This window comes from Mustela nivalis (assembly GCF_964662115.1).
Source record: "Mustela nivalis genome assembly, chromosome: 6".
Classification (NCBI taxonomy): Eukaryota; Metazoa; Chordata; class Mammalia; order Carnivora; family Mustelidae; genus Mustela; species Mustela nivalis.
The window spans coordinates 42,570,908-42,642,996 of NC_139025.1; the positions used below are offsets into that span (position 1 = coordinate 42,570,908).

The following is a 72,089-nucleotide window of genomic DNA, read 5'->3' on the forward strand; positions in this document are numbered from 1 at the left end:
AGCTTGTGTCTGCAGGTTTATAACTAATTACAACTACTCATGCTCACAAGGCTTTATCACAGGACAGATGGGTTCAGGTTCCCCCTTTTTGTTGGTGTGACCACAGATTCCTATCTTTGTTGTCCTTAACATCTCCATTTCCTTTATTCCCCTCATCTGATTTTAGATCTTCCTTTTTTAATGTGCTTGGAATCCAGGACTGCCCCTGTCATTCGAGGGACCCAGAGCAAGAGTAAAATAATAGTGGTCCATATACCTGGTGTCTAACACTTAGAAGTTATGAAATTTTGAGCCCACAAACTATTGAATAAGATATGATCCCTTTTGTGTGAATAAATAATACCTTCATAATTTAATACACCAAATAATACACCAAAGCTTTACCCATAATAATATGAGTATTATTATTACTCATAATAATATGAGTAAAGCTTTGGTGTATATGTGACTGAAGGTTGGCAAAATGTCAAAGACAACTGAATTTAATTATAATTGCCCATGGCTGGGTCTTTCGTTGATGGGCTGGCAATGTTTAGTTGAGTGACAAAATAAAGATACATATTTCATAAGTTGTTTTATATATACGCAATAAAATTTATTGTCTTGCCTTTATTTAAGCAAAATCACCAAATATGTTGCTATAATCAAGATTTTTCACTCAATTTGTATTCTAACAGAGGGGACCTAACGAATTAGAAAATAAAGTGTAATTGTATTTAAGTGTATGAAATTTGAATATATTTTTAGCAAAAATATGAATTAAAATAAAAGTAAACATTGAAAAATTAAAATTAATTTGAAAAATTAAAATTACTTCTCAACGCGTTTTCAGAAGAATTATTTTCTTCTAAAATATTTAAATTTATCTATTAAAGGCAAAATACAAAGAGTGAATTTCAATGCTTTAAAGCAAAATTTTTAGGTAATTTTTAAGATGAATTCAGTTTTATTAACTATTCTTTTTTTCTTTTTTGGTGCAAAAAAGGTGATTTGATTAAAACACAGGGACAGGAACCATGGGCAGAAGGAGCTAACTATTCTTATCAAAATGAAATTATTAGCATTAGTGAGTAGTCCTTATTACATGCATGTTATATCTAGATCCTCAAGTGGAAGGGTGATATGAATTGTTTAATACTGCAAAATGTTCTTCAGCTCCCAATGCAATTGTTTTTAATATACATTAACTCACGAAAACTCTGAAACCACAAACTGAGGCACAAAGAGAAGCAAGAAAATGGATACTCCACACTACTCGGAAAGGATTTGTTTTAAGCAAGAATCTGGTGCAGTCATGCTGAGAAGAAGGCTTTTTATAAGTTATTGTCTTTTCTTGAACATACGCCTGCTGCTCAAACCCTCCTGTACTCCATAGTTTGCCTCCATGTAAGCACTAGCACAACTGACAACCTTCATGGAATTGGACACAGGTGGCGGAACACCACTCCAATTTGTTTCAAGAGCTTAGGGCAAGAAAGGTGGAATAGTATTTCCCTGGGACCTAAGAGGTGTTAGTCAGCAGAGCAGACATTTAGACTTAAGGGTTGGGCTGTACCATCACAGAACGTTGAATTCAGAAAGATATGCCCATGTGTTCTTTACGAAATTTAATTTTTTTTTTTTAACTTTGTGATATATGGAGCCCTCTATAGCTTGGGTTCCCAGTCCTTTTGCCTGGGTCTGAAGGTGGGACTCTCCTATTATGTCTCTTTCTCTCCATTTCTTAGCCCAGCTCTAATTATCTAATGCCTTCATATTTGAAAAGTTTCAACCACTTATGGGCTCTTCTCCTTCCAAGCCATCTGAATCATCTATAAGATGAATTTCCCTACTATTCTAGGGCCTATCATGTCATTTCTTTGTCTTAGAACTTACAGTAGTTACCTGTTGCTTACTGGATCAAATCCCAAGTGTTAATAGACTATCTCACGTCATCAAATTAATTTTCTTTGTTTACAAATAAGTACCCTTTGTTTAACCAAGCTGCTCTCTTTGTATCTTCCAGACTTGTAGTTATCATTCTTCTCTGAGCAAATTTGCTTACATGCATCCCACTTGTTTATCCATGACATCTTGGCTAAGACAATACCAAGCATCTTCACTTACCCATGTTAAATTCTATTGGATGGTTTGTGGATGTTTTTTCCAGCTGGGTTTTATTATGTCTTCCAAATATTAGTAAAATTAGGGTAATTTATTCTTCTTTGTTCTTTTAAAACTGTAATCCTATTTTAATTTTGTGAATATTTATTTTTTTAAATAAAAATTTAGAAGTATATGAACTATAATGTGAAACTCTCTCTCTCCATGACTTTCAACTCTCATTCCCCAGGAGAAAGTCCTATCAATAATTTCGTTTCCAGTTCCAGACCTTTTTCTATCTACAAATGTTTGTAAACATTTTTGTGTACCCTTTTTTATTTTTTTTAAGTTTTAAAAAATTGTATTTAAGTCATCTCTACACCCAATGAGGGGCTGAAACACACAGCCCCGAGATCAAGAGTCACAGGCTCCTCTGACTGAGCTAACTAGGCAATCCCATGTACACTTTTTTAAAAAAACAAAAAGATGATCATCCTAAATATTTGATTTTCTCTACTTGCATAACAATAATTATGGACATCTGTCCATGTCAGCACATCAGACTGCATTATTACTTCGAAGCTGGCTATGATAAACATTACATGAATGCGGCATCTCAACTGTAAACAGGTAGAATAATAGCGTGTACTTCAGAGAGTTACGCTGAGGATTTGAGAGGTTAAGGGGAGTGCCTGGGTGGTTCAGTCGATTAAGCATCTGACTTTGACTCAGGTTGTGATCTTGGGGTCCTAGGATGGAACCTCACCTTAGACTCTATTTGGTCAACGGGGAGTCTGCTTGTCCCTCCCCCTCTGCCCCTCCCCATGCTCATACTCTCTCTATCTCTCTCTCAAATAAATAAATACAATATTTTTTAAAAAGCCCTAAAAATCATTTGAAGTGCTAAGAACGGCATGTAGCACATGTAAGAACCAGTAAATTTTACCTACCAATAAAAACAGAGATTATAATAGTAATAATAATTATTAATTTATTTGCCGATTTCCTGCTGGTAGACATTTATGTGTTCTTAAATTCTTACTTCTACAAATAATGCTACACTGAACTATCCTTACAAATACTCCTACACTCTAAATCATGCTAATCCACCTTTCCATCAACAGAGTAAAAGAACACAGTGTGTCAATTTTTAAAAGTTCATTGTGTTTCTGATTATAAAAGTAATACATGCTTATTCTAGAGAATTTTGAAATTATCAAAAATGGCAAGAAAATAAACCCCATCATAGCCCTACCATTCAGAGATAAAATCACTATTAACATTTTAATGTAATTCATTGGAGATCATCTCATTAAATTGATTTTTTTTTCATTCAATTTTATAGAGAAAGCCCTTGCCCATGACATTAAATGTTTTATCCCAGGAAATTACCATCATTTACTTTACTATTTTCCTATTGCTGGATATTTAAACTATTCCTAATTTTTCACCATATAAACAAGTCTGCAGTTAGCTTTTCAACATATATTTTTATCCATGTTTCTGTTTTACTTAAACATAAAGGATACAAACTTTTGGGGCACCCGGTGTCTCAGTGGGTTAAGCTTCTGCCTTTGGCTCAGGTCATGATCTCATGGTCTTGGGATCAAGGCCTGTGTCAGGCTCTCTGCTCAGCAGGGAGCCTGCTTCCTCCTCTCTCTCTGCCTACTTGCAATCTCACTTTCTCTTGTCAAATAAATAAATAAAATCTTTTTTTAAAAAAAGATTTTTTTAAAAAACTTTTGATTGCCAAAGTTCTTTCTAGAGAGGTTGTTGGCAATGTAAGAGAGTGTCTCTTCCAGGAATGGCCTGCAGAATCAGCCTCCACTTTTCCCATCTGGACCCATCCCCTGGATCCCACCTTCTCCACCTTCCCTGGTGCCGACTACTCCTGATGATCTCAGCCACAGGTAATACTCAAAACCCTTGACAGTCCACAGGCTGGGTACCTGCTCTGTATTTAGCTTATCTAATAATATCATTTCTTGTTCCTCACAAAATTCCTTTCAAATTCTTTATGGTGACATTCCATCCTCTTTTTGGATATCATTGCAGGAAACAATAGGAGATTGGAATCTCAGCAAACCTAAATTCTATTTTCTGCGCAGGCAGAGACCGACTGTATGACATCGGGAAGTGATTTATCCCCCCGGTGTCCGGGTGTCCTAATCAGTGAAGTAGAGGTATGTGTCATAGGCCTTTTGGCAATATGATAGTTATGATATTTTTGTAGAGAGCAAAATCGCTGCAGAATGGTTTGAAAGCTGACAGTTCCTTTGTAAGCATGCCATAATGACTATCTGTGGCTCGTCATTTTGTTGCCCGGTCAATGGAGAAGTCTACTTTGTTGATCAAGCTGGATTTTTGCATTTCTTTTGGCTCGGAAGGAGACAGCTGGCCTGGCCTTTACTCTGTAGTAAAGGCCTCTTCTAAGGAGACAGGCAGGGAGAATGGCATGAAGGCAGAGAGGGGGCTGGCAGGTCATGACCGAGGCTGCTGGAAGCACAGTCTACCTGTCAGGTGTGTTGATAGGTTTGGCCAAGAATTCACATACCGGGAAGTCAGGCACAAATACCACAATTTCTGCAGCCACAGGCAGAGAGTTTGTCAGTCCCCTTCTTCCCGCTTTCATCCATATGCAAGCAAGCGATAACATGTACTAAGTTAAATAATGCATGGTACTTCAACTATTCTTACTTTCTATCCTTTGGTTATTGTAATTACATGTAATTTTGTGACGGCTTTTCTATTTTTTAAGAAATCGCACTTTTGTACTTGATCCAGCTAACAGGATTTTCTTACATTACTTCATAAAGAGACCATCTTTTAAACTTCTAATGTTATTTCTTATTCATTAGTACATTTGCCTGTGGGGTATGTTCATAAATGGGTTAAAGTTACAAAGTTATGCTTATAAAAGCTCATGGTAATTTGGAGTATCAGGAGGATTTATTAATTTTGAAATCTTAAAAGAGCAAAAGCTAAAATGAGATTGGATTAAGTATATTCTTGCATGCAGTTATTCTAAACACCCTTAAGGACCAAAGACTAACGTACAGAGGACATTATGCAAATGTGAATATATCTCTAAGTGCCTCGTAGGCTTGCTGATGTAATATTTTACATGGTTAGTTAAGTACATCAAGTAAAAGGTCTGACCTTGATAGAGTAGAAAGGTGCTTATTTCAAAACAACTCAGTTGTTTCCCTGGCCATTGCAGAGCCAGCAATGTCAAGTGAGTGAATCTAGAATCTCGTCATCAGGCTCTCAGTCGGCTAAGCATCTGCTTAGCAGGAAACCAAAGGTCTTCTTGGAAGACACCCCTGTCTTCTTGTTTCCCATCTAAATGTTCCTTGTGCCGAGATGCTTCTTAGGGACCCCACTGTCACAATGTGAAGAAATAGATCCCCGATGTGGCCAATCTCAAGAAAGAAAGTTTTAAAAAAAATAGATCTCCAGTGTCACCAATATTCAGGGTTTTTTTTTTTTTTTTTTCCTTTCTTTTTTTAGGGAGGGCCCAAGAATATTGAGCTTTTTAAAGAAAAGCTTCCCCACATGAACACAACGGTCTGGTTTAGGAACCAACAGAGGCCTCATAAATTGTAATTTGACAGACTGCTGTGGTATTCTTGTATCCTTCCTTTGGCTTTATTATCATCTTAGTATGATAAGGAGTAGATATACTTTCCGGGATTTATGGCTTCTATGCTAATATGAGAGGAAGAGAGTGTTAACGAGAGTATCATGACTAGATTCTAGAAACTTGGAACAGAGGGGCCGTTCTGTTCCATTCTGGCTCACCCATTATTAGTTGGTGTTTACCTGTGGTGTCCATATCCAGGGTTGGCTGAAGGTAAGCGTCTGGGGGAAAATGTTACAAAGAAACCTAGATGTGCATTACCTTACCTCTGCTTCAAGTAGAGTTTTTTCCCAAAAAGAACTTAAATCATTAACTAATCATTAGTCACTAATTGATCACTAGTTTGGGTAAACATTCCTTTTAAAAATTTAGTCAACTTTGGAGCACCTGGGTGGCTCAGTGGATTAAGGCCTCTGCCTTTGGCCCGGGTCGTGATCCCGGGGTCCTGGGATGGAGCCCCACATTGGGCTCTCTGCTTGGCAGCGAGCCTGCTTCCCCCTTCTCGCTCTGCCTGCCTCTCTGCCTCCTTGTGATCTCTTTCTGTCAAATAAGTAAATAAAATCTTTTTAAAAAAAAATAAATAAAAATAAAAATAAAAATTTAGTCAAAGAATATTTACTGAGCATGTACAAGGTCCAGAGTTCTGTGCTTGCCAAAGAGCCAGTGTTTGAGGAACTTTCTAAATGTTCTCTGCCTTGATCATTAGCCATGGGCAGGGGGAAAGTAGAATGTTCATCTGATTGACAAATTCATTTTAGAAGAAATTATTCTGAATGTGTGTGGCCCAGGAGGGATGCAAATTCCCATTTTGAACTAAATCTATTCTTTACCATCTTTAAGAACGGTTCTGTGTGTGTGTGTGTGTTTATTTCTCTCTGATCATTTCTTTGATCATTTTAAGCATCACTAATGCCCCAGCAGACTACAATGGGGACAACTGGCAGGTGGAGAAAACTGATGATGGTACAATCGAAATGTAATTTCTTCCACTATAATTCTCTACAAGCTGTGTAAACTCTCCTCAGTTAAACAAACATTTTTAAAGACAAAGATTTTACATTTTCATCCAAACACTGCTGGTAACAACTGCTCACTTTCACTCTTTTGGAGCCTTCCCAAACAGCCAGGAGATTTGCATTTTCCTTAATAGTCTCAGCAGTATGCTTCCTTCCAAAAAGAGAGAGAAAATGAAAACCCTGCATTTCCCTGAATGCTGAGTAAAATAACACGACTATATTCCAGGTAGCCTAGTGGATAAATATGCAATTATTATTATTATTATTATTATTATTGATTGACTTATGCAGCAAACATCTCAAACATTTGAACTTCACACACCACTATTTAAAATGACATCATAGCCTGGATACCAAGAGAAAAGTAGTAGATGGTGTTTCAGTGTCCATACATGAGTGTGCCTTATCCTCTATGAGTCCTCAGCATCTAAATTCAAACTAAATCCTGAGGCCCATTGTATAAAGATGAAGAGGAGCCCCTTGTCTGGTTCACAATATATCCCAAAGCAAAGCTCTCTCCTCTTTGGCCTATGTTTTTATTTTGCTGATTATTTTTATGTCTGTAAACAATGAATAGTGAGGAAACCTTCAGCTTGACTCCGTAATACCCAGTGGGGGCTTATTGGAACATCAAATGGCATGTTCACTGTATTTGAAGGGAAATTAAAAGGTTAAAAAAAAAACAACAGTTTAGGAAAATTATGGGAAGAAGGGGCACACAGCAGAGGGTAATTTGTTCGAGATCGTGATGACAGTCAGGGGCAGAATCTCAATATGGTGGCTCCTAGAGGACAGGCCTTGACCGTGAGCTGTCAGAATTATTTCAAAACAGCGGTTATACTCTTGCACTTAATGGTGATACCCTAAGAAATGACTCAGAGCCCAAATATTCTGAGTAACCAGCAAAGGGCCTCCATGGATGTGCTGTTGAATGTGGCTCTCCTGGCTGTGATGAAAGAGGCCAGCCTGTGAGTATAGAATGCCAGAAATTCGGAGATTTAATACAAAGACTGAACCCACATAATTTTGTGTGGTGTTTGTCTCCCTGGCTTGCAGCTAGAGTTGAAACCTGACCTCCAAATGTTCCATTGATGCTCTCTGCCTACCAGCAAACTGCTTCTGTTCTAGATTCCCAGAGCAGGAGAATTGGATAAAGTCAGGGATAGCAGCCGATCATAACTCTTTGGTTGTAATAAAAAGAATTCCAACTTCAATTAGATTATCCCAAAAAATCTGCTCGTGTTACCTGGAAGGCAGACATCGCTGGATCCAGGACCTCAATGGTGAAGCCTGCTCTGTTCTCTCTACATCTCTTAACAGTGTATTTCTTCTTTTCGTGTTTTGGTCTCATTCTTTTCCACTGCCCAGTGCTGGGCATTCAGTGGGACCAATTACTGTCTTTCCTTGGCCAACACAACTTCATGGGTGGATTGCTTCTTTCCTGCAGACAGCATCCTCCCCTGAGCATCCTGCTAAATGTGAATGAATGGGGTGAGCTGCACGAGGGAAGCCCAGGGCAGCTGCACGAGGGAAGCTCCTGGGCAAGTATGGGAATGCCATTGGCTGAATTCATTGCACAAATTCCATGTCTCAGAATGGACGGTATTCTGGTCCATGACGAGCAGTAAAGTCAGTCAACTGCCTTGCCTTTGCATAGGCTGGTTTTGACTCAGAGTGCCAGTCGTTCATTCAGTAATTATTTTTTGAGTTGCTACTGTGTTTTGGACATTACCACGTATGTTGCTACATTGCTCTTGTCCTCCTGGAGCTTACAGTCTATTAGAGGATAGACGTTAACCAAAGAATTAACCAAGTTACCTTCTCAATTTTGTTATCATTTCAACTATTGTTCCTTTACCCATTCTCTGTAAAATGATCAAACGGATCTTTTAACAACCTAAATCATGTCATTCTTTTGTTTGAAATTCTTCAATGACTTTTTTTTTTCTGGGGATAAAACCTTTGTAATTTAAAATTTTTTCCAGCTTTATTGCCATATAACTGACAAATAACATTGTGCAAGTTTAAGGAGGACAAATTGTTGCTTTGATACATTAGGCATTGCCAAATGTTTATTGCCATGGTGTCGACTAATACTCTTTACATGACATAATTACCATTTCGTTTTGTGGTGAGAACATTTAAGGTCTGTTTTCTCTTGGGGGGCCTGGGTGGCTCAGTCAGTTAGGCATCTACTCAGGCATTCGGCTCAGGTCATGATCCCAGGGTCCTGGGATGGAGCCCGCATTGGGTTCCCTGCTCAGCGGGGAGCCTGCTTCTCCCTCTCCCACTGCTCCTCCCCATGCTCGTGCTCTCTCATCTCTCTGTCAAATAAGTAAAGAAAATCTTAAAAAAGAAATCTATTCTCTTAGCAACTTTCAAGTATATAACGCAGTATTATTAACCATAATCACCATGCTGTACAGTATAACCCCAGAACTTACTCATTTTATTCCTGGAAGTTTTTACTTTGACCAGCATCTCGCCATTTCTCCCACTCCCTGGCCCCTGATAACCACCACTGTCCTCTGTTTTTATGGGTTCAACTTTTTTAGATTCCACATGTAAGTGAGATCATACAGTATTTGTTTTTCTTTGTGGGACTTATTTCACTTGGCATAATGTTCTCAAGGCCCTTCACGTTGTTGAAAATGGCAGGATGTCCTTCTGTCTCATGGCTGTATATTTATGTATATCACACCTTCTTCAACCATTCGTCTGATGTTGGACATTTAAGTCATTTCCATATCTTGGCAGTTGAATAATGCTGCAATGAATATGGGAGGGCAGACATCTCTTCGAGATCCTGTTCTCATTCTCTTTGGATATCTACTCCGAGGAGGGATTGCTGGATCATATGGCAGTTCCATTTTTAATTTTTTTGAGGAACCTCCATACTGTTTTCCACAGTGGCTGCACCAGTTTGCATTCCCGCCCACCTGCACAAGGGTTCCCTTTCCTCCACACGCTCGCCAGCACTTGTTATCCCTTGTCTTTTTGGTGATAGCCATTCTTGATTAAGTGTGAGGTGATATCTCATCATGGTTTTGATCTCTATTTCTTTTTTTTTTTTTAAAGATTTTATTTATTTATTTGACAAAGAAAGATCACAAGTAGGCAGAGAGGCAGGCAGAGAGAGAGGAGGAAGCAGGCTCCCTGCTGAGCAGAGAGCCTGATGCGGGGACTCAATCCCAGGACCCTGGGATCATGACCCGAGCCAAAGGCAGAGGCTTTAGCCCACTGAGCCACCCAGGCACCCTGATCTCTATTTCTGAGAATAAAATTTACCTAACACTTACCATGGGCTTGATGGCTCTCTAGGACCTGGTTCCAGCTAAGTCCCTCGCTTTGTCCACCTTGCTCTACCCGGCAAGACCTACCTCCCCATTGCTTCTTGCCTCTTCCAGCCTCTTTCTGGGCCTGGTACTTGTTCTTCCCTTAGCTTTGCATGTGAATAGCTCCTTGTCATCCTTCCTCTTTTAGGTCATAACTTAAACATTACCTCAAAGAGGCCTTGCCTACATCTCTATCATTATTCCCTTCACACCACTTACCACAATCTGCAATTATCTTCTTTGTTCTCTTCCTTAATGTCTGCTCCCTCTTAGGAGAATGAATTCAAGGACCGTGTTGTCTTCTTCAGGGCTTTATCAGTGGTCTGAGCAATTGGTAAGCTCTCAAGTCTGTGGGGGGACCACCTCCTCCACCATGAAGCCTGCCTTGGGCAGAATTAATTTCCACGTCCATGATGCCACCACTGTACTTCGTGCATAGCCTGGTTACAGCACTTGCTCTGCGAGGCTGTAATTGCTTCTCTCCATACCTGGCTTCTCTTGCTAGCGTACAGATCGGTGACATCAGGGACTAAGACTTATCTCTGTATACCCAAAGCCTATCAGTGGTACCCAGGACATAGCAGGGGCTCTGCTGCTTGGTGGTGGAATGAAAGCAACCCCAATTAATTGGCAGTCCGTATCTGTGTGTTTGTGTACTCATCAGGAAAGGGAGGGGAAGAGAGCCACAGAAAGGAACTCCATGCTTCCAGCTTTCTTTGCTCTATGGATGGGGAGGGTGCAGAGGGATGAAGGAAAAGCTTTCCGAACAGAAGACAGAAACAAGGAAACTTGCAAAGAAAGAAAACATATTGTCAAGCATTTAGATTCAATTAGCAGCCTCGGGTGGGTGAAAAAGAGAGCAGAACTAGGGGAGAACCAGAAGACAGGTACTTGACAGTATTCCTTTAATGCTTTTCCTGTTCCTTGATGCATTGTCTTCTTGTGCAAGTATCAATATTGTGTGTAGACAGGGGGAAACGCATCATCTTCAAACTGTAATGAATCTAAAATGAAAACAAGCCACACAGTTGGCCAATACTGCTTTAAAATTGCACATCAAGAACACTTCCAGGGACAAACACTTTCAAGGCAAACAAACCAAACAGAAATTAAAAAATCTCTGTGGGGTATAAATATGTAATTACACTCACACAGGGAGCATTTTATCAGGTAAACCATCCCACTTTGTTAATTGAAATGCTCCAGCTCTGAGCTTTTTTGACAAAGCGTCTGAATATGTATGTGGAGGGTGTAGACACGCGGCTTCACCTCACCCTTCCTCGCTGGGGCTAACCGCCTCAAAGCCATTCTCCCCCTGCAGCTGTGAGGTCAGTTCCAAAGCCTTCCTTTTGTTTGTTTGCTTCTGTTTCCATCTAGCTGAACGTCGCCAGGATGCAACCTCGTTCGGAATTCTAAATATCTGCCCAAAACACAGCCCGTGTGGAAATTAAGATGGATATACCTCACCTCTATATAGCTCATTTGAAATCCATAGATAAGCCATCCTGTTTAGTAATTTAGAAAAGTTAAGGCAACCGAGCAGAGAGCTGTTGGAGGCACCTGCATGAGTGTGGTGATGTGGAAGAATGCCGGACTAGACTTCCGGCGCCCGAGTTCCACGTGACGCGGCTGACTCCATATGTGGCCGTGGGCCACCAAGACATGGCCGACTCATTTCTGTCCTCTAAACTAAAGATTGACCTGTGATTGCTAAAAACCTCCTTTCTACTCTGACAAGGCTTAAAATCCATATCCAAATAATACTGCCTTTTTTGGAAGGTTTTTTGTTTGTTTGTTTGCTTGGGTTTGGGGTTTTTTTTGTTTTTTTTTTGTGGAGTTTTTTGGTGGTGGTTATTGTTTTGAACCATTGAATGATCAGTTCCAAATGTTTGAAAGGTCACCCAAAAGAGGCTCTGGAGTGTGTGGGGGCTCTGGTCTGTTTTCAGGCCCCAGTTTGGCCAATGCTGGCCCATGGGCGCTGTGGCCACCATGGTGGGTCTCTGCTCCTGGTCCATATCCTCATATCCTCATACCCTGCTTCTGCCACATATACACTGAATGATCGCAGGCAAATTAGCTCACCCCTCTCTCACACAGTCCCTTCCTTTCTTTCTTTCTTTCTTTTTTTTTTTTTAAGATTTTATTTATTTATTTGATGAGAGAGATCACAAGTAGGCAAAGAGGCAGGCAGAGAGAGTGAGAGGGAAGCAGGCTCCCTGCCAAGCAGGGACTTCATCCCAGGATCCCGAGATCATGACCTGAGCTGAAGGCAGCGGCTTAACCCGCTGAGCCACCCAGGCGACCCTGACACAGTCCCTTCTTATTATATATGGGATATACACACATACATACCTATATATAGTTATACTATATATCAATAGAAGTTAATATATCATTAACCATTGAGCACAATTTTCGGCTCAAAGTAATGCCCGGTATTAGCCATGCTTCACATCCTTATCTCATTTTCACAATCATAAACTTGTCCTTGGGTGTCATCCTCTGGGAGGCTGATCATTGAGGTCCCTGTTTCTTCACCTTTGTTGGCTCTCGGTCAATGCCTCCATTGCCTCCGTCTTGGGCTGGCTTTTCCATCCTCCTACCTGGAGACTCTCTTGACCTCCCAGGTGTACAACAATCCTCCCCATCTCTGCACTCCTCTAGGGCATTTCTCATGGGGAGCAGAGTTTATGCCATGTGTTGCATCATTAATCTTCAGGCCACATGTGCATTTTTGGTCGAATCCAGAATCGGGGAACATGATCATCGTCAGGTCGAAAAGGAGATCAAACATTGGCGATGAGGAACTTAAACCCATGACACTGAGGTGAATATCAAAGAATAGATAACTGTTTACAATAAATTCAGGTGTCTCAAACATTGGAGATAACTGTTTAGAATAAATTCAGGCGTCTCAATCTAGATGAATTATATACCAACTGCTCTGTTCTTATGTCATTCCTTTCCTTGCTTTTTCAACCAGAGCACCCTTCCTCCCAGACAGAACTTCCCAGAGACCCTGTATTATTTCCCTCCTTCCCTTCTTCTCTCTCTAGTTTCCTTCCTCATCCTGGCCTCTCCCGCCTTCTCTTGTTTTTTTTTTTTTTTTTTTTCCACAACTATTAATTGAGCAACTTCTATGGGCAGGGCCCTGGAGACCCAAGGGAAATCAGAATGAGTAAGACCCCAGTCCTCACGGCACTTTAGCTCAACAGGAAAGACCGCAAAGGGGTTGGACATTGAGAGGAGGTTTGGGAAGGCATAGAGTACACGACTGGGCCACTTGCTGTCCCTCTCCAGTGAGGGAGGGATTTCCCAGAAACGCCCTTTGGCCCATAGAAAGAACATAAGAAATGAGAAAACTGGAAGCCTAGTAGGTGGAGATAAAAGGAACTTCAAGCCCCTACCCAGTTTCTGTTCTCTTCTTCTTTACCTTTCTTTCACAACTATATCTACTAGGTACCTGCCATTGACTGATTCAGCAAATACTCAGGGAATGACTGTTGCATGTCAGGTAACACACTGGGAGTAGGGAATAGAGCAGTGAATAAGACAAAGAGTCTCCTGCCCTCAGGTAGCTGATGGTTCTAGCCGAGGCCTCAGGCCAGGTCTGAATTTCGTGATTTATAGGACAGTGTGCGTACTTTAAGAACTTTGCACATACTAAATAATTTAATCCTCATATTTGCCCTATGTGGTAGGTACTGTTGTTGTCTTCATTTTATGGATAAGGAGACTGTGGCATAAGGAGGTCAAGTAACTTGCTCAAGGTCCTATAACTAGGTAGCATCTGTCCTCTCCCACTTATTAGTTATGTGACTTTAGCTAAATGACTTTATCTTTATGCAGCTTTATAAGACAGGGATTATTACTATCATCCACATCTTATAGGTGAGAAAACTGAGGCACAGAAAGATTAAGTCAGTCCGTCCAGAACCCTTAGCATGATGCCTAGCAATGGTTGCTATTATTATTATTATTCCTGAGAGACAAAAAAAAAAAAAAAAAAGAGAGAGAGAGAGAGAGATAAGGAGGTTTCAGAAGCCTGGAGATGAGCCAGTATGATTCCAAATTTTCATAATTGTGTCCTTCTACCAACTGTAACGTGATGAGCTGACACGAACCCTGGGTAAGATTCTGTCAAATTTGATGGAAAAAGTTCTTCACGAAGCATTTAAAAGGTGGTGTTTAGCACTTGCCTTCATGAAGAGCAAGTCTCCCCATCTCTTTGTCTCTCATGATGTCTCTCATGGCTTCACAGCCACATATGAGGAGGGAAAATGTAGACATGACAGATGATTGACAACAGATAACTTCTATTAGTCTGCTGAGGCTGCCGTCACAAAACACCTCAGAGTTGGTGGCTTGAATGACAGACATTTATTTTTTTCACAGTTTTAGAGGCTAGAAGTCTGTCATCAAGGTATCTGCCAATTCAGTTTCTGGTGAGATTTCTCTTGCCGGCTCGCAGATGGCCGCCTTCTCACTGCAGCCTCACACTGCTTTTCTCTGAGGCATAGAGGAGCTAGTCTCTTTTCCTCTTCTCATAACGATACCAATCCTATCCCATTAGGGCCCCCATGACCTCATTTAACCTTAGTGACCTCTACAAACATAGTCACTTTAGATGTGAGGACTTTAACATATGAATTTTGGAGGGACACCAGTCAGCCCATAACACACAACATTAGTCATCCGTGTGACACAGCTGCAGAAAACACCAGCTTTCGGTGAAGGTATTGGCCCATGATGTGAAGGAGAGTGTCCCAAACACTGTATTTCATCTCGTTTGGTTATGGGTGTCTCACTTGAAGATAAGAAGGGAAAGTCAACATTTATCAGGCATATACTGCATTTGATACTTAATGTAGTCCTACGACAGTCCTGCAAGTTGTTGGTATTATGGTTCTCACTAGAAAAAACTGATAAACAATCTGTTACTTAAAATGACACCAGCTCTCTTACCAAGGTCAGCCAGCTAAGGAGGTGGTAGGGTTTGAACCAGAAGAGAGGTATGGGAATAGGGGGTCTTGAAAAGAGAAACTCTGAGGAAAGACATTATGGATGATTATCCTGAGAAAAGAGAATTTCAGCGTGATTCCACAAGACAGTGCGTAGATGAATTGGTGGAGATCACAGGGAAGAAGGTTTGGAGCAAATGCATGTTTAAAAAAAATTAAAGATTTTATGTATTTATTGGAGAAAGAGAGCATGAGAGAGAGAGAGAGCAAGAGAGAGAATGAGCAGGGGAGAGGGAGAAGCAAATACTCCGCTGAGGTGGAAGCCTGATGTGGGACTCAGTCCCAAGACCTTGAGATCATGACCTGGCCGAAGGCAGTCACTTAACTAAGACACCCAGGTGCCCTTAATGTATGTAAAAAGATGTTTAAAGCTACAACTCTCCAACATGGAATGGATTATTTTAGAATAGATTATTATTCCTCCGCTCACTAGCAGAGGAATTCTAAAACTAGAAAGTCTTGTTGCAGGAGAAAATCAGCTAGAGCCAAGCATCAGATGGATTGAAATGGAGAACAGGCTTAAACGCGCTCCATTACTCCAAGTTTGTTGAGATTTTCTGTTATCATAGAAGGACTTCCCCAAGGGCAAGTTTCGGTATCTGAAATTCTAAATACCTTAACCTCTGAGCACCAAGGTGGTATGAAAAACTTATCTGATGCATAATTTTTGCTCAATATTTTCATATGAAAATGCAGTCAATTCAGTCAGAATCTATTTGAATTAAGTTATTAAAATAAAAACAAGCCATGAGAGCCATTTCCGTTTATGACAGCTGGGAACCGTATTCCAAGAATGCCCTTGTAATGGCATTCGGAGTTGCTTACCTAGGGCTCATCAAAGAATTAGATGCAAGTGGTCATTGCGCTAATGAAATGCTTATCTTTCTCTGTTCATCAGGCTGAAGAGCTTTTACAAATGGCTGATATTTGGACTCTTTTTCCAATATTAATTAACTGAATGGGCATCAAGGCTCCTAAACTCTATTAAATTAAGGATGGCCTAGATTAATTCTTTTCCTGTGTAAGAACTATGTTTGGAAGCTAGCAATTTCCGAATAGTCATAAAATAGACGTAGATTGCGACACGTCAAGGAACAGCACTACTTGCCATCAGAGGTTCCTATTTTGTAAAAAGTAAAAGCAAAAGGGGCCTTGAGACCTTGTTTCATGGGGAACCTGAAATGTAACTTACATCATTGCCCTTACAATAAGTATCTTCTAGAAACCTGAGATATATTTGGGTCATCACAATTCTCCAGATGTATTTGTACTTCATGTTCTAATTCTGAGTGTGTTTGGGCCTGACAGCTCTTGGTTAAAATGAGTCATGAGGCAAAAATACTTCTGGCTGCTTTGGCTGTCCCACTCATCCAAATGTTTTTGGCAAATAAAGCTCAATGGGCAAATGCTAACATTCCCCAAGAGCTTTTGGCCTGGGGAAATTTTTGCCAAAACTTTATTTGTCCTTAGTACCCAAACAAATACTGGCTGTAGTAACGAAGATCACAGCAAGCTCTCCCGACTGGAGAGCACTGGGAAACAGAACAAAATTTCCGGCTGAAATGGTTAGACCACTGAAAGACACCCAGATGGAGTAAAACTTAATTATTCACAGGAAATTTTGGCTTCATATGGCCTTTTGGTGTGTCTGAGAGCTAGAGGCCAACTTTTGCTTTTCTCAGCTCTGCTTTATAATATGCCAGAAAAGTCCAGCCTCCTTTCTCAACTTGTATCTCAAGCCTCTCTCCCAGCTCATCAGTCCATTTTTTTTTTTTTTTAAATCTAAAAGACAGCTTCAAGCACCTGGTGTAGGAAAACTCTGTATGGATTACTCAGCATGGGAACTAATTATTTTAAGTCACATTGTTTGTTGTGTTTTACCTGCTGCGGTGAGCCTCACTTCCCAAGCAAGCTGCCACAGGCCAGCTTTTGCTCAGAACTCAAATGCGTGTTGATTCCACCCTGACCCCGAAGACTTAATGTGGGGAGCACGTTTGTACATTTCATGCAAACCAAACATGATGTCAGGTTTCGACAGTTTCTTTTGAAGAGGTTAGCCTTTGACTGAACTTAAAGGGGAAAAATTTATGCTCAATTGAGTAACTTGATGCTGACTGGAGTGGTAAGAATATCAATGACATGAATAACTTCAGGGATGCTGGAGGGTTCCCTGTTGCACGTTCAGAGACTCTCAGGTTGGGTCAAGTGTACAGACTGATTACTGCCTGGTCAGGAAGCAGTGAAACCTGATATACAAATACACCTGCAATTTGATAGGCTCCAGGCATGATCTTTACAAGCAAATTGCTTCTTCAGAACTGTCGTATGAAATTGCTTTTATCTACTTTTCTTTTGGAATGATGGGCCAAGTGAAGAATCCATAATCATAGCGTTCTGTTTGGATGGCCTGGGGGCCAAGTCTATCAAGTAACCTGTTGTGATATTTGAGGGGCTCCAAAACCTTCTTACTGCTCTCAGTTTCCCCAAGACTTCTCCCTTGCTAACCCTGTGAGGGCCTAAAATATTTTCACTCATGATTCTCAGGGCTGGAATGAACCTTCTCCCCTGAATGGTCATGTACTTCTATTTTCTTCTCAGTGGAGGGATCTCCTTCACAACAACCTCCCTTGGTAACGCACATTTCTTATGCTACAGTGATTATCTGGAAAAGGACTCATACCCGAGGATTGCAAATGTTCTGAGCAACTTCTACCGCTGTTCTCAAATTTGCCCATGGCAGACATTACCAATCAATCCTGATCCTCTTTCCAGTCGAGCCACACCCAAGGTTTAGAATCCTTTCTAAGACAGTTTTGTATGCAGCCGCTACCCTGCCTTTGGTGCTGGGACAAGAGAAGAGACCTGTTTCCTGTTTCCTGTTTAGGACATTAAGTCCTTCACTTATGTCCATTCATTAGTCAAATATCTCGTGACCTTACAGAGAAGGTTCATAGGACATGTGGATTTTTTTTTCCTGTAGTTTTCCTCAGTAAGTTTTTGCTTCTTTTTTATATACTCCTTAAAATATATGTGCACAGTTGAATTCTATTTTTTTATTTAACATGAAGGTTTTATTTTAATGTTATTATAAATATTTGATACATATATTAAATGAATGCATGATATTTCATATAATTGGCATGAGTATTTATATCACCATCTCTTTATGTTGAACATTTAGTTTCCTTCTGATGTTTTGTTACTATAAATAATATGATATATGACAGAATTAGTTTTTACACTTAGAGATCTTTCTATATTTGGAAATATTTTCTTAGGTTACATTCTCAGAAGTGGGTTATTGGGTCGTGAGCATTTTATGATGGTTAATAGATTACTCAATCACTTTCCAATGGATTTATATCTATTTGCAAGCCCAAACCGATGTATGAAACTACCTAACTCAGCTATTGCCTCCCTGCCAATTTTGCATATATATTTAAATTTAGCAGGGCTCATGACATGTGAGTTGCTTCTTCTGGGACTCCTGACATGTGCTCTGTGGTTCTGTGGTGCTTACCACTCTGCTGCCATGCTCTGTCATCTGCTTTGGGGCTGTTGAGGTTGCCTAGGTCCCCAGGGAATTTATAGCTCTCCCCAGCTTCCCTTGGCATTGACCTGTGAGTTCCTCTGTTGCATTGGCCAGAGGTTACCATTCTCTTGGCAGTAGTTATAATTAACAGCTTGGTCCTCTGCTCTCCAACTCCTTTATTTTCATCCCTAATAGTAAGAACAGCTACCACTGCCATTACTATTGCCACTTACTGAGTACTGGTTAATCACGGGGCATGATTCTAAGTACTCCACATGTACTCCACATGTAACATTTTACTAAGTCCTCACCGAAGTGCACTGAGATGGCTATTATCATTCCCGATTTACAAATGAGTGGGTAATTGAAACTTAGCAAGCTCCATAACGTCGAGAGCACCTAAGTGCTAAGTAGAGTTGCTGAGAAGTAAATGGAGGCTCTATCTTATTTCCCACCCCAGGACTATAAGCATTCTATGTAATGCCTCTATGTCCCCGAGCCACCCCATCTAGGCTCAGTCCATTTGTTGACTCGGAAACCAATTCAGTTCTGAGTTGGGGGAGATAAAGGAACTCTAGGCCAGCATCTGAAGTCGCTCTTGCTGCAATACCAGCTCCAGTCTGTACTGGATTTATGCTAAATGGACTTCTGCTCAGTGATAGAGCTGAGAAGACATAGCGCGGGTGGAAAGGCTAATGAGAATATTCGCTAAAGTGAGTTTTTGTGAGCACTGAAAGAAGGTCATCTCAAGGTGGTGACATACTTTAGATATTTCCTCCTCTGAATGGTAAAATCTGGCTAACTGCAGCTCCTGCTTTTACCTTCCCTTGTCACCAACTTTCCACTTTGTTCTCAATTCCAGCAACCATACCCTTGCCTCAGTTTTCCATGACTGATTCCTGGGCTTGATAAATTTTGTTAGCTCAGTTTCTATAAGATATGCAAAGGAATAGTAAGAACTGGCAGGAAAGGGGAGAGTCCTTGCAGAAAAGATCTCAAGGGTTTTAGACGAGGAGGTGGAATAGAAGACTAAACTCATTGGTATGGGTATTTTCACCTGTAATTCAGGACTCAGCATACATTCAAAACCCTGGAGTACTTGTAAAGCTAGTCTAAAGTTTATTGGGATTGTTCCTTCTGAGTTTGAAACTGGTTTATGAAACAAAGTGGAGATGCAGAAGTTCCTTGGCATAGGAGAAGGGGTCAGAAGGCTCAAGGATGTGCAAATCTGAGGATATACTTCTGATGCATAAACTCATAACCAGTCACCTGACTATATTCCCTGGGAGAGTCTAAAGGACACTGTTGTCATTTTAATAATAAGAAGTTCACTGGTGAGGGAGGCACTCATATCTTTGATAAACTTGGTAGTGACTGTATTGTATAACCATGCTGAGTTCAGTGAGTGGTATACTGCCTTGAAACTGGATTCCCCAACAGCAGATGGGGTCAGTGGGGTTGGGAAACAGTGGAGATCAGGTGGAAACTTTAAACTATCTGTAGCAGACACTGTGGTGCTCTCCTAGGGCCCTTGTCTAGAGCAAGTGCAGCTTGCCATTGGCAATATTGTTGGCTAACAGCTCAGAGATGTGCCTAATTTAGGGAAATACCTCACCCAAGTTTATGCCCACTCACTGGGTTTCCAGAGAGCCCAATGTAAGATACTTGGTGCCAAAGAGTCCTAGGAACCAGACTCTAAAATACACAGATTCTGGAGCTGGATGCTCACCAGCCAACAAGCAATAACTCCATCACTGGCAGTATGTAGAGTGTGACTAGCCCCTAGCATGCAGCCACAGTACAATTGTTAGCACTTTCACCAGCGGTAAGTTGGGTTGGGGGACCAGTTGAGGGGGATGTACTGTCTTGTGCAATGTCTCTATTGTGTAAGGGGCATGTGAGAAAGGATTCTATGAAGACCATGGAATTGTATGGCTTTGTTGAGAGCCACTGATAAGATGAAAGGATAAAAGATCAGGCTCCAATCAGTGATCAATACCTAATTTGAGGCAAAACACAGAAGCCAAAGGGCCTGTTTGTTAACATTTCAGTGGACCCTAACGTCTTACAACCAAAGTGTAGACAGATGGAAGGCCAGGCTCAGGACTTTATCATAAAGTAGTGGAACTTTACACCAAGGTCCAAGTGGGACCCTGTGATTTGAGATAGAGCTATGTAGGTAAATATGTTTGAAAACGGACCTTCCAAATTCCCTGAAGCCAGCAAGCCTATAGAAGGGGGCCTTCCTCCTTGTCAGAATGTAGTGGAACCCCTTGATTGGAGAACATGCAGAAGATTCAACTCATGCAGGTGCCTTGAAAGACCATGTAATCTCCCTCTTTCCTCCCTCCCTGCACGCCACCTCCCCTCCTGGTAACCAGACCAATAATCTCAGCATAGATTGGGGATATTCTAGGCTGAGTAAGAATGAGAGGCAAAACACAGAAGGCACTATGGCCAGGGTAGTATGTTTGGGACTGGTTGCTGGAGTTGCTGACTCAAGAGAGTAGAACCTAAAATTAAGTAAGGGAGAGTTTGAAATGGAAGTACTCTCTTGCAAAATAAGATTTAATAGACCAGAAAGGACCCCAGAGACTGCACTGATATAGTGCTGGGAATGCTCCTAGAAGCTTGGGAAAAGAGATGGCCATACTAAGTGGAGAAGTATCAGAACTGGCCTGGCAGGTGGTAGAGGAAAGTTTCAAAAGGCACAAAGAAGTTGGCATGCAAAGATAGATATACTACTTAAATCTAAAAACTGCTACCAGCCAAATATATTCTACATTCTGCGGGAAGGCAAGGGGCACCAGCATCATTGAGCAGCTTAGTGGTGGCTGTCCTCTTCCCCAGCTTAGGTCAGGGATGTTGGTGGAGATGGTGTTACAGAAATGGGCTCTCTGAGAACAAAGAGGGATTATAGTTAGCTGTCTTTAAACATCAGAAGCAAGGTACGTACAATTACCGCAACTAGCAACAAGTTCAGGGTGGTGCCAAGGGAGGTCTGTCTGACTTGCAGGGCACTATGAGATGGTTAATTATCAGGAGCAGGCAGGGAAGAACACAGTTGGTGTTCAGTATACCCACTGCTGTATCTCTGGTGCTTCCATGTCCAATTTTAGCTATCAATGGACAAGTGCAGGACTAGGGCCTGAGAAGAACATGATAACCAGGGACTCAGGTCCCTTAAGATGAGAGTCTGGATTATCCCATCGGACCAACCACCTACACCAGCAGAAACTGAACATCAGTAGTGGAGGAAGGGAATGAAGACTGCTAGTTAAGGCATCCTAAGTACATTGTGTCCACTCTGCGTGGAGGTAGAAGAGGTCTGATGAATATACGTGGTATGTGCATGGGCTCCTGGTCGTGGCAAATAGTTTGACTGATTAGTGAGGGGCTCTAGAAGGAAGAGAACTGGAAGACTGCTGATAAGAAAGTCTGGGGAAGAATTAGGTAGAAAGCTTATAGGTGTGCCACAAAATGTGTGCACCCCTGAGTCTTTTGGGACCGACCTCCACAGAAGATGCTTTTTGCAGACAGGTGAAGAATTTGACCCATCCAGTGGATGTTAATCAGCCTTTCTCCTTAGCCATCCGAGGGGTTGCTAAATGACCCAGAATTAGTGATCATAGTAGAAGAGATTGAGGCTGTACATGGCCCAATGTCATGTGAGTCCCTCTCGTTAAGTCTGAGCTAGCTTTGGCTACTGCTGAGTCCAACCCCACCACCTACAGAGATGAACACTGAAACTTTAACCCACCATCATTCCTCAGAGAAGCCACATGGTGGTCGTTCAGGCACATCTAACCCCTGACACCTGAGAGGGGGCAGCAGTTCATCTTACAGGAGCCAACGTATACTTTGGGTAAGAGTTTGCCTTGCCTGTTTGCAGTGCCTCTGCTAGCATTACCTTCGGACCCATCAACACTGTAGCTCCCACAAATTACCTTGGGCTATGGAGGCCTTTTTTTTTTTTTTTTTTTACCAAAAGAAAGAAAGAAAGAACAGTGACAATAGACTCACGACCAAAGTGTTACCATGTACTTTATCCCCCGACAGTAGCCTGCCTAATTCAATAGCAGGACAGGTGCTGAAGGCTCAGCTAAGGTGTTGGTTGACTAAGGGCAACCTCTTGCACTGTTGGAGCGCTGGATTCTGGGGAGTAGTAGATACACTGAACCACTGACTGATACGTGCTAGTTTATCTCCAGGAGCTGGAATATATGGGTCCGTGAAGGTTGAAAGTAAGGGTGTCCTACTGACTGTCATACTCAATGACCCATTTGTGAGATTTGTGCTTCCTGTTTCCATAATCTGTATCTACTACACACAACATATATGGGTACGTATGTGTGCGCACACAGGTGCACATATATAATGAATATAATGACCATGCTGTAAAGCATACATTCAAGACCCTGGAGATGGCACACATGCTTTCCATTTAAAGCAGAGTGTTACATCTACGCTGATTTAATCATTAACATTAGTAAGAGGCCAATTATACTGTTCAAGAGTTAAGATGTTTTACGAGGAAATGACAAAAAGATACATGTAATCATTGCAATGCCAGTTTACCATCAGATAGGATGTGCAGTAATCCCTTTAGCAAGCTTAAGCTTTTACATATTAATGGCAATATTGGAGAGCAGGAAGATGCCTTTTACAGCATTGCTGAGGTCCTTACAATAAAGAAACGCCTTTGCTAGTTGGCCCTATTACTAGAATGTATTGGGAGAATAATGCGGGTTTCGTGGGCTCGTCCCTCCCCACTACTGGGGCCTGGGGTGGTTTTCTAAAAGTGATGCCGTATAGCAATTAATAATGAAGAGGGGGGAAATTCATTTAGATATTTGGCAACATCTTTGTGGCATTCAGTATGGGACTCATATAGAGTAGATTTGCCCTGCAGAGAAATGCTGGCAACGCTTTATTCTTAAACATACGATTTACCAGCAGCCAGAGACAATAGAACAATTAAAACTTCTCTTCCAGGGACCAAGTTACCATCTACAAGTCTCAGAGCTACTAAAATGTATTTTAAAATGAACTGCAGGGCACAACGCATGTTTCCTCATGCGTAAGACAATGGCTTTGGGTTAGACTATGGCTTCGCCAGTCCCCTCCGGACTATAGAACTTCACAAGGTAAAGGCAAATCAAGCAGCAAAGGAAAGCAACCTGTTGACTTTGTGAGTCAGAAACTAAAGAAAAGAAATCAATAATAAGTCTAAAGGAAAACGTCTTTCTTGGTTAAACAAGGATAGCCACTCTCATCCATTCTGAAAGATAAGCTGAGGAAATATCTGGACATATTCTTTCCTGGGTATCACAATATACTGGACAAAGTAGCTACCTTTTATTTGAGCTTAAAAATTATAGAGATGACACCCCCTGTGTCAATCAAGAGTGAAAAGGATAACTAAATGTGGAAGTTTATTCAACAATGACAATGAGCAAGGAACAGCACACATGCGTCTCATGAATACAACGTTTCGAGAAAGAAGGCCACAGAAGAGCACCGACCGCGCTTGTTACAGCTCAGCAACAGGATCACTGGACTCCATTGCTGGGGATGCAGACACGGGGTGGGTGGAATCATGGGGGAGAAATCAGGCCTTGAGCAACACACGCTCAGGATAGAGATGAGCGCTGGGAGGGGCACGGGAAGCCACCACAGCTGGGAAAGGAAATCCGTGGTGCTCCACAAGTGCTCCTACATTCTTTTTCTTGACCTGGGTGGCAATCACATGGCATTTGCTTAATAATTGTTTGCAAAACCTTACTGATGTATTTTATGCTCTTTTCTGCATATACATTGTTTCACGGTATGAAGTACAAAGGAAAACATACTTAAGAACATTGTATGCATTAACTAAAACTATCTGATTTTAACATGCTATCCTTTTAAAAATAAAATACGTGGGACCTGAGAGCTACAAGGGTCCCCGTATGTGCTTTCCAATCCCCTTCCCCCGCTCTGAAGCAAAGATGCCATGAACTTGGTGCGTATTCTTCCTGTCCTTGTCTTTATAATTTTCTACCCATGGGCTTCGTGACTAACACATTTCCTTGTGCATGTTGGAACTTCACATCAATTATTGGATGCGTATATTATTCTGCCAACTTGCTTTTTGCACGCAGCCTTGTTTGTAAGATCTGTCTGTGTTGGTACACATAAAGGGGTTCTGCTTCTCCATGCCCTGTTTCCTCATCAGCAAGTAACGATGATAATAATGGGTTTCATGAGGTAGAAGTGAGTCTAATCTAATTAGTTAATCTAATTTTACCTGCTGCGTAGAATGCCATCATTTCTTTGTCCAGGTACTTAACTCTTTGTTGCTGAGGGACATTTAGGGATTTCCAACATTTGAAATTATAAGCAAGGCTATGATATAAATAACTGTATATTCCTGGCTTTTAAGAAACATCCATTTGACATCTCCTTTAGACCTCATGGGCCAGTGTGTTTTCTGGCTCCAACCTTGGTGGGAGGGAAGCCCTAGAACAGAGAAGTCTTCACATCTTTGGAATTCAAGGGCAGTTGTGAAAGCCTAGGGTTTTTAGGATGAAACTCAAGAAGAGTTGGGGGAGGTGAGGAATCACTGAGAGCTGGGCTTAGCGTTATGTATTTTGTCTATGCTATCTCATTGATATAGACAGCAAATAGTCTCTACATTTTTCAGACGAGGAAACTGAGGCTGGATAGTTGAGGATGAACTAGAATAGAAAGGATCATTGGGTGGACCCCTAAAGCCTATGTCTTGGAAAAATCCTATCACACTTGAACTGAGGCCCAGGTAGGCTTTCTCCTTCCAGATGACCTTGATCAGAATCTTTGCCTACCTCTGCCCTTTGCAAAGGCCCACATGGTCTGGGGGTGTTCAGGGAGTGGAGGGGGAGAGGAGACAGGGTGGGAGAATAGAAAGGGATATGCTACAGAGATGATTATGGAAAGTTGACAGCTGCCCAACACACTGTGTCCCTGGCAACACCTGTTGAGTCTGCCACAGTGGTGGAGAGTCAGATGAAGAAAGACAGCTGTACACATGCCAACAGCAGCAGGAAGCTGTGCTGGGTTTGTGCTCCGCCAGTGGAAGACGTGCCAAACTTGCTGGCCCTGATTCAAATGGCTGGGTGTCGAATGGGTTTGCCAGCAACTAAACCCAGGGAATACATTTGCATTAACACCGCTCACCACTTCCCCCTGCTCCGGCCTCCCCTGTCCCTCCCCCGCCGCCCATAACAGAGTTCCTCTTCCCAGAATGTCATCTTCAGGCTGCTTTTCAGAACCTGTATTTCAGTGGAACATGAGGTAAGCCAGATGCTGTCCTGAATTGCCTTGAAGGAAGCCAGCATCAGCAATCGAGAGCAAGACAAAAAAAAAAAAAACAAAAAACAAAAAACAAAACTCCATTTCAGGTTTTTGGCAGTTGGCTAGAAAAATATGCTAGGTAATTTTAATTTTTGGTGTGCATGTGAAAAGAAAGAATAGATGGGGTTTTACATTTTATCTCATGCAAACATTAGGCTCACCCAGACCCTTCCTTTATTCCTGCACCTTGAAATTCGGGGGATTCTTGGCTAAGCAGAGTTTCACAGTTGGAGTGGGGTGTTACAGGAAAGTTTGGCTCTGCCTACAAAATTGCTTCCGAAGATGGAGAAGTGACAGATATGTCTAATTTCCTGTTATCTTTTCTCAAGACTCGAAGGATACCCTTGAGAAATATGAAGTCTCAGATCTGGATGAGGGAGTTTTTTTTTTCTCTGCACAGATCCCTGTTTATGATTTAGAAAAGAGATCTATCCTAACTATCTATCTCTTCCTATATTACGGCATGCCATAATTTCATCCACTTTATGCCAGCATGCAGTGGAGGTGGTGGGAGCCGTAAAGCCTTAAGGAAGAGAGAAGCTTTGTGGATTACTGCTTTTGATAGCTTTTCTCCCAGAGGTCTTAATGGGTAACTAGACCTCAAATGATAGAAATTATCCTGACCTTCTGACCTTCCAACATCACACACACACACACACACTCGCATGCATGCACACGTGCGCACACACCCCATTTCCTGATCAAGGCTCTCACTTCATTTCTGTGTGGTGTTGGGGAAGGAAGATCATTAACACTCCTGATTCCATTCCCTCTTAATGATGATAAATCTTGCTTGAATACCTTTTGGTTGAAATAATAAATCAGGTCACAAATTCTTAGTGAAACAAACATGTTTGGAGTCACAAATTTTACTTTGGGATTTATTGTCCAGATATACTTACCTACATAAGGCATAAAGGCATAAAGTCACGGGTCCAGTGATGCTCAATACAGCATTTTTCAAAAAACCAGCAAAAGGCTGGGAGAACCCATCTGTAGGGCACACCTCATTGATAATACATCTATAAAAAGAACACTCTCAAGTGTTAAGAAGCTCGATAGGCTAACTTGCAAGACACATCAAGGGCAAAAGGCAAGAATAATCTGTGTGGTATGCTACCATTTGGATAAACAGAAAGGAAATACACACATATGCATATATATGTGCCTATCTATACACAGTCACCGTCTAGAAGGATAAATAAGAAGCACTTAACAGTGGTTAACTCTGGGAATGAGGGCCAAGTGATCTGGTACACATATTTTATTATGTATTGTTTTGTACTTTTAAAATTTTTTCTGTTCTTTTGTATATACACCACATTTTCAGAAGCATAAAAAATAAAGTAATAAACATTTCTCTCTAAGCTCTCAACTTGAGTACTAGATACTTAATTTCTAAGTTCTTTTAAGCTGCAAGTGATGTCACACACAACTACTTTGACCATGATTACAGATTAATAACTCAATAAAATGTAACTGCCTCGTGCCTAATTAGAATATATGAGTCAATGTAGTTAAAAGATCCATTGTAACTATAAATGATGAGGCTCTTTTTCTTCCTCAGTCACATAAGTCAGCTCAGGATAATTGTTGCTCACCATGAAATAAGACTGCTTTTAATGACTTAATTGCCATCATTGTGTAATAACATTTGAGCCCCCAAACCCTTATACTGCATTTTGAAAGCATTTTGATGCTTTCAGTTTACATTTATTCTTGTATATACATATTCACATGACTCCATTTATAATAACTAATGGGAGGAACTGGTGAAAAGTTTTCATGGATCCAAGAACAGACTTGAAACATTCATCTACCTTTACAATAGAATGTTGTCTTTCCTCTCTCTTCTATGGATGGTATGTCAAAGAAATAGAGAGGCAATTTTTGCCTAAAGAGCTCATTAGATATATATTTTTTTTCTTTTTTAGAGAGAGTGGGTAAGAGGTAGAGGGAGAAGGAGAGAGAGAATCTTCAGCAGATCCATGCCCGGCACAGAGCCTATCAAGAGCTCGATCTCACGACACTGAGATCATGACCTAAGCCAAAATCAAGAGTCATTGCTTAACTGACTGAGCCACCCAGGTGCTCCGATCTAAATTTTGATTTTGGCCTTGCATGAAAGCACATTGAGCTTTATTAATTCATTGATTTTGCAGCATCGTTGATATACAATGTTATATTCATTTTAGGTATGCAACATAGCGGCTCAACAATTCCATACATTGCTCAATGGTCACCACATTAAGTGTAGTCAAGATTTAAATCAGAATTGGGCTTGTTCTCTGTGGGGAATTTGGAGTCAGAAAATCTGAGTTTCTGTCCAATTAGCCTCCAGCCTGTTCCAGTCTCAATACAATAGAAAATGAATGTGATAATGCTTATTGCGTGGGGATATTCAGAAGAGCAAATGAACTCATAAGTTATGAACATGCACTTGGAAACTGCAATGCTCAACTAGTTATTTTTGTTAGATATCACACTCATCTGGGGTAAAAATGAAATGGATTCGTTTCAAAGTTCTTTGCTGAGTCTGGTTTCTGTACAATGGTTAGAATAAAAGATGTCAGTATCTTCAGGTTGATTGGCTATCTACCATTGACTAGGATAGATTCCCCTAAGAGGAATGGTGTGGTGGAAGCATCCAATCCAAGTGAGGCTACATGAGACACAAAGCACACATTTAGAGTAGGTAACCCTTAAAAAGAACCAGACAACCAGACTGAGCCCATTCTTGTGCTTTTATGTGGGCATAAGAGCAGAATCATGGAAAACACAAATGTGTTTTAAGAGATGACAATTTTATGCTTACATAATCTTAAATTCATGCAAAGAATTTTGATTTAGACTCTGAATAAGATAGAAGTGCGGTCTCTCGATCATGTTTCTTGTTTCTCAGAAATAAGAGATCAAGAGTTTTGACCTGCTATAATACTACCCTTTAATTTTGCTTGTTTTGAATGCATCTTATTTGATACACTAATTCTTTCTCTGTATTTCTTTTCATTGATATACAGCATTTTCTATTGAGAATTCAACTTTAAGTGTAGCAGTGTTAAGTCGAAAGACAACTTTTAAGGCGTTATACCTCATCTTTCAGCACAATGGTTTTCAAACATGTGTTATTAAAGTGACAAAAGATTTTGTTCAAAGGAAATAGTAGACAGATATCCAAAATGTTAAAAAAGTGTGGGGGTGGGGGGAAATGGAGCTAGAGTGACTGAGTGAGAGAGAAAGAGAAGGAGACCGAGTATATGTATATGTCTGTGTGTGTGTGTGTTAAGCCTATGGAGTCCAACTTACTGAACTGCCCCTTCTCCAATGCTCTCTTATGACAATTTCCATTAATGGTCAATGATATCTAATGAGTATTCTCATGATGTGGGATCCGTATGCTGACGCTGACCTATAACAATGATTCAGATCCAGGTTTGCCTCTGTTTCTTGCACAGAGAACAAAAAGAGCTAAGTGGAAGTTCAGAGGACAGAAATGGTTCCCCTAGGATTTCTCTCCCAGTGATCTGGTCATGGTATCTGAGTCACGCCAGGATTACAGTTTAGGATTTGAAGACACTTATAACAGGAACTATAATAAGAGAACTTGCGATGGCTGGGTTGAGAGACATAGTCACAGCAAAAAAGCAGGTTGTTTGGTAAAGAAGTTAATTTCTGAACTTCTATGGACAGAGATGAAGGGAAAGTCACTCTGTATTGAAAAACACCATGATACGTTCACTTTCTCCTGTAGCTCAAATAATCTTTGTGTTGTTTATTTCAATTTTTATCTGTGTGTGATTGTGTAGGGACATTTCCTTTACCAGCCATGAGTCATCCAACCCCTCACCTTGGCATAAGTTAATAGATATAGCTATTTATCCTAGGATGTATATTAAATTAAGGTTTTGATGGCCAGGCGCCTCTGCTCAAATAAATTCAAACGTGTATGGGATGAAAAGCAATTTACATATGGCATTGTTAGCCTTAGATACCTAGGAAGAGCCTTGAAATATTTATTTCTCAAAGAGAAACCAAGAGAGATATTGAAAATCTTTCCCATTTGTTAAAGGAAAAACAGAGTTCACTTTATCACTCTATGAATAGAAGACCATGTATGTCTCTTGGCATATTTAATATGAATAAAAAAAGATCAAGCAGCAACTTTTATTTAACATAGACTAGGTGTTGGGGATTATCTTTTATAAGCTTTTCAGCCTAGGAGCTCAGTTCAAAAATCTTCATTTTTACTAGTTATATCTTGGTTCTAATCATTCTGGTCTTCTCATATCTAATTATGTTTCATATCTAATTATGTTTCACATCTTCTCTTTTCTGCTTTTGTTAATGTGTTGCTTCAAAATTTAAGGTGTCTTACATGTGCACATTTTATCTCTACAACTAGACCACAAATTTCATGAGGGCACACTTCTTCATTGTCCTCAAAGAATACCAATTTCAGGCTTCTGTACCAGATAATCTATGCAGGAAATGTGTGTTTATTGCCACTTCCTACACTCTTACTTCTTCTTAACATGTGGTTGTTTTACTCTCAAGGAAAACAAATTGATTTGTAGTCTGAATAAGGAATATTCAATACAAAGCTAACTAAGAAGCAAAATTATGTGTAAAAATAAAATAAATCACACATCGAGCAAAATGTAAGTGGTTTTTGCATTATCCACCATCTGTGGTCTTTAAACAGAAAACATTATTGTCTGATTAAAATTACAACCATTACAAAGAAGCAATATTTCTAAATAAATTCCAAACACTCATGACTTCGGACATTTTCAATGGTCCTGCATCATAAGAGAAATTGGTAGATCTTTATGCTTTTCTGTAAAGTACATTAAATTATTATTTTGTGTGTGTGTTCTAGTAAATCCAGAGGGTCTTTAAGTGGCTAGGTGTGGTATTAGAATAAGCATCATCTGGGGGCACCTGGGTAGCTCAGTGAGTTAAGTGTCTGCCTTCTGCTCAGGTCATGCTTTTAAGGTCCTGAGATCAAGCCCAGCATCGGGCTCTCTGCTTGGCAGGGAGTCTGCTTCTCTGTCTCCCTCTGCCTTTCCCCCACCCACTGGGGAAAAGTGAGTGTTCTCTCCCTCTCTCTCAAATAAATAATATCTTTTTAAAAAATAATGGGCATTATCTGCATTGTTATTTTCAATTTATGTTTTTGGTATTGTTACATGTGGCCATAAATATAAAGGAAGATGTTCTGGGGTTTAAAATCAAGAGGAGGAATTCTGCTCCAGGGTTGAAGTAGATCACATCTTGCAGTCACCACCAGTCTTCCTCATCCTCCTTCTTAGTAACAAGCATCTACAAGGATATACAATGTTCAGGACAGTCAGACCTGACTTTGGATCCCCTGCTACCCTGCTAAGTGAGCACACACCCTTGTGCAAGTTTCTTAACCTCTTCAATCCTCAATTTCTTCATCTATAAAATAAGGACAATAGAGACCATGAAGATTAAATAAGATAATCAATGTCCAATACTTAGTTGCAGGTCCACATTAAGTCCTTGAGAAATGTCATCTATTCTGATTACCAGATGCTCCTATAAGTTGTAATTTGACTCCCAGAAAGGATAACTCTGCTCTCCAAACCCAGGCCACTTCTCTGGACACGGGTCATGGAAAGTGTGCTACATAGCAATAGTGGCCATATTTGGTCAAGTCTCCTGTTCTCTTCACGTAGGTGGGAGACCCAACACAAATCAGCAAAGGAATATAAGCTGATGTCAAAGTAGGACATACTTGCAAAGTTGGACTTCTTGGGGAAAATAGATCTTCCAGTGGATTTTGTTTGAGTACCAATGGCATTTAATGAGGAGGTTGTTACAATGTGATGCTAGGGTCCCAAGCCATGGAACTTTCTTAGAAGTCAGAGCATTTTACACCAATGGGCTTACCCTCTAGGTGGTGTCTGAAGTACACTTTCTTGCTCTGAATACTACACTTCTTTTTTCTACTAAGATCTCCATGATACTTTCAACTTGTTCCACGCCCTCTTGTTCCTCTCCCAGTCACAGAGATGCTTCCATTTGGCTGAAAGATGTGTCCAGTCCTTTCCCAGGGCATCAAACAAAACCATATGAACTGAAGCACTCACAGATGTATCTTCAAATCAGTAGGGTTGAGAAACTCTCTAGCACCACATCTTTTGTTGAAAACCCAGATCACTACAGTGGTGGTCCCTCCCCCAACTCTCACATGCATGCTCTCTCTAAAGAAAGAAAGAAAAAGAAAGAAAGAAAAAATTTTAAAAAAAGTAAATGGAATTCATACAGTATGTGAACTTTGAGACTAACTTTTTTCTGCTCCATATCAAGCCTTTGAGATCCAGATAGGATGTTTTCTGTATCGTGTGATGGACATTCATTGGTTTCCCTCCTTCTCCTTCCACTAAAAGCACACAAATTTTCTTTAAGAGGATCTTCCTCCATCCTCAATCCACTTACCCACACCCCCCACCCCCCCAACACAACCCCAATCTGCTGGGTGGTCACATGACCAAAACTTGTTCTTAACTGTCTCTCAGAGTGAGGAGCAGGGGCAGGCTTGGAGACAGGTGTTATACCCATTACAGTACACAATGTTAAGTATTCTTGTAGTGACAGTGTAGAGAAAGAGGGCAAAAATAATAAAATTCTGAGAAGGAATTTGGAAGAGGAATCTCAGAGGAAGAGATACTTGGGTTAAATCTTGAAGGCTGAATAATATTTTTCTAGCAGAGTAGGTGGAGAGGGCAATAATAAATCATTATCATTGTCAGTGAAAGATCAAGATAGATTCTCACACCCATATGTTGAAAGACAGAAAAATACATGGAGATTATGTGTACTGTTATCTGAAAATACGTCTGCACGTAAAAAAATCTATGAACTAAGCATTTATCACTAGTCAATTTAGAAAGATAATTATTTAACTAAGGCCTCTGCTTTATTAAAGGCTATTGACAAATGAAATTGTGTTTAGATTTGAAAAGTGTGTGCAAATTTTATGAAACATACATAATTATATTAAGAAGTTCAAATTGGAAAAAAGATATTTCAGTAAAACATAAAGAATTATTTTAACAAGGGAAAGTATAAAGAGAAGGCTAATTGATGAATTTATCGACTTGTCTTTCTGACCTGTTTGATCTTCAGACACGTTCAGTCCACGGTACTTCTTTCCCTCCATCAATCTTGATACATGAAGAGAAATGCCATAGAGAGGGATTACAACAATCACTCTGCAAAATAGTAATAGGAATCGCTCAGCCCATTGACTGACATTCTTCTGCTCAACTGCTGAAGCATAGCTTTGGATTGACCCACTCTACATTCACCCCCTCCCCTGTTTTGTGTGTTTTCTGAATTGCAGAAGCTAGAAAGCTGAAAACTACATTTCCTACAGCCCCTTCCCGCTAGGTACTCAGATGTACTTTGGTCTTACCGATCAGATGTGTTTGAATTTTATCTATTTATTTACTTACTTAACAAAGACATGAATATAGAACTGGGTTAAGAAGAATTAACAGGTCTGCTGCTTTGGGCTGTTCTGGAAACTCAGCCTAGAATCTGTTTCTTTGAACCACATTCATTCCATAAACCATGCTGTACGATGTAATAAATTCATGGCTGCCTGAGTGAACCAGAGTAGATTCTGTTCTATGTATAACTAAACCCTGACTAATATTGCCACCTTTGGTCAAAGTTCTGGATTTAATTTTTTTTAAATATATGAATTATTTAGGTGTGGGTTTATGTACTAAAAGTAGAACTTTGGGGCTCCTGGGTGGCTCCATCTGTTAAGCCGCTGCCTTCGGCATGGGTCATGATCCCAGAGTCCTGGGATTGAGCCTAGCTTCAGGCTCCCTGCTCAGCGGGAGTCTGCTTCTCCCTTTCCCTCTGCCTGCTGCTCTGCCTACTTGTACTCTCTAACTCTCTGTCAAATAAAAATAAATAAATACATACATAAATAAAAGTAGAACTTGGTACCGAACACCCAAAGTTTTTATTTTAAAATAAAATATTTTGCTTTTATCATTGCTCAAAATGGAAATTGTTTTATAGCTTTAATTTGGGTTATAAATGAACTGCACATAAAAAGATACGTTAGATAATAGCAAAAGCAATAAAAAAGAAAACAAAAGTTTATTTACAAATCCTTTATCTGAGATAATCTCTATTCTTTTCTGTATCTGGAAATATAGCACACAAACTTTAAATCAAGAACATAACAAAAAAATTGCTCTTAATATGCTTTTCACATGATATCTTGTGAACATATTTTCATATATCAAATTTGTATCACTGTTATTAAATTCTCAGAGATTGTATATATCTTCCACATATTTTTATAAACCATTCCCTGTTTTGAATATCCAGGTTGTTTTAAATTTTCAGTTGTTCCAAACAAAGCCAAAATTAACATTTTTCGTTTCCTCTCTACTTATTTCTTCAATGTAAATTTGTAGGTAAGTCCATTGCAAAGTTTATTGATGTATATTGTCAGATTGCCCTTTATAGAGAATGTATTATCAATTTTCAAGGTCACCAGCAGCTCTACTAGTGTCTATTACTTTGCATGTCACCAACCCTGGGTGCAAATGGTCTGATCACCCAACAGGGGAAAACCAAATCTCACTTAATTTTGTTGCTTTCATCCTCTCTTTTTTCTTCTCATTAAAAAAAAGAGAGAGAAATCCCTAAACCCTGTATTTTTTAGTTGTATATATATATTTTTCTTCTCACTATAATCACTTTTTTATTATCTGCTCTTCTGCAGTTTGTAATTATTATTCAGACATGTTTCTTATCGTGATGGTAAATATAGATAGGCATTTAAAAGCTTCAAGTGGGGTGCCTGGGTGGCTCACTCAGTTAAGCATCTGTTATCAGGTCATGATCACAGAGTCCTGGGATCGAGTCCTGCATTGGGCTCCCTGCTCAGCAGGGAGCCTGTCTCTCTCTCTCTCAGTCTCCCTGCTTATGCTCTCTCTCTATCTCTCTGTCAAATAAATAAATAAAATCTTTTAAAAAAATAAAAACTTCAAGTGTTCCGAACTACGGTTTCCAAAGCTAACACTGAATCAGGTGGCATGTTTCATGTCTCATGGCTACAGTGACACTCTAGGATGTAGAAGCCCAATATCACAGCTTTAATCACTCAGGCTTGGAGAGGACAGCCCCCTGGCAATCTGTGTATGGTTCTGCGGTGCAAGCTATCAGAACTCATTTGATTGCTACCTCTGGATACCCAGAGTCTCTCTTCAAACAGCCACAGGGCTCATTGCTATTATTAATCTGTCTCTGTTGCCAGATTCATAGCTTCAGAGTAAGAAAATATTATCTGAGCAAATATTTAAGCAGAATTCTCTACACTGTTATGCTTCATTAAAGAACAGTTTTCCTTCAGTTTGTTCTGGAGTAAAGTGAAATGCTCCGAATCAATACACTCTCCAGTTTGCCCCAGCCTTCCCCCACCCCCCACAGTAGGAAGACAAGGGCTTCTCAGGAAGAAAAGCTTTATGAGGATAAGCCTGTCTCTCCTATTCATGCCCTTTTACTGGAATTCAGTCTGTGGTGGTAAAACACTGTGACGGAAATGGAGAAAATGAAGGGTGTTGATCTGCCCCCTCCCTCATGGAAAGTGGTTAAATACCACTGATATTCTTCTGCCCATCTGCTGGCTGATGCACGTGTTTTTCGTTGGCCCATTCAACATCATCCTCCTTGTGGGTTTTCCTATGCAGCTGAAGCTTTCAGGTATGTGGTTGGATTGGAAAGCATAAAAATGTGTCCTCTGTAGGGTATCCTAAAGTAGTATGGGGTCAGGACTCCTATCCTAAGATATTATAGAGTCTTCCTACCCCCTTCTGTTTCAGCTGCCCCCCTCCCCACTCCCCACTTGAACATACATGCTATAGAGAGCACCAGCAGAAAGAACACCAAACAGACAAACAAACAAACAAACAAACAAAAAAATGCTAGACATTGAAATTATAGATTTGGATACGTGGTATTTGTACAACAAACTGGTGTAATTTATCAAACACAAACATAAAACCTGGAAAAAGGCATTCCTAAAATTTCTAATCACTAATATTTTTGAGGGTATTGGGGCCCTTGTCTTTTTGCTGTGGTTCACACTGGCATAGATGATTGAGGGAAATTATTGTTTTTTCTTAAAAGCAGCTGTTTGCAGAGCAGTGTCTTTTGGCTGATGGTGCTCATGTTGATAAATACCCATTCATGTTATTGTTGATAACCTACGAGTGGGAGAAATGCCCATGAGCTTATAGAACTATGGAGAGACTTGGAATGGTGAACTTTTCAAACTCTTATTTGGCTCATCTCAGATCAGGAAAATATGGAGCCAATAAGCCAGATTCCCTTTTCTTTTCTTCTTCTTCTTCTTCTTCTTCTTCTTTTTTTAATGTTTCAAGTTTTTATTTAAATTCTAGTTCACATTCTCTTTCTCTTAAGAACTTCCTCCCTTCTGTTTTAATATATAAGCCCACTAAAAAATGGATGGCTGTAGCTCATCCCACCTTATTTTCTATTAAAGCTTTGTGGAATAAAGGCCATAGAGTCGATAAGTTCAGTGTCTTCAGGCAGATGAATTGGTTCTATTATTTCATAACTTCAGAAGAGTTGTGGCATGTCTGTATCATGGATTTCTGGTGAAGCTGTCGGGGTTGGGTTTTATGGATGTTTTTTCAACACCCATCAAGAAGGAAAACCACCATTTATTGTTTTGTATCACAAAGTTGTGTTTAGAATTATGGATTAAAATATCAAACTTTTATCTTATATTTAAAAATAGCCATTTTATTATATTAAGAAAAAACATCCAGCTCTATCTTGTTATTTCTTTATCACAAAGAAGAGAGAAGTGAAATCCGTATTAAAAGGCTGTGGAACATTGTGCATCTAAAGTACTCAGCAAGTTATTCCCTACAGCACTCCATATGATATGTAAATCTTTTGATCTTTCGAAAAATGCATGAATACTATAAAGAATAATGAGTACAAGCTTGGAAAATGCAATATTGACTGTCAATGTAGTGCACTTAGCCACAATTATTATTTGCGTGGCTTCAACATCACTGGAGGGGATACTTCTGTGAATATGTTAAGTACATGCCAGTGTCTGCTAAAGAAGATTTAATTTTATAAGAAAGAATTCTTTTTCCCTTTCCCCTTCCACTGGTTATTCATTTTTTCAAAACCATTTTCTCTAGACAGAAAGAATCTTTGGGAAAGGGTGGAATTGACTAGAATTTAAAAAGAGAAGCCCTGCTACCCTGTTGTTATTAATTACCATATGATGGATAAAATAACTTGGCTTTGGAAAGTATCACTCTAGATACCCTGCAGAAAGAATATTTAAGTCATGGTAAGCTGTTCTTCATAGAAATCTTTATTTAAAACTTAGTTTAGTGATGGGAATGCAATTTCTTCAAGTTCAGTTTAGAGAGCAGTTTAATTGGCATTTCTGAACATTTTAGAAATTACCGATTCTGTTTGAACTCAGTCAGCAGGATTTATTTGAGTCAAACAAATAAGCCACAATTTTTTTTAAAAAAGGTTTATTTTTTGGGGGGGTGGAGGATGAGAGAGGATGGGGGAGAGAGATAGAATCTCAAGCATACTCCGTGCTGAGCATGGAGTTTGAGGCAGAGATCTACCTCAGGACCCTGAAATCATGACTGGAGCCGAAATGAAGAGCTATAGACGCCCAACCGCCTGAGCCACCCGGGCATTCCAAGCCACAATCTTTTTTACGTATCCTTTAAAAATTTGATATTTGAACTCACTTGGTTTTAGTCAAAGTAATGAGCTATTGTACTGTTGTGGCTAGCTGTGTTTGCAATGATAGGACCTGGTTAATTAATCCAGTCCTAAAAATGCAGAGCTGCTGGCTAAGGACAATTGACTCACTGGTAGAAGCAATACACCACAAGATTTGGGAGTAGTTTGGATACAAATGGGAATAAAAATTTATTCCCACAATGAGATATGTAATCCCAAGACGTTAGTGTCTCAACATACACAGATACATGAATGCAAGGTCGGATGCATAGATACATTAACCCTTTTAAACTTAAGTTTTTAAGAGTGTATGAATAAATTTTTATTCTAAGATTTGGAAATGCAAAGAACCAACAAAGTCTAACAGGATTTTGATAAAGATGTACAAATTTGGACAACTTTGGTACCTGATTTTGTGACTTACTGTAAAGCTACAATAATCAAGACAATATGGTATTGACATATGGACAGATAAGTAAGCAATAGAACAAAATAGAGAGCCCAATGTTTACAATCATTTGCTAAAGGTACCTAAGTAGTCTAACAGGGAAAGAAAGTCTTTTCAACAAATGCTGCTAGAATAACTGGACAAATGGCGTGGGGTCAGGGGGAGTGGTATGGGAGTAAATCCCATATCACGTTATACACAAAAATCAATTCAAGATTATATCTATATTATACTACATATTTTATACTACACACATACATACACACACACAATTCTATGTATATATTCCATTGGTTCTCTTTCTCTGGGGAATATCGACTAGAGCCGCTTTGAGTAATCACCTCTTCAGCAAGCATGTCCATTTGTTCCTTCATTCAATGAACATGCATCAAGTCTGTTATGTGCGAAGTTCTAAAGTAGACCTGATATATACAGATGATTGCAAAATTATTCCAATCTTCAAGGAATTTTCAGTCAGCTTGGGGAGACAGAAAACGATATAAACAAATAATTGCTTTACGGTGAGATCACCCCTATAAAGACAGAAGTGCAAAGCACCAACATGGTGTGAGGCGGGGTGTGACCAACCCTGTCTAGAGAGAGGCAGGCAGGATAGTCGAGAGGAAGAGACCATGAGCTGATTCATGGGCCAACAAAGTGGAAGGGACATTCTTGGCAATGCCCATTACATGAGCAATGTCATCCACGCTTGAGATAGAAAAACCTGCAGCTTACTTTATCTGGAGCAAGGCTGGAAGCAAGAAGGACCCATGCTTGTTCTTGCTTCCAGAGTCATGGTCAGAGACCAGCACCCAGAAGCATCATGCGCCTTGCTGAGAGCTTTGGGCTTTGTTTTATGGGGAACTCCTAGGTTTTCTGAAGCAGGAGACCATCAGAGTGAGAAGTGTTCATATTAGAAAGATTGCCCTGGTGGAGCAATGAGAGTGAACTAAAGGTGAGATGCTAACAATCCAGGATCCAGAGACTAATTCAGAAACTTACAAGCGGCTTGATACTTGTGATAAGGGTAGACAAGCAGACTTAAGGAGGAAGGGACAGAGTTGACACCTAAAAGGTAGAATAAGCAAGAATTCATGAAGGAGGAGATATAGAGGGAGGGACTGACAGAGAAGGAGAAGTGACAGAATCTCCCTAGGTTTCTGACTTGGGTAGATAATGCTGCTATTGACTAAATAGGAAATAGAGAGGAGGAGTCCTTTTGAAGAGAGTTTTTGAAGCTGAGTTTTGGTTATTTTGACTTTGAAATTTCTGTGGGAGGTACAGCTAGAAATAGTCAACTGACAGCTGTGTGGGCAGGTTATAAGCATGACTATAACCCCCCAGGGTGAGTGTATAAATTAATAAAAGATTAAAGGTCAGAGTCCTTAGAAACACCAACACGTGAGAGTGGGATAGATGGCGGGAGGTGTAGAAGATTCTGATTCCAGAGAAGCTGCTTAGGAAGGAGCAGTGCCCCCAGAAACAAGGAGCCTGTATTCAGACTGAACCTGGGTGGGTGGCTGGATCCTTCTGGAAGTTCCAGCCTTTGAGTCAAACCTAGGAGCACACAGAAATTGGAAATAGGAAGCTTCAAGGCAGAAGCCAAATGACTGGGGTTTAGCTTTAGGTTTACTTGCCATAATAATGCAATTTTTTTTTTTTTTTTTTTTTTTTAAGTCCCATTACTAGAGTGTGCTGCTGAATCTCATAGTGGTAACACGAGGTCAGCAGCATCCACCAGCCCTTCTAGTGTTCCAGGAGTTCCAGGACAGGAATCCATTTGTGTGTGGGGTTGCACTTATACACTGTGTTGGCCCCAAAGTCAGAGAGGAAGAGACACAATTTAAGGGATATTTGTATCAAATCCCGTGAATATTTAGAAAGATAAAAATGGAGTGGTTGTGGGGCAGCTGGGTGGCTCAATCAGTTCAGTATCCAACAGTTGATTTTGGCTTGGGTCATGATCTCTGGGTCATGGAATCAGCCCTGCATCAGGCTCTGTGCTCAGCAGGGAATCTTCTTAGATTCTCTCCCTAGCCCTTTGCCCCACCCCCCCCACTCTTACACTCTGTCTAAAATAAATAAATAAATAAGGCTTTTTTAAAAGTGGGTCTATTCATACAAACTCAAGGCCCAAGAAAACTGTCATGCTGATTTTTTCTGTTTCTTTTTAAAAAATGCCTCATTATTGCAGCAAATGGGCCATCATAAGTTCTTTCTAGTATTAGCAAGATACAGAACACTTTCTTGGAGAGATACGAAGAAATATTATGTATTTCTACAGCTCAGTGTTTTCAGGAGTCATGTTTCTTTGGCAAAGATGTCTTCTTATTTTGAGTGACAACTCAGAATTACACCAACAAATACTACTGTTCACTTCAGCAACCAAACAGATGGATACCTAGATCCATCCACTGGAAAATCAAAAAGACCAAGATCAAAATTTCTCTGTTTTTTTGTTTGTTTATTTTTTATTTTGTTGTTGTTATTATTATTATTATTTGCTGTTGTTGATGACTCTAATGCCATTTGACCCTGAATTTAGAAGTCCTCAACAAAAAAGTGCCTTAAAAAAAAAAAAAAGATTTACTGTTCCTGAATAACTGATTCTATTTTAACTTAATCAATAGCTAAAATGTTATTTAGAAATAATTTTTTAATTCAGATTCTAGTTTGAATGAAAAATCTTTGAAAAAAAGATCAATGCAAGATGGGATTGGGAGGGAGACAAACCATAAGTGACTCTTAATCCCACAAAACAAACTGAAGGTTGCTGGGGGGGAGTGGGGTTGGGAGAAAGGGGGTGGGATTATGGACATTGGGGAGGGTATGTGCTTTGGTGAGTGCTGTGAAGTGTGTAAACCTGGTGATTCACAGACCTGTACCCCTGGGGATAAAAATATATGTTTATAAAAAATAAAAAATTAAAAAAAAAAAGATCAAATGTTGACAAGCTGAGAGTAAGAGTCATGATTTAGGCTTTGTCAAGGAAACTATCCTGGATGAGTCCATGTTTTGCTTACTCAAACAGAACAATTAAGGAAAAGTGATATTCCAGTTTGAAGGTAGTTATGCTTTGATCTAACCTCATCCTTTCTAATATATTTAAGAAGTTCAGCCAATTAGACAAGAGTTTTCATTAGGGTAGAGGTTAAGTTGCTTTAACAAAAGAACCTTAAATACAGTATCTTAATGAAGATAGATTTTTTTTTTAAGATTTTATTTATTTATATGATAGAGATTGCTTCTTGGCCTTTTGGCTAAGATCAAGTGTGATTTGATAGACAGGGATCACAAGTAGGCAGAGAGACAGGTAGAGAGAGAGGAGGAAGCAGGCTTCCTGCTGAGCAGAGAGCCCAATGCGGGGCTAGATCCCAGGCAGAGACTTTAACCCACTGAGCCACCCAGTCACTCCTAGTGAAAGTAGTTCTAAGGAGAATATTCCAAGATGGTGGGAAAGTTCTATACCACATGGCCTTTTAGAAACTTACCCTGTTGGTCTGCCATCCCTTAGAGCACTGTCCGAGTCTATATAATCAAAGCTGGCTTTGATTAATCAAAGCATGGACATGATCACATACATGCCCCAGGTTATGATAATTGAGGAGAGAGGTGCACTGGGACACATGGATTATCTTTAAAGTTGAAGGACCCAGAAGTTGTACACATCCTACTGCCTGACCTTGGTCATGTAGCCACATTCGGTTGCAAGTGAGACTGAAAATGTAGTCGTTAGCTGGGCATCCAATTACCTAGTTTAAACTTTAGTGCTAAGAAAAGGAGGGAGAATAGACTTTGACAGACAATCAGGAGTTTCCTGATCTTTGTGAGACACACTGATAGAAACATGACAATACTAAGCTTGGAAGCTTAGCTTCAAAAGGCAGGACTTAGGGCTCAAACAATGGTTAAATTGTACTAAAGATCATATTGCAGAATAAGAGAAATAGAATGCATTCTATTCCAAATGGATATTTTGGGGAGAAGCAGTAATGCAGAAAGATAGCAAAAGGCCCAGAGCTTAAATAAACACATTTAAATAGAAGGTGATGTGTTGCAAGACAAATGAAAATCAGGTGATTTACCAGGCCTCTATCCAAATGAAAATAAGGTCACCCCTGATTCTGAGAAGTTCATATAGGAAAGGGAAAGAATTCTAATTAGGATTAAGAATATTATCTCTCTCCAAATGTCTGCAAGCATAGAATACTGGTTCTGTCTATGGCTATACCTATAATTTTGCAATATGACTTTTTTTTAAAGGAGGAGACAATTTGGTAAACTGATAACTAATTTAGATAATGCTAATTGTATTGGGTGGAAGATGATTAGGAAAGTTATAAAAGAAACCTCAAGTGTGCTCTGCATGGGATATTATTGAAAACATGAATATTGCGTAAAGCTGTTCTCCCTTCCACAAAAGGGAGATGATTCCTAGATGGGCTTGTATTATACAAAATCAGAAAAGGAGGAGCTGGGGGCAGGGGTGGAGGGCATAGTAGTTACGCTGATTTTAGTATCCTTTGGAATCCCTCTTTAATTCTCTTCTGTGAATGGTACATGCACATAGGCTCGCACATGACTTAACTGTGTGACGTTGTTACCTGGCTTTATAATCACAGACCATACTTTGCGTGTGGATTGCCGGTACACATTTACTTCCCTCTCAGTTAAATGCAAATCACCTTGGTTATTAAGTAAGCCGTCTCTATTTTAGCTGTGCATACAACTTGCTGCCTTAGAACATTGTGGAACTTATATATTATATATAGCCCTCCCTACGGAATGGTTGCTATCACCGAATCAGGTTTTGGAGAGTTAGTCAAATATTGGTTTCCTGTTTTAAGTAAACATAGTGTGCTAATCTACATGAGTATGGTGTCCTGTAGAAAGCCTGTTTAGTGTTCTTTGGAATCATCGTATTATCTTCATGCCATATGCTAGTCAACAGGAAAGATACGGTAACTATCCCATGAGCACTCAATCAAGCAAAAGGCATGGCCTTTATGAGATGCAACTAACATCCCTCCACTTCTGTAGTAGAAGTTCAGGCAACCTCTCTGGTCTTGTTATTTCCTGTTCTTCCCCTCCCCACCTGCTGATTCATTCTCTATTCTTCTTGACCTTGCTTTGTGCCATGGGAGGATGACCCTTGACGAACCCGTCTCCTGAGCTCCCTTGCTGGTGGAATTATGATTAGATTTGGCCAATATTTGGAGATTAGAAGGTGAGTGTAAAGGTTTAGAGTAGTTCTTCCGGGCTCCCTCCTTCCTTCCATGCTCTATTTCAGGCAACATTTAGGTCTCTCCATGACTACAGCTTCCACTGGATGACTCTTCTTTGCTCTTTAGTCTCTCATTGTGGTCCACTAACCCGATCTCTTCTCCTTGTCCCTTCAGTTTAGAGGTAGTAACATCTTCCCACTAAGGTTAGTTCCTGGATACCTCACTATCTGTTGCTTATTCCCTCAATACAACCCACATCTCCACAAGTAATACTTTCTTAAATTTCCTTCCTTTGAACCAATTGGGGTGAATTCTGTTCCCTGCTACAACCATGGCAAGGAAGGTAGCTGTTAAGCCTTTGTGTTGATCTACATTCAACAAATTCTGCAGAGAGTTATCCATGCCTACTCTGTTTAATTTCCTTCCTTTACTTTTCTCTTGAGCTCATTCCAACAAGTCATTGCCCTTGTCAAAGTCACCTGTGTTAATAATGATAATCCATGGGTCAGTTCTCAGCCCTCATCTCTTTTGATCTTTCAGTAGCCCTGGATACAGCTGATCATTCTCTCCTCATTGAAATTTTTTTCTTCACTTGGCTTCCGGGACATCATATTCTACCAACTTTTCTAGGATTTCGTTAGCCAGTCTTTCTCAGTCTCCTTTATTGGTTCCTCCTTGTGACAGAGCCTGGATGGCAGTTTACCAAACGTGCTTTCTGTTTTTCAAGAGCCCTTCATTAGACAGCATTTCTGAATCTCCCTTGTAATTTGGAAAGGCCAGGGGTACCAATTCTTGGTGTGATCCTAAAATAATTATGCACCATCTTCCACATTCTTTCCCTTTCTCCTTGAATGATGCAGATGTTCATGATGACCTTAGAAACCATATGAAGAAGAGGAGCCACAAAATGGAAGGAGAGCCACCACCAATCAAAACATACATTTTGGACTTTATGTGAGTGAGAAGTGTACTTCTATTAAGTTTGAGCCATTATTAATTTCTGGTTATGTTTGTTATAGCACATAGTATTACCTGGACTAATCTCTTTATCTCATTGTTCCTTCAACACCATGCCCAGGGCTCAGACCTTGGGTGTCTTCTCTTTCTATGCTTCCATCTTATGATTTGAATCAGTCTCATGCATTTAAATACCATTTATATTTTTATTAGCTTCATCTTTTCCATTGTTCAGACTAAAAACCCTTCTTGAACCCCACATCTGATCAGTCAATGAATCTCATTGGCTCTATGTTCAAAATATACCCAGGGGCATCTGGGTGGTCCAGTCGGTTAAGCGTCCAAGTCATGATTTCGGGTCAGGTCATGATCTCAGGGTTGTGAGATCCAGCTCTTCATTGGGTTCTATGCCCAATGGGGAGTCTGCTTGGGATTATCGCTACCTCTCCCTCTACCCCTCAACCTACACCCTAAATAAATAAATAAATAAAATCTTTTTAAAAAAAATCTAGTGTTTGTCCCTTTATCACCATCTCCACAGGCATCGTGCTGGTCTACTAGCCACACCTAGATGACATAAGATCCTCTTGCTGGTCTTCTTGCTTTCACCCTTGCCCTTTCCAGTCTGTCCTGAACCTAGTCAACAAATTACTCTGTTATGGGATGCCTGGGTGGTTCAGTCAGTTAAGCCGCTGCCTTCGGCTCAGGCCATGATCTCACGGTCCTGGGATTGAGTCCTGCATCGGGCTCCTTGCTTGACAGGGAGCCTGCTTCTCTCTCTGCCTCTGCCTGCCACTCTGCCTGCTTGTGTGCGCTCTCTTTCTTTCTATCTCTCTCTCTTTCTGGCAAATAAATAAATAAAATCTTTTTTTAAAAAATGACTCTGTTATAATGAAAGTCAGATCATGTCACTCCTCTGCTGGAAATCTTTTGGCTTTCCATCACCCTCTCCACAGCCACAGGAGTCTTACAACAGCTTGCAAGTTCTCGCATGAGCTATCTGTTCCTTCTTGGACTTCAGATCCTATAGGTCTCCATCTCCACATTGCCCCCATGCCAGCCTCCTCACTGCCCCCTTGCACAATCCCACCTCAAAGTCTCTTTTCTTCTTGTTTCCTTTGCCAGGTGGTCCCAGGGCCTCCACCCATTGCCTTCTTGACTCAGACGCCCCCTTGTCAGTGAGGTTTCCATGACCACCCATCTAAATCACCCCATCGGCTCAGGCTCACTTCCCTCCTTTCCGGTTCAGTCTTTGTCATTAACAGTGAGCACACCATCATGTTCCAATTCATTTGATTAAAGTTTCTATTTCTTGGGGTTTCCCTCCCCAGGATTTAGCTCAATGCAGGCAGGGATTTTTGTTTGTTTTGCTTCAGGCTGTATTTCAGCACCTAGAACGGGCCTGACACACAGAAGAGTGTTTGAGAAATACTGGTGGAATGAATGAATAGGGAATGAATGAATTTTCTGCACTCCTTTCAAACCACACAGGAATTCCAAGTTTTAAAGTGCTTCTTATAAAACAGACCATAAATGAAAGAAAGAAAGGACAAAGAAAGCCGGAAAGAGAAAGATAGGGATGGCTTCACACTGTACCAGAAAATACGCTGCACCGTTACCAACCAGCATTTTTTCAGCCGTCAAAATTGAACCTGTCCCAATAATCATGCTGACAGAGCCGTCCGTAGGAGATTGGGATCTTATGACCAGCATTCCAAGAACCCATGGCCGGCAGGCATTCCAGGCTAGTACTGTTAGGTTTGACGTAACAATGTGCTAAACCAAGTGTGTTTTTATTTACCAGAGTATGACCAAGTGATTATAATTTTAACACATTTTAACCCACTGAGCCACCCAGGTGCCCCTAATTTTAACACCTTTTAAAATGCATTTAGATTTCTCTTTGTGAAAATATCTGGTATGCATAATTTGGAAAATGTCGAAAAGAATAAAGGAAAAAAGAGTGACAGAGAAAGAAGTTGGAAAGGGAGGAACAGCCATAGTCACAAAGACTTATATAGTTAATGTATTAATGCATGGCCTCCCATCTTTTTTCTGTGCTTCTTTTTTAAGTGATCTGCCTGGGGGTGCCTAGGTGGCTCAGTTGGTTAAGCATCTGCCTTCTGCTCCAGGTTATGATCCCAGGGTCCTGGGATCGAGCCCCACATCAGGCTTCCCCCCTGTCTCTGCCTGCCACTCCCCTTGCTGTGCTCCCTCCCTCTCTGTCAAATAAATAAAATCTTTAAATATATATGTATATATATTTTATCTGTCTGTTCAATGTGGGGCTTGAACTCACAACCCCAAGATCAAGAGTCACATGCTCTACCGACTGAGCCAGCCAGGTGCTCCTTTTTCTCTTAACATTTAAAAAAAAAAAAAAGTCATCTTTGAATGACCTTAGTAAACGGAATCCATGAGCATGAACCTCAGTGCACATAACATGAATCACTTCTCACACGCTGAAGCGGGGCTGCTCCCGTTCCTCGCGGCACACACTTGGCAATCAGCTCACGTGATCATAATTATCCTGTCATCAGCAGCACTTAATGGCAGACGGGACCATTCAGACCTCATCCACGACCCCGGCCCCGTGTGCGGATTTCAGTCACCCGTTTTCCTCCATGGGAAAGAGCAATTCCATTTCTGTAGCAGTCATGAAACATTTTTTAGTGAGAAAGCAGGAGAGATTAAAAACGGTTTTGGCCTTGCCTGTGAGTAATGATGTCCAATGATGGAGTGGGGTAATTATTGTGAAGACTTAATTCCTGTGTCATCAGGTATTTATAGATATACAAAGCATTCTACTGATTAAACAGCATTCAAGGTGACTAAACATTCCCCGTGATTGACAGTTTACAGCTCAGACTAAAAAGATTAAATAACATTAGAAAGTGGCAGGTGACTTCTTTCCCCTCGGGGCATTGTGCCCTGTGAGGAAACGAGAGAGACTTCTAATAATATTGCTAACAAGAAAGTTCTGGACTGTTTGCTTGCAGCAGTCATATTCTGAGAAGGAATGCAAATCCTGTTATGCATCTTTTTTCATCTTGGGGAGGTTGTGGTGGCTCTAAAAGTTAGATAGAAGGTAAAGGAAAAGCATACCTTCCCTTGAGACTGAAAATACCCTGAAACGTGTCCAACTTCGAGGGGCAGATAATGTTGCAGAGCTGTTGGCCAAGATCAATTTGCTTTCTATCCGATACAGTCTTTCTCCAAAATACAGCCAAGATGATTCCCACATTCAGTGATTCAGAATTTCAGGTAACCAGCAAGTCTTCTCTGTAAAGAGGCCCCTGTAGCCGGGCCTTCGGTTATACTACGTGATTCCCAATTACATATCTATGCGTGCCTTACCTCAGCCTCTCTCTCTCTCTCTCTCTCTCTTTTTTTTTTCTTTCTAGGAGGTTCAGAAGAAGAGATTTTTTTTTTTTTTTAACATCTCCACTTTAAGCTGGATAATACTACTTCCTACAAAATCGTAATCATAAAACCTTACATGCTTGTGGTTCTTTGAACTTTATGAAAAGTTTCTTCTTTTTTTCTCTTTTATCTCACGGGAATAATAGTACCCACACACAGGGTTATCATGAGAGCCAGAGGAAAGAGTGCATGTGAGGCGATTAGCACAGTGCTGGCCCACCACATTTGCCGAAGAATGGTAAACCATCTTAATGAACTCATTTACTATATTGCATCCTCACGATAGCCCCCCCAAGTAGATAAAATAAGCAGCTTTATTTTGGGGTCATGGGTGCCTTTGACTCTGAGATGCAAATGTTGAGTAGCTTTCCTAAATTCAAGAGATTTTTAGGGCCCTGAGTCAAAATTAGAATCCAGACCTACTGGTTTCCAACCTCACACTTGTTTTCCCAGGAGTTTTCTAGAGCACATCATGGATCTGGGCTGAGAGATGGACCCCAGTTCACCATATCTTCTCTCTTAGGGCATCATAACAGTCACTAACGTTCCCAGCTGTGCTACTCTTGGCTCCTTTAGTGCCCTCCTATCAATCTTTTATTAAGACAGCGTTCTGCCCTCATGAAGAGCATAAGCGTTGCTTCCTCACAGACCTGAGTTTGAATCCTGGTTCTGCCTCTTAGTAGCTGTGTAGGAAGTGAGCATAGATTCGTTGGGAGGATTAAAGAACATAAGATACTGCCTACGTAGTACCTGGTGCATGGAAATCACTCTCCAAATTCTCGTTATTCTTACGATGGCTAGATGAACTCCAGAGCTACACTGCTGTACCTGCTGTCACAGCCACGTCCCCACACCAGCTGTCTCCTTGGGCTCCAGCCAACCTGGCTCATGGCCTCACTATTCCACTGAAACTACGGCTCTCCTTGTCAATAAATACCTTCTTCTGGCCAATCCAGGGTCTCTCTCCGGCTTGGGGCACCGCAGACTCATCCCTCGCCACTGGACGCTTTGCAGTCTTGGCATTAGCGCCCCCCCCACCCTGGTGATTTTCCTCAGACGTGGCTCCCTCCTCTTCTCATGGCACCACTTCCCTCATCCCACTCATCTGAGCACTGCCTCTCCCTGCAGGCAAAGGCTTGGACCTACCATTCTCTTCTTCGTCTGCACCCTACAACGATCATGGTTTTACTTATGTCTCCATATTTATCACCTTGTGCTCACCATCTCCACAACTAGAATAATTAATTGATTGATTCCCACATCACATATATATAATTGTGTCTATAATAATTTTTTTTTCCAGATCTCTCAAGGCTTGGTGAGAACACTTAGAGGAACGGGATGAATTGTGCGAGCAGGAAGCAAAAGGGGAAATGCCTAAACATCATCTGGATCTTCTGAACTACTTTTTACAAACCTTCAGAGGAGCAATCGTGGAACCCCCATGAGTCTCATTCCTTCAGGGCAGGTGCCCCGTAGCCATATGAGTGAATGGCTCTCCCACAGCCTTCTGTCCGTGCAATGTCTTAGCAACGTCTTAAATTGTTAGGGATTTCTGAATAAATAAGGCATACTTCCCAACACTGGTATCCCACCAGGAGCCTCAGTAAGGTGACCATTTAAGCTCATAAATGCTCTGGTAGAAGCGAGACTCCAACATCCTGTTTGAATAACCGTGTCTGCTGCCACTCTCTCAACACACAGGAAACAGTTACTCTCATCTGCTCTATGCCATCATATGGTCCATCATATAGAAACCCCTCTAGAGTCCTGTCCCCCCATTCTGGCAGTCTCCTTCACGCCCATGTGCCATGATGTATCCTGCTATGCAATTGTCACTGCTCCAGCATGTGTCATTGACTAGGGTGACAACGATGATGATGTTGTTGTTGCCACCCAGGTGTTCTGGACACTTTGTTACAAAGACATGGATACAGCAAAACTATGGCCACCACCCCAGAGTGGTTCTAACGAGGAAGAGATCTGGGGGTAAAGGGTACGACCCACAAAGCCTCTTTCTTCTTCTCCAGTTCGGTGCCTGGAGAGACCCGAAGTATGGTATAGACATGCATGTCAGTGCCCTTTTACATAGAAAATAGGAAATGAATTCCAAACAATACTGGAAACAGCTGACCCTTTTAGCACGATGCTTAAATATGCTAGTGCTGAGCCAAGGCAGCATGTGCAGAGTAAATATTTTAATCCCTAATTAATCACTTTGGTTAGATTGGTAAAACACAAGTCTAATGAAAATAATTTGAAATTTCCTTCATGAATAATTGCCTTGTTCGGGGAATTGTGGGAAGAGTCAACTGACTGACCTTCCATTCTTACTCAGCTGTACTGCTCTGAGACTTAATTTGTGTCCTTCAACCTCTTCCAGTCACCGTCATGAGATTAGAAATACCTTCCGTGCAGTTTAGCAGCAACTATGCAATATGACAGTCAAGTCAGCAGAGAGGTAGAGACCCAAGTGACTCCTTGCTTCCTTGCCGCGGAGCTTGCCCTACCCTGTAGAGAGGTGAGTGTCTTCGCAGCCCTGCATTCTTTTATTAGGCTGTGGACATGATGGATGGCTTCAGGTTATTGAACTGTTCATGTTCCTTTTTAATTAAAACCTTGAATAATAAAGTGCCCAGGGTTGGACATTTACAAAGGGGAGAGAAAGAATTTTCCAACTCTGAGTGCTGATGAATGGTGTTCTGATTAGGTCTGTGCCACCAGATTTAATTACTTCTTTGAGTAAATCAAATTTTTCTTATGGAGCAATGTTCCTGGGTGTGCAAAGACCAAAGGTTAAGCCACCTTGCTAGTTACCTGTTCAGACATGTTGGAACCTGTTAGATGTGGGTGGGGAGACTCGATCCCATCCTTCTTCTATCTTGCCTGCCTGTTCTCCTTAACTTCCTCCCCGGTGTCCCTCAACCCCCTTCCAGCAATGAACGTATTGCTTATCTGGTTGGAATGTCACTAGGAGCGATGACTGGCAACGTGCCGCATGGCTGGTGCACTCTGGCTCACACTGCAATCATTGCTAAAAATTGCCTGGTCCACCAGTCGGTTTGGCCAGTTCTGTGGACTGTCACGGTCCACCTGCTGGACCATCTGCCACTTCTCCCTGGAGGTTCCTCCTCTCTTTTGTTTTCCAGTCTGGTCCTCCTCCTCGATCTTGCTCCTTTATTTGGGAGATTCAAATATTTGGGGGAATTTTTCTTTTGCTTCTAAGCAAGTTGGGGGGACATGATGTTCTTGGGTTGCTGAAATGCATTTGGAGAAGAGCACCTTAACTGCTTGCTGTTCCACAGTTGCCTTACAAAATGGCCAATGACTGGCTTAAGAAGCTTGGTTATAAAGCGGAAAAATGCCATTCAGATGGAGAGGCATGGAAGCAGGGGCCTTGTAACCCAGGGGATAATTGAACCAAAATTTGGGGGCAGATTTGGTGTCTCTATTCAAAATGGAATTAACCACGTTGTATGCCAAAAGGGCCATAGAAGCCCTCCCATTTTGCAGGATCTGAGGCATCGAGACTTGGAAGCCAAATCACTGGTTTCCAATATGTTTTCACCCACTGTGGGTGTGCGGTGGCATCACTGTGCATCCAACAGTGTGACATATAGACAAACCTGACTGGTTGAATGTGCTGTTGTCCTGATGACCGTCTTTAAAAATAGCTCTAAAGAGTTCCTCCCCAGGGCTCCTGCTGCCAGACCTCTGAATCAAGGAGCTGCCAGCAACAAGTCTAATGCAGGGGGAAATGGCGGAAAGAGGATGCTGGACTGCAAAAGCACACTTTGACCATTCTCTGTTATTGTGCCCACGCTAGGTCCTGCGGATGACACCTAGAGAGCAATTGCTGTGCTAAGAAAGGAGCAAGATGGCTCACTCTTCCAGAGCTCACCTCTGCGCCTGACCACCCTTCATTCTGGCCACATGACCCCGTGCGAAAGTTCTCCATAAAGCAGACCCAGAGCTGGTTCTGCAATTGGCTGGCCACACTTTGGCTTTTCTGACTTCAGTAAGTCAGGTTGGAGCACCTCTAGACTCCCCCAGTACGAATACAAAAATGTGCCTTGGGGTCGTCTGACTCTGTACTTCCGGAGTCATTGGATAAGATTTGAACTTTGATAGTGCCCCCCTTGCCACTTAATCCTACATGGAACATGTTCTTTTTGTTACCTGGGAGTCTTCGTTTATGAGTGTTCATTTGGTGATGTTAAGTGAGCACCCACAAGTACAGTGCTGGGCACCGCCCTAATTAAATGTAGCTCCACCTTATTTAAATTATTCCTAATACCACAATTTAATTCCCTCTTCCTGCCTCTTCTGTTGTTTTGAGGTCTACCATTCAGTTACCATTCGTTTGGCCATTCATACATTTCTGCTTTTCCTCCAACACTGCTTGCTTTAAAAACCTCTGATGGCTGAAGTGGGAAACATAGTGAAACTGAGACTACATTGGGCCACTTTGCAGGGATAGGTATGGATATGTGTGTAGATGGATGGATGGATGGATATAAATAGATAGCTGTAGATATATCTTTTGGAGTGAGCTGTTACGTAACACAGAAGCTTTACACTGGAAGAAACATAAGAGGCCCAAAGCCCTTCTTTCCTAGAAGTTCCCAGGTTTAAGTGACTTGCTCAAGGTCACAGCTAACTGTTTTTTAGAGTAGAGACTAGAAAACTGGCTTCTGACTCCTACTCTTTCCTTGAGTAGTATCTTTATCCTTATAACCCATATATATGTATCCCATATAATTCAGGGTCTATAGTCTAATTACTTCTGCCATCCAATCAGTAAGAAATGGCTAAACTATCAAGAAGATTAAAAAATTTCACAATAATGTATGAAACCTGCCGATTTCAGCAGACCCAAATATATTCACAAAATGGTGGAACTTTGCACTGCTCTTCTCTTGTGACGCCTAATCCTGCCAACATCCCAGAACTTCACTGGGACCAACACTGGAGAGATTTCAAACCTTCCTGTCTCTTCTGCCACCCTGTTTGGATTACTTTGGTGGCGTTCCTTCATCAGCTGAGTCCAGTGCCAGAGCTGCCTACTGGACTAGATAAACTGTGGGTCAGAGTTTGGAGGCCGAGAGGGGAGTCTCCCTTGTTGTCTCCTCACCTTCTCATGATGACATTTCCAGAAAGAACACAGACCTTTCTTTTTTGATAAAGATTCCTAATACACTGGAAAAGAGGGGGGTAGGAGGGATGGGGTGGCTGGGTGATGGACATTAGAGAGAGTATGGGCAGTGGCAAGTGCTGCGAATTGTACAAGACTGATCATTCACAGACCTGTACCCCTGAAACAAATAATACAGTATATGTTAATAAAAAATAAAAAAGTAAAATAAAACAAATAAAAAGATTCCTAATACAGTTTCCAGAAATGAACCCATCAAACCTAAAGCAAACAAGACTTGCTTTTGGGGGGCAGAGATCTCATTCACAGAAGATTCCTTTTCTTTATTTGGATCTTAAAAGACAGTTCCTTATTGATGTGCTGCTTACTTTTTGTCAACACTTTATTGATAAAAATCAATATTTTGTTTTATTGGGTTTTTTTTAATACAATCACAAGTTCTGGAAAGAATCACATATTGAAAACCTCAAACGGTGTGGGTCTGTGAGATCCCGCTGCCAGGAACAAAATGAAGCACACAGCTCAGACACTTAAGCCATGCACCCCAATATTCTTTTTGTTTGTTGGTTGGTTTTTGGTTTTTTTGAGTCATTGTGAGAAGCCATAATGGGCGGGGCAGTGGGGGGGAGCTTGGCCAGGGAAGGATATGGTCTAAGGATATGGTCAGAGTACGGACTGCAGAATAAGGGGCAGATTGGATGGCAGGGTGTTTGGGGAGGACGAAGACTCCTCTTCAAAGCTGGGCTTCCCCGGCTATGTCATTGCTATGGAAAATGGTTAAACTCAGCTTCTTTATCCTCAGAGTCACTGCCTGTGGGCTTTCCTATCCTCGGCCCCTATGTTATCCTCTCTGGCCCACAACAATATCCTTGAGAATATAATTTCACTTGGAAAGTTCTCAGGAGGGAGGGGAAAGCTGCACCCCTGCACTCGTCTTACCCTCAATGCAAATTGCCCTTGCAGGGAGGCAGGCTTGCGCTCAATACGAGTAAGAACATTTTAACAATTAGTGAAGATCAGTCAGCTGAGGCGTACAATGAGCTTGCTGGCATTGGAAGTAAGAGGCTTACCGACTATCTTTCAAGGATTCGGAAAGGGGGTTCCTGTTTTGAATGGGAAGTTGGATTAGGAGACTGAAAATGCACATAACCAAAAGGGTTGTGACTCCCTGAATATTTTCACTTGCACATAACTCCATGTCATAGGTTTATGAGTATTAATTCCATTTCCAAATTGGCTCATTAGTGTACACAAAGACTGGTGGCAAGGCCAGAATAGGCCATGGCTTTGGGGGTTGGGTTTCAGGGGTCCCCAGGAAGGCTCCATTGAGTAGGGACACACACGATAACAGCCTCACTCCTTTGCTGAAGGCCATGTCCCCTGCTCAAAGACAATCCACCTGGGAGAAACAATGCGTGGTTACTAGTCATCTTAGGAGACGCGCTGAGGTGAAATGACTGTAGAGGTGTGTGATTAAGAGAACAAGCTTGGCGATGAGACAACCTGGGTGGGAATCCCTGTGTGAATGTCGGCAACCCCTCAGCCTCGTCTGTAGAACAGAAATAAGAATAATGCCTATCTGTGAGGTTGCCATGAAAATGAAGGGTTCGTACACATAAAATGCTTAGACTAGTGCATGGCAGAAAGTCAAAGATCAGGAAAGGCTAGCTATTCTGTGCTCTTTGGTTGGAAGGGTTTGATCAGACTCCTTTGGACTCCTTTGGACTCCTTTGGAAAGTACGATCGGCTCTGCGTGGTCCAAGGGTAAGAAAGGATTTTTGCAGGAGGGAAGGCGACTCTTTGAAGGGCTAGAGTTGGGAACAAGTGGGAAGACGATTAAAAACAGCTGAAACAGAGAGCACAGGAGAAACACCATTGCAGTGTTGCCCCAGACGCCCAGCCCTGCCTGACTAGCTGAGTTTCCGGTTTGATTCGTAAAGCCCAGATAAAGTTTTGAGAACTCAGTTGCTTATCAACCCATCAGACTTGAAATGCTTAGGAGATTCACCTGTCTTTTCAGTCTGTAAGCTTTTCCTCTCCTAAGTAAAAAAAAAAAAAGTCTGGAGAGAATCAAAAGTCCCCAAAAGACCACATTGACCGGGAGGGCTTAACATACTTCTTGAAAAATAGTCCACAGATTTTAATTAAGTTCTTCTAAACATCAATGACCCTAAAGGGTTCCAAACAGAGTGGGAGAAGCAGCCTGTCCGGCGGCAGATCTTTCCCCAGCTTCTCAGGGGGAAGTCAAGGTGAGCATTGTGACTCTCGTCTCCCTCTTATCTGGGATCATGTCCTGGTGTGGATGGGGTTCTTGAAGCCTCCTTCTGGAGTTGTTTTAACAACACGGGATGGACTCGCTGTTTCTTGCCCACCCCCCACCCCCACCCCACGCCACCCTGCCATGTGCGGTTTAAAAATTAATTTAGAATACATGAGATCAGCGAGACAAGGGCATTAGGCAGCGTCCCCTAGAAATGGACCTCTTGTACTCTGAAAATGTTCTTAGAAACACATGTGAGTTTCTTTGCTCTCAAATTAAGGGGGATTAAAGCGGCCAGACAGTTGTTGCTCAGTTCCTTCGGATCATGTGGCCAAAGCTGAAAGCCTTAAGTTGCTGGCATGAGCCTAAGTCAGTTGCCTGATCTCCAAATTAATTTTTGAATTAAATGATTGTCCCCCCCTCCTCTTTTCCCTTCTAATTGAGACTTCCATTGAAAAATGCTTAGCAAACAGTTGGAAAACCCCAGAACAAAAGGCTGTTGTGAACTAATGAAATGGAGGTCATTGGAAACAGTGTTAGGTTAGCACTGGGGATGCAATTAAACCTTTTTTTAATCATGTTTTTATTAACTATAAAAATGTTTAAAAATAAATTATAAGCACTGCAGTTAGAACCTAAAGAATGGTTGGAAAGAGCTTAGATCACTTAGGTCACTTTGCTTGTGTGAGCTTCACCCAGTAAATTCATGTTTAATTTTAAAACAATGATGTTATCTCATAGATCTTAAAGAATGTTTCTCATGACTGAACACTTGTCAAGTGTTTCTGTAAGGTAAAATAAAAAGAAAGATAACTTTATGATCCAAAAATGAAAAAAGATTCACAGTGAAGAAAGACAAGTGCTTGAAAAAGGAAGTGGTATTTTAAAGGAAAGTTTTATTTAAAAAAAATGCTAACTTTCAGGCTGTGCAAAAATTTCAGTTGTGCCCAAGGCTTAGATTCCCATGGAAATATCCTGTGGAAACTTTGCCATGAAAAATATATATACAGTGTTGTGTACTTAGGCACATTTCAAAATCTTAGGAAGTCGACTTGATCAATAAAAGCAGACTGAATGCCAATAATTATTGGCTGACAGTGAACTAAGATTTACCCAATCAAATTATTTAAATTAGCCATCTCTCCTCAGACCCATGATAAGACTGTCTGTGCGTGGAGAGTTTGGGGCTTTACGGTTCTATATCCCTAAAGACTTCTTTATGGATTGAGAAAAGGTTAAGGAATCAGCATAAACAAAGTCTGTTTCCAACTTAGGTGCTGGAAGGCTTTACTGTGGCTCAGTGAGTCATAAGAAACTTCTCAGAGCTCTTCGAATATGGTTCTTACCCCCACGTAGGGGCGAATGGTAGCATCTTTATTAAAGGATGGGTGGGGAAAGGACAAGTTCTTGGAACAACAATTAAAAACCAGTTGCTACCTAGACAAGCCTCTTTCAAATTTCTTTCATCTTGGGTTTTAAAATGTTGACGACAGACTTCTTTGTGATTAACTTGTTTGCAAACTCTAATAGATCCTTAATGGTTAACCATATTGAAGTTCTGCCTTTGCTGGTCTGAAGGCAGGCGGGATTCTCTACCTACTCTCCCTGCTTGCAGAGGATGACGCAAGAGAACTTCAGATGGCTAAAGACATGGTAGGAGAGTAGTCAGTTGCTCCAAATGCATTTGCTAGGGACTTGACCTTCATTTGTTCATTCAGAAAATATTTACTGTGTGCCTATTATTTGCCCGGCACTGTTCTAGATGCTCTCCAGCATACATTAGTGAACAAAGCAGACAGAAATACTGCCCTCCTGGAGTTTACATTCTAGTGGAAGAAGGGAGAACAGACAATAAGCCGATAATTACATCACCAGATGGTAAGTGCTATGGAGAAGAGTAAAGCAGAGAAGGGGCAGAGGTGGGGAGGGAGAGGCAATTTTGAATAAGAAAGTCAGGCAACACTCACCGAGAAGTGAATCTTCAGCAAAGGCGTGTGGGGGACATCTCTGTAGACATCTGGGGTGAGAGCTGTCCCGACAGAGGGAAAGACCTGTACAAAAACCCTGCAGTGGGTCCGCCAACTGCCCCCCCGGGGGGGGGCAGGGGCGGCAGGGAGGGGAGTGGCAAGAAGGAATCAGAATCCAAAGATGGATGTTTCAATGGACCAACTCAAGAAAGATGGAATTTAACAGGAGTGGGCATGGGGGAAAGGGTGGCAGATGAGGTTAGAGAGGGGTTCATTTGTTGAAGGTCTTATGGGCCACTGCTGGGCCATTTTCAGGACCCCATGGGAAAGACCAAAGATTGATCAACCATTATTGCCTATCTAAGAGATAAAATAAAAAATGGAAGAGGAGTGAAAAACCTAGAGATGGGAAATGTCTTACATTTAGAAGATAGAAGCAGTTGGAGTTTGTAAATTATAAACTCCAACTTTTAAAGTGAAGGATCAAAAAGTAAATAACTTTGGCTTTTAGGCCGTCTGGTTTTGTCACAACAGCTCTACTCTGCCCCTTGTTACATGAAAGGAACCACAGACAATATATAAAGGAATATGTGTTCAATAAAACTTTATTTATAATAACAGACATCAGGCAGCATTTGGCCTATATATAGGCTGTAGTTTGCCAACCCATGCATATAGCCCAATGACTTGTAAAGAGTCAGGTAAGAAAGCAAAGGATCACTAAGAATAAGATGGTATACTTGTCTTCTTTTTTTATTTTCTGGGACTATCAGTCTATTTGGAGACATCAAATAGGGTCAAGATTATGGATCTGGATTTCACCAGGACACCTGACAAATTCTTTATTTTCTTGTGACCAAGATGGAGAATTGTCTTGGGTTCAAGAACATTCCATTAGTCACTAGTTAAACAGCCCCGCACAAAGGGGGGACTATACCATAATCCTCAATACAGTTTTATAAGTAAAAAATAAAAGAGCGGGGAGCTCGACCAGCTGGGGCCTGTGTAAACTCCAATCCATTTCTTGCCCTTCTGCTCGCACATGCTCCATAACATAGAGACTCTGTTTCCCAAGCTCCTGTGTCAGCTGGCTTCCAGCTGAGTTAGACCAATGACAGGAAAGAAGACATTAGGCAATTTTCCCCCACCTCTGTGACTTGGGTGGCAGCTCTGACAGTGGCTGCATCTCCCCCCTGAGCCCACCTTTCACTGCTGTGTGGCTTCCCCCACCCCCTCACCCCCCAGGTAGTCAGCCTATGAGTGACAATGGCCGCCTGCTGTTGCTACACTTGTTTGCTTCATTGTTCCCTGAGGGACTTCTCAGGTCTTTCCTTGTGTGTGGAACAGCTCCCTCTCTTAGTACTTAGGGTGGTTTTGGTTTTCTGCTTCGACCCTGACTGACACGGGGGCTACTCTATGGCCGTCACTCCAGAGAGTGGTTTGGACTCTGGCGCTGCCGGGCTCTCCTCTTTCTCTCACCGTTTTTATCAATAACTCGGATGATGATGGAGCAGATATGCTAATCACATTTGCAAATGGCCCGGAGCTGGCTGGAAAAGCTGTTTGCTGGATGGCGGCCTTGGAATCTAAAAATACCCCAGTGGGCCAAACCTAACCAAAAGGAATGTGATAAGGAAAATGTAAAGTCTTGCACTTGGGTGCAAAGATCAAGTATGAGAGGGGGAGAAGCTGTGATGTTAGAGTACCAGAGTTTCAGGGGTTTGGACTGATATCAAAATGAGGCAAAATTCACCAAAAACAAAAGATGAAAGAAAGAAAGAAAGAAAGAAAGAAAGAAAGAAAGAAAGGAAGAAGGAAGAAAGGAAGGAAGGAAGGTAGGAAGGAAGGAAGAAAAACCATGGAGCACTGGTTCCATTAATGCTTCTGTACAGAGAAAAAGGGAATTAACTGGTTAACTGGACTGTTCCATTGGCTATTGGGCAGACCACTCTCAATTGAGCGTGGCATTCAGTGTGGGCCACAGCATTTAAGATACTTCTGCTAAAGTAGTTTGAGACACAGGAGACTGACAGACTATTAAAAGAAGGTGTTTGTGGGGCAACTGGGTGGCTCAGTCACTTAAGGCTCTGCCTTAGGCTCCGGCCATGATCTCAGGGTCCTGGGATCGAGTCCCTCATCAGGCTCCCTGTTCAGCGGGGAGCCTGCTTCTCCCTCTGCCTCTGCCTCTTCCCCTACTGTGCTCTCCTGCTCTCTCTCTCTGTCAAGTAAATATCTTAAATAAATACATAAATAGGTCAATAAATAAATAAAAGAAGTTGTTCGTTACTGAAGGAAACAAGAAAAAAGCAGAGAGGTGGGTAGGGAGAAAAACATTTCGTGTCTGAAAGGATGCCAAGCCAACCTTGGGGATGAACTCATGTGGGATGAACTCATTTGTTGGTGCCTCTTGTCCCAAAGAACAGAGGTTACACCATCCCCTTCCAGGGCATAGTGACCCACCTTCCATATTCATATTAGGAAATTTTCCTTACATCTATCCCAAAATTACCTTGCTCTAGTGAAAGTCCTGCCGCAGTCATTGTTGAAATGAGAGCTTAATTTTGCCTGTCTTCGGTGGCTCGGGAATCAGACTGACTCCAGTTGCAGGCACGGATTCCCTGCGGACCCTGGATCCCACACTCCTTCACTGCTCACGTTTCCTCACCAAGGAAGAAGCTGCCAAGGAGGAGGCTCTGTTGCACGTTTAGCACATACCTGGCTTCCAGAGTGTACTGACATTTCGGGTTTTGTGTTTGTTCCTTCTCTTGCTTCTTACTGTGTACGTGTTTTGCAGGAAGCAGAAGTACCAGCGCCCCAGGATTTCTGTGCAGATGTGATGAGAAGAAATGAATAATACAGACTAGGATGAAGAATGGCTGCCTTGATGGTCCCTCCAGGAATTGAGCCCAATCCCCTGAGAACTACGGTCTTTGTCGTTAGGTCTCTGGAGGGCTGTCACGGCGTTTCTTGCCCTTTCCTGGGTGGGGAGATGGTTCCTGTAAACTGAAGTCTTCGGTCTGCATTGTGCTCTAGCAGAAACTTAATGCAATTCTGAACACCAAGCTGTTTTTCCTCTCTAGTCAGGTTCTTAGCTGTTGGGTGCTTTCAGTCTCGCCTGCTTACCTGGTGACTACATCCTTCTCTTGCTTTGAGGGGAAGAAATTAAGAAATTGACTAACACCTTTACTGCACAGGACAAATTTGCTTAGGACAAATAACTTAGAGTCAGGAATCAGCATTTCCTGATGTCGCCTAATAATGCTGAACTCATTCGCCCACTGAATGTCTTGGTGAGTTTAATATGGGCAGGTTAAAAGAAAAAAAAATTTTTTTTAAGATTTTATTTATTTATTTGAGAGAGAGACAGTGAGAGAGAGCATGAGCGAGGAGAAGGTCAGAGGGAGAAGCAGACTCCCCATGGAGCTGGGAGCCCGATGTGGGACTCGATCCTGGGACTCCGGGATCATGACCTGAGCTGAAGGCAGTTGTCCAACCAACTGAGCCACCCAGGCATCCCTAAAAGAAAAATTTTTAATAACGCCTAGCCTGGTATTATGTCTTAGGTTGATGGACTTGGGAAAAACCATGGGTGCTGCTGCTGTGACATGCTGTTCTCGTTCGTGTCTTAGAGGTATTGTGAGCTATTAAGTTTTCTTCGTGACACAGTTGTCGTGCCTAAATTCTAAAGCAACCAACACAGCTCTGTGATAAGAACGCCACACTTGTATAGCACACACCATATCTAGCTTCAAAGGTGTTATAACCAGAGGAGGTCTTAGTGATCATGCAATTTCTGTTTCAGACAAGGAAACTGAGGCTCAGAGAGGTGAGCAAGTCCCCCGGCGCTGTTGCTGGCTAGAGTGAGACGTGGGGTCGGAACCCCAAACTCCTTTCTATCCGACCAGCGCTCTTCCCACTGGACTGTCCCGCGAAGCTCTCCTGCCTCCTGGGAAGCAAGTTCTAAGTGCAGAGTTGAAAGAATGTTCTAAGGCCCTAGGACGATCAGCTTCAACTTGGACTTATCTAGAACTCTGTGCTAGTGAATAGAAATTGGACATGGGCTTGTAGACAGCTCCAATAATATAACTTGCACGAGGTGCCCTCAAATGTAAGTTGTATCCTTATAAAATTTCTTTTTTTACTGAAAAAAACTCTTTTAGATTTACTTAGACACCGATTTCTAGACTATTTTACCCCGTGTATCAATAAAAAGAAGACATAAGCAAATCTACGGATATTTGTAAGACATTTTTACGTGCAGAGTTCTTTCGGGCTTGTAGTTGGTGCTATGCGTGTCTTTCCGCCCAGTGTTCTTTGCACCATTGAGAATGCCAGTCACGCATTTTTTTCTGAAAAGAGTGCTCTGTTGTGGTCTCAGGTGTTTCCTGAGCCACAAGCATTCATTCTGAAGCTCTGATGCACGTGTCCAGGTAAAGACAACTATGTCTTAACTGCCACCTGGTGACAGCAAATTTAATTTCATAAATGTTAAAGTGCTGAAAAAAAGTGAAAGGAGGAAAGGAAAGGAAAGGAAAGGAAAGGAAAGGGAAGGAAAGGAAAGGGGGCAGAGGAGGGGAGGGGAGAGAAGGGAAAGGAAAGGAAGGAGGGAAGGAGGAAAGGAAGATGGAAGGGGTCTTAGAATGGATGACATTGAGTATGTCATTGGTGTTCCACTTCTCTATTCAGTGTGTAGAAAGTTTGGGAGTTCCTGGCAGCCAAGTCCTTTGAAGAAGGACATTTGCAAAACAAGAGCATTAACAAGACCCATAGATAGTGGAAGGAAAATCTGAAAGACAGACGAAGTTTGGATGACATTTGCCTCTGGATTCAGCCATACCTGAAGCTGGACTTGTGCTTCTCATTTAAGTCTTCCAATCAAACACCTTTCAAGGCTTACACGAGCTTGATCTGGCTCTCTTTCACTAGCACCCCAAAGAGTCTTGCTTAGTAGGTGGGACAACTCAATGCACATCCAAAGAATGTTCTATAGGTTTAAATATTTATACAACAATAAAAAAAAAATCTTAAGCCTGGCTGCAACGTCAGATAATCATCTTCATGAGCATGGACGGAAAAGAACATTGGGAAAAGAGAAAAAGACCAAGACAAATGACAAAGTTTATTAGCTGAACTTTTGAAATTTAGTCTGGAAACTACACTCCAAAACACAAGAGTGTTTACTGCTAGAACAAATCTCTGGACGTGTTCAGCTTCCTCCTTCTGCAGATGCTGTCCATGCAGCGGGTCGGTTGTGGCATCTGTGCGCCTGCACGTTGGTAAGAGCTCGTGGTCTTCCACATGGTCCCACAGATACTCATGGTCCCACAGCATCCCACAGACGCTGCTTGTGGGAGATGTCACAGAACTGACACCTGTTTCCCATCCCTGGCTGTCACATAGGAAGTAGCTAGGAAAGGCTAGCTTGCTTGCTTTCTTCCACCCCAGTCACTGCAGAGGAAAGTTTGGATTTCAGCGATTTCAGAGGAAAGTTCAGAATCTAGCTCCTCCACTTTCCTTAATGTACACCCTTGCTTGGGACGGCATGCCTTTTAGGTCCATTCAGGAGTTTGGCTGTTGGTTGTGTGTATGTGCCTGTCCTTACCCAACAGCTACAAAATTAATCTCTAAACGAGGACATGTATAAGGTTTGGCCACCCTGTGCTTCGTGAGCAGAACCTTCAGGAGACTGAGCAGAGATGAGTAGTCACCCAGAGCAGAGGACATATTAATAAGTCCAGATTTCTGACTCATTTACAAGTATGCCCAGCCACGAGCTTCCTGCCTGGTCGCTGCATGGACATGGGAGCAGCTCGTGTGACTTACACTCGGTTACAGCTGAAAGAGGGAAGGAGGTGACGTGAGGCAGGTAGTCTCTCTGAGACCTGCAGGCTACTATCTCCAGGTCCTTGTGTGAGCTGGGGGATGAGGTCTGCTTTCTGTGAGGAGGGGGTGCCTGACCCCCCCCCCCACCCAAGTGTTACGAGTCAGGATAGGGAAAAGCCTAGGTGTTCAGGCAACATTGGCTTAAAGCAGAGCTACCTTCCCCTCTCCGTCCTCCCTAAGTGGGATCTTTCTTCATGGAAAGAAACCAGAACCTCAGAATCAGGAATCCTGGGTTTCAGAGACATACACACAAGGGTGTCGCCAAAGGAGGGACAAGAGAAGTGTCACTGACTCACTCATTCGTGTCACTGTACCTGGTAGGGAGGGACTTGGGCTGCACCCTGGGTATCCCCTTTCCTCTCCTCCCACCTTCCTTCAAAGTTCTCACCTACATCTGGGGTGGGGGTGGGGGGCTCTGAATTACTTCCTGCTCTAGCAAAGTTAACTTTATATTCTCTCTTTCTTCTCCTTTTCTCTTTGCTTTCCTTCCCTAAGGCGGTGGAAAGATGAAGTAGAAAGGAGCAGGAGCAGAAAGTATGGTGGAAGTTTTGTGAAGGCCGAATTCTGACCCAGCCTGGCTCACAGATGGTCAGGGACTCTCGCCGAAGTCCGCTGGGGCTGGGTCTTGACAGGGTTTCCCCTGAGTGGCGGTGTGGACAGGACAAGGGGCCGCTTACTGGGACGCCCTCTGCCTCTCAGCAAAGAGAGCGTGACAGGTGACCTGACTAAACCAGGGAGTGAGCCCTAGAGGGCCAGGATGGGGGCCACACACACACAGGAGACCCTAGAACTGAAGGGACCGGCAAAGCCTGCTTTGGTGAAGACCTGCCAAGAGGGGCTGGAGAGGGGCGGGGGAGAGGGAGGAGCGGGCCTGGATCGTGGCACCAGGATTTCCCAGCCTGTGAAAATGGGCCTGAGGCACTCACAGGAGGCTGACTTTGTTGGGGCCAGAGGGTCTGGGTCTTGGACCTGCTTTGTGATTTTCCTCTTTGGGCCAGGAGGACAGCTCGGCTGGTTTCCAAGCCAGCACGGAACAGACACGGTTGGGAAGGTCGGGAGTAGGAGAGGAAGTGGGGGCACACCTCAGAAGGAGGTGATGTTCTTTCTTGAAGCTCTCACCTCTGCATTTGGAGATCCTTTTATAATATTTCTACGTTCGTTACTATGGGCGCCCTGGCTACAGAGGATGCTTGGGTCCTACCTGGGCCAGCCTGCTGGGTGGGGGCACTTGCCCACAGCTCATCTCTCTTCCTGCCTCTCCTCTCTCCCCTTCAGCCAGTGTCACCTGCTGTGTGGCAAACGTATAAAGTTAATTCATGGACCATTCCATATTTATAACTTACTAACATACAGCTCTTGGAACATAAAGACACTTGGTCCCAAAAACGATAGGAGTATTGGAATCAGGTGCACCTAGGTTCAAGTTCCTACACTTGCTGCATGGCATTGAGCACATTATCTAATCTTTCAGAGTCTATGTCCATGCAACTGGGAAACCAGTGTTTCTTCACTCAGGATTGTGTTTAATTGCTTAGCCTAATGCCTGGCCCTCAAGGAGAAGCCAAGTAATTCTCTTTGCCTTTGCTTCTTACAAATTCCTCAAAATCATAGAGCAGGATTCCCCATTTAATGACCAGTACGTAGTCTGTTTTCATTTGCTGGAGTCCAAGGTCAAGCAACCTTAAACATGAGATTTGGTTTTTAAATGAACGTATTGGCAATTCTGCTTCAAATGACGTCATTCTGCTTATTTGGAGTAAGATAATAGCTAATATTTAGGCTTCCACTTCTAGAATGAAACATGGACGATCTTATCTGCTTCTAATAATTTCTTGTAGTAAAAGCTGTAATTAACTCTGTCCTATCATGACAGAAGGGCCATCTGGCTACTCGGCCACAAAGGCAACTAAGAAAACAAGGACAGCAGTCGATTTCTAGGATCTTGTGCTTTATGGAAAGGAAGTAGATCCTGAAAGGTTGTGGTTCACCATGGAAGACTGTTAGAAAATTAGAGAAAGGAGTAGAAAGAGAATTGGATGGAAGTAGTTTAAAGGTACAGGCTTCCGGTGAGAGGATAAGGAAGTGACATCCAGGGAGGTGGGGACTGTGATGAGCTCAGCTGTGGCATATTTGAAAGTTGTCAAGAGAGTAGATCCTAAGGGTTCTTTCACAAGGGGGGAAAAACACATTTTTTTATTTTTCCTTTTTTTCCCCCTCTGTATCTGAAGGAGACGATAGACTTTAACTGACCACAGCAATCATTTATCTCGTCAATTATTTTAGTCAAATCATTGTTCTATATATAGCCTTAAACTCACACAGGGCTGCTTGTCAATTATATCTCAATGAAACTGGGGGGGGGGGAGACATTTTCAGGTATTTATTTATGAATGGGAAACCGACATTCTTTAGACACACGGTAACAAACAGAAGGAGGGCGATCTACAGGCCAAGGGCAGCTTCCTGGTAGGGCTTGGAAGCAGGTGATTTTTTTCCATGTTCTTTTCTGTAGACTAAAGACTCCATATCAATACGTATATAAAATCACTGCAGTGAGAATAACTGGAGTGAATAATCACTCTTCTGGAGAATTGCACAGTTCCTTTTTGGGGGGGCTCATATCTGAGAGCTGAAGAAATACAGGGGAAGAAAGGCTGTAGAAAGGGTCTAGAAGGGTTGTAAGGGAGAAGGCTTTTCTCTTGCCTTCCGGCAGCAGCCCTCCCCAGATGGGGAGCAGAGCAGAGCCAATTCAGTGATGAGGAAATGTTTAATGAACTTCTCAGAGTCTCCCCACCACTGCCTGAATTAACCAAATGTGCACCAGGCTGATAATAGAGAAACTCCCGGTTCCTGCCCCTCTCACATAAAACAGTTTCTTTTCCCCATAACACAGTTTCTCTCCCGAGAATGTTTTCGGTGGGAGATAAAATGCAGAAGGTGTACAATACCACTGGTTATCAAAGAAAAGAAGCTGGGGTCCCTTCTAGTGGGTGGTAGGTAAGAATTACTAATCCAATCTGCTTGAGTTAACTCAAAACAAGGATTAGTGTAAAGTTCCAGAATATGTTAATCTTCCTTTATAGAAGTAAACTTCAGCACAGCCACCAACCCCATGGTTTATAGTTCCTGGGAACAATGAGCCAATTACACTTGAGAGGGAAAAGGGATCTTGCCCAAGTTTGCTGATTGTTACCTAATACTCTGAGTTGCTTTGATTCTTGATCATTTGGCTTAGCATCTGTGACACAGGAAATAAAACATCATATATCATTCATTAGAATGTTCCAAAGTACAGTATACCTTCCTAATTAAACACGTATTGTTGTGCACTGGTATTTTTCATCTCCTGTTTTATTAAAGAGGCTGTTTAAAATGACTTTTGTATACAGCTGAGATTGCTTGGCCGAATATGTCTGTCAATATGAAAACACTCTTTTCAAAAACATACTTAGAGCTTACATGATGAATGAAGGGAACAAACTGTAAGTTATTTGGATTCAGACCTACTTGGATGACATTTCCAAGTGGAAAACAGATTCCTACTTTCAGAGTAAAAACATCATAGGAAAGACTAGAAAAACGTCTCCCCTTTTTCCTGCCCATCTGGCATTTTTATCGGGGGTAAATTTTTGCACCGAAAACCGATGACATGAATTTCATTTTAAGAAGGTTTTGAGACCTGAAAACATTTTCAAGTTATTTGCTTTATTTACATATTTGTATTCCATAAGTCAGGATTGGCTTATTTTACTAAACTACTGGATCAAGAACAGAAGCGATAGAGTATCAGGTACTTTGATCAGTAATTCGATATTTATTAGAAATCACTCTAATCACTAACCACAAACAACATTTGCTAAACATTAGGTATAAGGCAGTTTACATGTGTATTTTCCTTACTTTAAGTTATTTAAACCAATTTTAAGGCTTAAAATTACTTTGGAGTTTGTGCTGCATAAAATGGGTGGAGACATACTTGTGTAACATCCCTAGTGATCCTGATTTAGATGTTGTGGTAATATATTTTTTATAATGATTTTTTTTTTAAAGAGCTTGATGGCAAGCTAATTTTTTTTTAGAAATTTGCAAGCTGATAAGTAGATTTTGGAATTCTGTACCTTTCAAAAATATTTTTATCTAAATATTATCTAAATTTTAGGTGCCAGAATCATTTAAAACTGGCTGCATTTTTTAACCTTAAATATATAATTCAGGTTAAGTAATGACTTGGTAACATCATGTATATTTTATTTTTCTTTTTTCATTTTTTAAAAATTTATTTATTTGACAGGCAGAGATCACAAGTAGGCAGAGAGGCAGAGAGGCAGGCAGAGAGAGGGTAGAAGCAGGCTCCCTGCAGAGCAAGGGAGCCTGATGCAGGACTCGATCCCAGGACCCTGGGATCATGACCTGAGCCGAAGGCAGAGGCTTCAACCCACTGAGCCACCCAGGCGCCCCGTATTTTGTTTTTCTATAACCAGTTTCCATGTTCTGTTTTGTTTTAATTTTCAGCATTAGAAAGTTAGACACATGAAAATGGAAAAGGTTACTCATTTTAGTGTAAAAAATCTAGGTTCTCTTTTCTCACCGGTGCCCATGTATAAATCCCCCATACATCAAGGGGAGCAGAGTCTCCCACAAATAGGCTTATGTGCATGTGTTTCAAGAACGTGGGCTGTGGTATAGGTAGCCTAGCAATATTCTCACAGAACTAGATATTGCTTACATTCCAAGTGTATAAAACTGTGGGTGTGTGGTTTTTTTTTTTTTTTTTTTTTTTGGTTTGCTTTTGGATTTTATTTGCATTATCAATATGCAAATGCATTTATTATAAATTGAATCTCATTGAAATGAAAATGAAAAGGCAATACTATTTCTTCACTATGGTTCACTAACCCTGTTCACACTGAGTTCCTTATGCTCAGTAGGGGTTGGCTAGAACCAGTTCTACTCAACCCTTGATGATTACGGAGGATTTAATTATAATTGAGAATGTAAAAAAAGAAAAAAAGAAAAAGAAAAAGAAAGCAAAAAAGAAGAAAGAAAAGAAAAGAAAAGAGAAAGATGAAATCTAATCCAAAAATCAATCTTGCACAGAATTTAATAACAGATAAAAGCTCAAAAGTCTGTAACTAACAAATGAAAGATCTCAGCACCAGGAAGTAAAACTAATTCCCAGCATCAGTCCAACACCTGTGTGGATGCTTCCTTACCTGGCTTCTTTCATCAACTTCATGACAAAGGGATTGGTCTCACACTGAGGCTTGGTAAATACATTATGAAGTCAAGACAGGCATTCTAAACAATACAAACCATGCGAAACAAAGGCAAAAACAGGGCTGCGAACAGATATGGTTTCTTCCTCGTTTATCCTGATGCAGAGATGTCTTTACACCCCAGTTTCTCATTGCTAGATTTCTCTTCCTGGGCCTCCAGGGTCCTTCCATCATGTTCAAACAGCCCAATGATACCTTCTCTCTGTCTTAAATGGTTCTTCTATATTTGCCATGCAGGCCAACCAAAAAACCACAGGAAAGAGTACCCAAGGCTTCCTCCATGTCCTTATTTGCTTGGATGCCAGAAGGAGGGGCTTAGGAGCCGAGAGTAAAAAATTAGCAAATACTATTTGAAGTGTGACATACGTTTCTATTCCGTTTTCTTGATGCAATTATCCATGCTCTGAGAAAGTGGATTTGGGGGGTTGGTTTTTCCAAACATGAGCACAGATAAAATACAGCAGTTTATGAAATGCTGTCCATTTAAGCCAAATCAAAACCCAATGTTCAAATTGCAAAGGAAGGACATCCAAATAGCGGGTGAATCTTACGTCTCAAGCCCAGTTTTGCCATTAGGCATCCACTGGGATTTTGTTATTAAACAACTTGAATGTTCCCCAGCCAGTCCCCCTCGCTAGGTCCTGCTGCAAATAAATAAACAGTCCTCTCCCAGGGGTCCTGACCATCCCCAGGGGAGGGGCCCTGGTCAGTAGCCCCCCACCCCCGATGGCAGATTCGAACTTGGGGTAAGACTAGTCATAATGAAACTGTATTTCAGTGCTAGGCTGAGGAGAGTAGGGGATCATTTGCTTGAAAACATGACCTTTTAATTTAAACAAAAGGCTTGAAAAAATAAAAGTGGGACTTAAATACAGTTTAATCAGTCAGGCGAGAGATGTCTAAGGAAGCTGCCAGACGGATCCGGAGCCAGGCTGTCACTTCGGCCTTCGTGTTTACAGCTCCGGGAGTGAGATTAGCACCTTGTGAAGGCACAACCTCCGTCAGAGATCTCCGTGTTTGGGAAGGCTGTAAATTCTGACAATTTGACAAATTATTTTGTTGCGGTGATGACGGTCTGGAAAACCTGACGTGTAAGAGTTTTAGTTCCTTGAGGCCTCGCTGGACAGAGAGAGTGGTTTATCAATGCGGCAAAGGTAACAACCTTTGTACAAAATAAATAAATAAATAAATGAAAATTTAAAACAAAAATTAAAAAAATGAAAAGGGCACGTGTGTGTGTGTGTGTGTGTGTGTGTGTGTGTGTGTGTGTTCAAATCCAAAACATTGGTAAATGGGCTTTGTTTTCATCACATCTTATTCCATCCAATACTTGCAGGGGAAAGTTGCCATTTGGGTCCCTACTTCAGCTAAAAGTTCTTCCTGAAGATTTTTGTTGCCGTTGAGGGGAAAGTCACCCAGGTGTCCGTGTGGTGATATCAGGTCATCAAACGGTTCTCCCAGAATTTGAATTTCCGCTGCATTGTGCCAATCCCACCAGGGAAGATCCGATTGTAAGTTTCAAAAAGTTCATCTTCTGTGGGAGGAATTTCCTGAATGCTGGAGAGTCTCCTGGGCCGCTGTTCTTCCTGAGCCCCGTTCCCCATGCCAAGTCTGAATTTTCTTTTGAAGCAAATGCTCACCGAGTATTTGGTTGAAAATCTGCAGTGGAAAGGGGTGTCAGGAAACTCAAAGAGGATATAAACTTTTTTTAGTATTTTTTTCAGGCATATCTTTTAAAAACAGAAAATTAAAAGAAAAGGAATTATCAACCTGGCAGGGTTGGGGGTGGGAACCATGGTTGAGTTTCCTTTCTTCACTTGCCACATTTATTTGCTACAAATGGCATGAAGTTGTGCATAAACACGAATATTATCCACTTTGTTCCCTCTTAATAATCTAGGGAAGCCTCAGCTTAATCTCCCACTCATTTCATGCCGAAAGCACAAATGAATTGCTTTTGTTTTACTACATGTTTCATTCCATCTGTTGGAAGCCTCGTAAGTCAATATTTATCACATTTATAAATTCCGAATCACTGGCAGGGGTGGGGGGGCAGGGGGAGAAGATCACATTGGAGAAAAGCATGCATGTTACTCTATTTTTTTTTAAACTATTATAAAGTTTAAAAATATTGTCTCTGCAGTGTTAATTTAGCTCTTTGGAGCCAAAATAATGCAGCTTGCTTGATTTTTTTAAATTAAAAAAATATTTTAAACTGTGTGTTCTTGAAGTTTCTCATTTCCCCCAAACCTTTCTTATAATTGCCTTGTCATGATTATCATTTTCCTTTCACTGTTGCTTTCTATGGAAGCCCCAGGAAAGAGTTCCTAAAAATTAAATTTCATGCTTGCATGTGTTTCTGTGATCTGCAGCGTGTATGATCTCTGAGTGGAAAACTTCTCTAAAAATAAATGGATTACCCTTTTTACTACACTGTCTGATGTCTCTTCAACAGATAGCACTGCTTCCCTGTGATCTCTAACCCACCACAATTGAAATGACAAGCGTTGAAATGGGAGCCTCACGGTGGCGCCCTCTACCTTTGCCGGCCCCTTCTGCAGCGTGGAGCTGTTCCCCGGGACCCAGCATCAGTTCTCAAACTTGAATAGAGCCCGGACCCCTTCTAGAAGGTTAGATTAATCTTTACACAACCCACAAATCACCCGTGGAGTCCAGTTGGGGAAACACTGGCTTCAAAATTAAGATCTCATTCTATTAGCTATGTCTTTCCATTCACGAGTACAACTGCAAAGGACTGTTCTGTCTTTTTAACTGCGAAAAGGTGAAATGTTGAAATCTTTATTCTATTGTTGAAACAAAGCGATTAAAAAATATTTTACATGCCCTAAAAGTCTTGGAATCCTGAAAACATGTCCATGAACTCCCAGTTTGAAAAACCTGCTCTCCCTCCCTTTAGCAGGGAGAGGCATCACTCCTTGGCAGAGAACGTGCATTTGACCTTTTATAAACTGCTCGGTAAATATCATCGTTGCTTAGTTTGTGAAAGACTAATGTGTTTCCACTAACAAAACTGTCTTTCCAGGGTTGCTGCTCTCTAGAATAATGCTTGTTTTCCTACTGGGCTTTCTATCGCTGGCGTTTTTTAAAGGCAACTAAATTTGTCTAAGGGATTGCACTTTGAGGCAATCCAAGGAATTTTAATCAAGAACCAATGAGAAAGTCAAAGTTTCTAGTGGGGGGGGGGAATGTGACAAAGTAGCAGACCTCAAAAACTACTAACCAAGTAGATTTTCTAATATTTGGCACTTTAGAGACAAACTGTTTTCTAAAACCTATTTTTAAGCAAATGTTAAAAATGGTTATTTTTTTTTTCCTTGCATAACTGCACTTATGTTAGGTCATATCATTGAACACTAGAGCTGGGTTTTCTCTCCTCATAGCAATTGATAAGCTGGGCTTTCTTACACCAGAACAAATATCTCTGAAGAATCCATTCTCTCAACAAGGGTGAATTACAAGGGAACGGTGCAGACACCAAGTTGAGAACATTGGCATTCCTGTAACATGCTGTCTGCTCTTGTTTATAATAGAAGAAGCAGAAAAACTAATTAATAGTCGTGTTAATAAATGAGCTTTGACTTAAAGTCTTTGGCTAGGAAAATCAGGCCATGTTGCTCAAAGGTGCTAGGGCTAACTTCAATCTTTTACGGTTCTGGGAATTCTAAC

The 72,089-nt window shown here is 41.4% G+C and overlaps 1 long non-coding RNA gene across 1 annotated transcript; it reads left to right on the plus strand.

The window, feature by feature from the left end:
* The first annotated feature begins 4,195 nt into the window (after positions 1-4,195).
* LOC309866952 lies at positions 4,196-49,436 on the plus strand. Its single transcript, XR_014312893.1, has 3 exons — positions 4,196-4,265; positions 44,342-44,435; positions 49,165-49,436. It is a non-coding gene; the product is annotated as an uncharacterized lncRNA (long non-coding RNA).
* The last annotated feature ends 22,653 nt before the right edge of the window (positions 49,437-72,089 follow it).